General features: G+C 43.9%; 4 protein-coding genes and 1 long non-coding RNA gene across 9 annotated transcripts; 1 reads left to right on the top strand and 4 right to left on the bottom strand.

The window, feature by feature from the left end:
- Positions 1-24,700: 24,700 nt before the first annotated feature.
- Positions 24,701-28,123, bottom strand: LOC127334975 (uncharacterized). Of its 5 annotated transcripts, XR_007872553.2 has the most exons (5): positions 28,083-28,123; positions 27,899-27,994; positions 27,183-27,302; positions 25,633-25,904; positions 24,701-24,982 (listed from the first exon to the last, which is right to left on the bottom strand). It is a non-coding gene; the product is annotated as an uncharacterized lncRNA (long non-coding RNA). The 5 variants fall into 5 exon arrangements; XR_007872552.2 differs by lacking the exon at positions 28,083-28,123 and having other exon boundaries at positions 27,899-28,076; XR_007872555.2 differs by lacking the exon at positions 28,083-28,123 and having other exon boundaries at positions 25,640-25,904; positions 27,899-28,076.
- Positions 28,124-43,442: 15,319 nt separating this feature from the next.
- Positions 43,443-45,899, top strand: LOC127334972 (MADS-box transcription factor 33). The gene is made up of 7 exons (XM_051361539.2): positions 43,443-43,714; positions 43,808-43,889; positions 44,153-44,214; positions 44,590-44,692; positions 44,775-44,816; positions 44,932-44,973; positions 45,575-45,899. The coding sequence occupies exons 1-7, from the start codon at positions 43,533-43,535 to the stop codon at positions 45,668-45,670; spliced, it is 609 nt and encodes a 202-aa protein (XP_051217499.1). The 5' UTR covers positions 43,443-43,532; the 3' UTR covers positions 45,671-45,899.
- Positions 45,900-45,969: 70 nt separating this feature from the next.
- LOC127334971 (GTP-binding protein YPTM1) lies at positions 45,970-48,394 on the bottom strand. Its single transcript, XM_051361538.1, has 8 exons — positions 47,697-48,394; positions 47,481-47,553; positions 47,322-47,369; positions 47,163-47,210; positions 46,961-47,032; positions 46,713-46,868; positions 46,333-46,436; positions 45,970-46,255 (listed from the first exon to the last, which is right to left on the bottom strand). Exons 1-8 carry the CDS (start codon positions 47,708-47,710, stop codon positions 46,147-46,149), a joined length of 624 nt encoding a protein of 207 aa, XP_051217498.1. The 5' UTR covers positions 47,711-48,394; the 3' UTR covers positions 45,970-46,146.
- Positions 48,395-48,515: 121 nt separating this feature from the next.
- Positions 48,516-51,534, bottom strand: LOC127334970 (uncharacterized). The gene is made up of 10 exons (XM_051361537.1): positions 51,164-51,534; positions 51,037-51,075; positions 50,639-50,765; positions 50,495-50,556; positions 50,168-50,235; positions 49,940-49,989; positions 49,664-49,733; positions 49,350-49,470; positions 49,164-49,280; positions 48,516-48,968 (listed from the first exon to the last, which is right to left on the bottom strand). The coding sequence occupies exons 1-10, from the start codon at positions 51,419-51,421 to the stop codon at positions 48,873-48,875; spliced, it is 1,008 nt and encodes a 335-aa protein (XP_051217497.1). The 5' UTR covers positions 51,422-51,534; the 3' UTR covers positions 48,516-48,872.
- Positions 51,535-53,139: 1,605 nt separating this feature from the next.
- LOC127334969 (uncharacterized) lies at positions 53,140-62,064 on the bottom strand. The gene is given in 9 exon segments (XM_071826498.1): positions 53,140-53,401; positions 54,073-54,197; positions 55,170-55,961; positions 58,477-58,639; positions 58,642-58,807; positions 59,323-59,724; positions 60,184-60,505; positions 60,918-61,093; positions 61,819-62,064. Coding segments are annotated over 6 exon segments (1,347 nt in total). The 5' UTR covers positions 61,028-61,093; positions 61,819-62,064; the 3' UTR covers positions 53,140-53,401; positions 54,073-54,197; positions 55,170-55,777.
- Between the last annotated feature and the right edge of the window lie 9,488 nt (positions 62,065-71,552).

Here is a 71,552-nt window from a genome sequence, read left to right as displayed (position 1 = left end):
CCCCTCTTCCTTCTGATCATCCTCGACACCTTGCTCGTCCACATTGCTCCCTAGCTAGCCCCAATTGCATCGCCGACCTCGCCGGAGCCCGCAGATCACCGACGACGACTGGAGCCGCCCCGAGCCTCGCCGCTGTACCAGGGGCCTCTACACCGTCGAAAACGTCGCCTCGCCCCTCTCCCTCGATCGCCGGCGGCCTGGAACTCCCTCCGACCCCCTACCTCGCCGGCGCAGCAAGCCCTCCTCCCCCGTCGAGAACGACGATCCACAGCCGTGCGATCGTTCTCTAATCGCACGGTCGATATTGCCAGGTACCGATTCGGTTGTTATGTATCGCTGACGTGTAGACCCCACCATGTCAGTTGGCCCGCGGCGTGGGCAGCGCTAGTTGGGCCAGCCCAGATCATTTTCCCTTATTCTGGCCCATTTCCTTTCCCGCCTAGGCCCACGAATTTGAAATCAAATTAAAACGTTTCAGTGGTTTTTCTTTACAGATGCTTTATTCAAATTAAAATAACTTCAAATCTACTGAACCAAATTTAGCAAAATACATATCTCTAGAAAGCCCATGAAATTATCTACATTTTGCCACTAGATTCAACCCCATATCTTGTGTAGTTTTGGAATAGCAAAAATAACAAAATAGATACTTTTCAGTATTCCAATAAATCTTAAAAATCAACCATTTGGAATTTTTAAGTGAATACAATTGAAACAATTCACATTTAACAAACTCTAATTTATTATGTAAAAATATGATATATGTTCTGTACATGATCATGGGCTAGAAGCAAAATATTGGCTATGTAGTCAATACTAGTCCATTTATACTATCTCAAATTTTAGAAATTTAAATCTATGAGGTGTAGCACCTCATTTAAATCATTTTCTCAAGTGATATGAAGTAATGTGTTGACCTTTAATTGCTTAGGCTAACACTTGCTAAATTGTAGAATTTAAATCAACATAGTATTTAATTTGCACTAGTTATTTAAATCACATGAGATGATGAATCTCATTTAAATCACTTTTCTCAAATACTAAGTGTGAAGTGTTGACCTTCGTCAACATGGGATCATCCCTGGTTATTTGAGAAGATTAAATCTTAAGAAGATTCAATGAGAGGAAATTATTTCTCCAAACCAAAGAGAAACCCTAATTCCACATTTAAATGAGAGGAAATTATTTTCCTAATATTAAATAAGGAAAACCTAGAATAATTTTTGGATAAATGTTAAGTAGTGATACTAGATCAATTGTGTGAGCCAATAAGGCTAATTAAGATTACTTAAGTGTTGTTTGGTGATTGTATCCTCGTATTCGTTTATAGACGCTAGTACCGGAGACTATCAAGAGGAAGAGGTCTTCTACCAAGAGGAAGAGCAAGAAAACTTTGATCACATCACCAATAAAGGCAAGCTATTACCAATGCAAGCTAGACTAATGCAAACTATTTTGGTTGCAAGTTTATATTCTTGCCAAGTGCAAAGCTCTACAAGAGCAAGGCACCATTACATTTTACTTTATGAACCTATCCCAGGTTTTTACTTTACAAGCTTTACTTGATTTTATGTATCAAAGTTACTTTTGGTTTATGATTCACTTGGTTGAATTATAGAGTAGTACAAGAGCATCACACTTAGCCTAGCAAGATCCAAGATACTTAGCACCCCTCATCACTAGTTGCTAGTGCTCAATATTAAAAGTGACTACTCTAGTTGGGAACTTGTGAATTGAAATGACTTTGAAAACCTTGGAATGATGAGTCATTCTATTGAGAGATTTTGAAGGTGAATATGACTGGTGAATGACTTGGTGAATTTTACAAAAACACTGATGGTTGGGTTTGGATGAGATTCCATTCCAATTTTACAAGTACCCCCACAATACCTGAATCTGGGTAAGGCTTAGCTGGAAACTTATGTATTTTAGTATGGGTTCCCTCTAAACAAGCGTCATAGGGGTTATGCCGAGGCTGCCTCCGTACTGGTGAAGTGATGTGAAATGACGTGAAATGAGGTGAATGTCCGGCCCAAGCCCTGTGTAGTTCCCAGGCTGACCGCATGTCTTCACTGGGAGGCCAAGCTCATGGGGAGAGGTGCCTATACTAGAGTATGTAAATGAAAGGTTAGGATTGGTAGTTCGCGTACTGCGTACGATAAATCAGGGCCAGTTACCCCTGACGAACTATTGCAATTGTTGTGGCACAAGTGTACAACCTCTGCAGAGTTAAACCTATTCGAATAGCCGCGTCCGCGGTTATGGACAGTTGGAAAGGCCATACTATTCCGTCATCAGAACTTTTCTAAAAATATGAATGGTGACTTGTGATTTGAATTGAAAGGTGACTTTGACTTTGAATCACAACTGAGTTGTGGGAATGACACTAATGTTCCCACTTGAGTTAGTTAATTGAAGAGGCTTTGATTATTAAAGTGTTTATGAAATAAAATTGGCTTTATGCAAATGAAACTAGAGCTTAGAACCCCCTTACTATAGTTGATCGTATTTACCTTAGTATTAGTTTGCGAGTACTTTAAAGTACTCATGGCTGTGTCCCTGGCTATTCAAATGGCCAGACTATGAAGACGAGTACCAGAACCCGGAAGAAGGACCGCAGGACGTCTACGATGACTAGGATCACTCCTGACGTCAACAGTTGCCTGTGGAATAGATGGACTACTACTACGCTACTTTCGCTTCCGCTATGTGTTATGTAATGAATAAATAGAACTTCTAGTATTGTAATGAGACTGGATCATGTGATCCTTTATTTGTAAGACGATTATGGTATGTAATGAATGATGTGTTGTGATATCAATCTATTATGTCTTGCAAAAACAATATTCCTGGGATTGCGATGAATGGCATAATAGGCATCTGGACTTAAAAATCCGGGTGTTGACAAGTTGGTATCAGAGCCATTGTTGACCTTAGGAGACCCTAGTTAGAATGGACGTCTGAAAAATTTAGTTTCAAAACAAATGAAGTGACTATTTATGAAAAACTTATTCTCCCTCTTATCACTGAGATCTTTTTCAAAATAAAAAAATTATGCTCTATTCTTCTTACACTATTACCTAAAATTTTGACACACTTCTCTAACTTACTCATCATAATTCTTCACAGATGGAGTACAAATGGGAGTTCTATCAGCTTGGCCACGGAGGAAACCTGATGTTCGAGAAAGACTTGAAGCAACTAGTGGACTATCTAGGACGCCCGTACCCCGAGTTCTTCGGAACACCCCTCAACAATCACTCCGGAGGACCACCTCGGTGGGAAGTTTCTGCCGATCTACGAAGGAAGCCTGGAACCCCAATATGGGAAACCATATGGTTTTCTGTAACAGGAAACACTTGGAAGGAAGGACTAGTCAGAGCTATACAAGAAGCAATTTCTCGTCTGTGTGGACAAAATGAGAACAAGATTAAGAACACTCGCTTCATCTACTACCCAAGACATGACCCCACCGGAAGACCGATGACCATGCCCCCACCTCGACTTCATGCTGTACAAGACCCGCAAGGAGTTGGACAACGCCCTCGCTTTTCGCCAAGCACATTACCCGTGAAGACGAAGTATTCCCCCCCCCTGAAGAGTAGTTTCTTTTAAAGCACTTTCGTATGTGTGAGTTGTATCAGGATCCCCTTGTATCGTAGAGCGATGAATGGTTCTTCAAACCAACGGTGTGTTAGCTTTGTAATATGTGATGCTTGGTATGAATGAAAAAGTGTTGTTGGTTTTTACCCCCGCAACACTACTCAAGTTTTCAATATTATGAACTTTTTAAACTTTAACAAAACAAACCATAGAAATTTCCCTCTTATCTTATCATCTACATCAATGTTTAGATGGCCCCACCAACCCGCAACACCACCCAGGATGCCATGATGCAACTGCTGCAGACGATGATGGCAGACCGAGAAGTCGAGAGAGCTGAACGCCAAGCCAACATTACCGCACTGCAACAGATAGCTCAGAATAATCAAGGACATGGAAACCACGATCACCCTGGATCGAAGCTGAAGAACTTTCAGCACACCAACCCACCGATATTCAACAAGACTGAAGAGCCCCTTGATGCTGATGACTGGCTCCAGACCATGGAGAACAACCTCGAAGTTGTGGGAGTTGAAGCCGCAGAAAAAGTACTGTTCGCCACCCACTACCTATCAGGACCTGCCAGAGCCTGGTGGACAAGTGCCCGTGCAATGAATGCGGGACAGATGATGACATGGGAAGACTTCAAGCTGAAATTCAGCAAATACCACGTGCCCCAAGGACTGATCAAGAAGATGAGAGACGAGTTCCGTGAACTCAAGCAAGGAAGGATGTCCGTGGTGGAATACCGCGACAGGTTTCTCATTCTGTCAAGGTACGCCCCGGATGAGACCGACACCAATGAGAAGAGAAAGGAAAGATTTCTGAACGGACTGCACGACGAGATGCAAACTGTGTTGGTGAACATTCCGTTCGCTGACTTAGAAGCCCTCGTGGACTCAGCCATACAGATGGAAGGAAAGCTGCATCAGGCCAACGAGAACCACAAGCGCAGAATGATGAACCAGAATGGACCCCACCACACCCAGAAGTACCGCAATAACTCGTCTGGAGGATTCACCCCAAGATACAACAAGCCCCCTGCCCAGAATTATCGCCCCAACTACACCAACAACAACGGAGGACCCCCGAAGCCCGGAGGCAACAACAACAACAACAACAACCACCCCAACAACAGCAACAACAATGGAAACAACAACAACACCAATACTGCCCCAAGGACTGGAAGCAATGCTACCCCCGTAATCCCCAAGGACAAGTCCACCGTCAACTGCTATGAATGTGGAGTTGTGGGTCACTTTTCCAATGAGTGCCCCAAAAAGTTTGTCAGGATTGCCGCCAATACCGCAGCACCTGCTCAGCAACAGCGCCGCTTTGCCGGAAGAAGGAATCAGAACAACAACAACGGTCGTTTCTACCACATGACTGCCACTGAAGCTCAGGAAGCACCCAAGACCATGCCAAGTATGTCTACATGTTAATCAAATGCTCAATCGCTCTTAGGAACCTAACTTTTCTTAAAATCTCGGGACGAGATTTGTTTAAGGGGGAAGGGTTTGTAACATCCCAAAAATTCAAAACAAAACAAATGAATTTCCCTAGTTCCAAATTTTGGAACCAACAAAAACTTTTATTAAATTAAGTTTGATGCATAGTAGTCTTGCTTAATTCTTGTGCTATTGCCATGATTGCTTGTTAAAGTAGTTTGAAATAATCTTAAACCCTAAACCTCACCCCTCTTTTTCACCATCCTAGTTAAAATAAAATAAAAGGAAATTAAATAAGAAAAAGGCATATGTGCCTAATGGCTATTTTTAAAAATCTTTACCCTAAGCTTTTCTAACTTGCTTAGAGGTTTGGAAAACCTTCATACACCTTACCTAGTACTTATCAAACCAAATCCAAGTGGTTTCCAAAGAAAATAAAAAGAAACTAAAAATGCCATAGAGGCATATGAGAGTAAAATAGCAAATTTGTGAAATTAAGAATCTTGACCCTAAGACTTGTAGTGAATGGTGGGATCACTCCTATATACCATTTCAACACTCAACAACACCAATTGAGTCAAGTCAAGTCAAATTAAAACTCAAATGCAACATATGCATAGAGGCATATGTGACACATAGCCACAATACCCAATTCTTGCCCTATGACTTTAAACCTTGACCAAATGATGTGAAACAATCTCTCAACCTAATATAACACTAAATTGACCCTCACCCATGCCCAAGTAAAGCAAAGGGAACAATTTACAAGAATAATGAAATTTGACACATCACCTCTTATGTGTTATGGCCATCTTTGCAAATCTTTGAACAAGACCATTTGAATTGGTTTCAATGGTCTTAAAATGTTTCTAAACTAATAAGAATCACATTAGAGTCAAGAAAATTCAAATCAAATGGAGAGAAATCAAATGGTGAGATAATTCCATTTTTCACTCACATACACATAAGGCCAATTTTGCAAATCTTCATCAAAGGCCACCATTGCTTGATCTATTGCTTGTAGAATACTTATATATGATAAACAAACACAATTGCATCAAAGAAACAAGAATCAAATCAAAGGAAATCTCAAAACCATCACACATATGATAATGGTCATTTGGTCACTTTATAAAATCTTCACCACTTTACCCCCTGGTTTTGACTTTTCTTCAAACCAAACTTGGTCAACTATTGCCATGTAATCCAAGACCAATTAAAAGTGAACAACTTTCATGTTGACCATTAGTGCTAATGTTGACCAGGTGGACCAGTATAGATTTGACAAGAGGAGACTTTGAAACTATGTGAAGATAACCCCAAATTTAAAATCTCACAAACCTTTGCCAAATTGGACACCACCACCACCATTCTTTCTCTTTAATTATATGATTGAGCTCCACCAAAAAGAAATCCAAAATTTGACAAAAAGTTTCATGCGGCCATTTTCACAAACACTTGGCAGGCAACTTCTGGCTTTGACAATGCAGGCTATTACACAATGGATTTTAGCCTAAACCCACTTTCATTCGTGATGATTAGCTTCTACTACCTCCCCTGCATCGAGCCCGTCCTTTCCCCATCGTTTAAAGTGGAGAAACAACCCTAAACTAAGCTGGCCGTGCACCATGCCGACCCTCTTGCCCCTCATCCTCTCCATCTCCCTCTGAGCCCTTTCTCCTTGTCAACTAGCTTCCCTACACTCCCTCAAGTATGCTGGTACCTTCCCTAGTCACAGACATGCACGGCATTGGCCACCCGAAGCGTGCCCAGACACGCCAGAAACCTGACAGGCACGCGGTGAGCGCGCCCTGGCATGGCACTGGACGCCGCGGTACACCACCTCGCCTGGTCGCGCTCGTCCTTCCCTCATCTTCTCTCCTCGCACGCGTGATTACCACAGCCTCTGCTCCCTCCTGGACACGCTCACTGGCTCGCGCGTGCACCGTCGCCATCGCCATGATCGCAATTTCGCCGCCCAGTACCGTCCTCGTCGCAGAAGCTCCCGAGCGATCCCATCATCCCCTGGACGCGCCAGCTACACCCAGAGCCTCACCTAAACGTCGCCTACACGCTGCACTCACTAGCTTGCCTCTTTGCCGCTCCAGACGCCGACGCCATGAACGACCACCACGGGCACCCGCAGCACCTCGCTCCCCTATAAATAGAGGCAACCCCAGCACGAGTTTCTCACACCATTCACTTCCCCTCTTCCTTCTGATCATCCTCGACACCTTGCTCATCCACATTGCTCCCTAGCTAGCCCCAATTGCATCGCCGACCTCGCCGGAGCCCGCAGATCACCGACGACGACTGGAGCCGCCACGAGCCTCGCCGCTGTACCAGGAGCCTCTACACCGTCAAAAACGTCGCCTCGCCCCTCTCCCTCGATCGCCGGCGGCCTGGAACTCCCTCTGACCCCCTACCTCGCCGGCGCAGCAAGCCCTCCTCCCCCGTCGAGAACGACGATCCACAGCCGTGCGACCGTTCTCTAATCGCACAGTCGATATTGCCAGGTACCGATTCGGTTGTTATGTATCGCTGACGTGTAGACCCCACCATGTCAGTTGGCCCGTGGCGTGGGCAGCACTAGTTGGGCCAGCCCAGATCGTTTTCCCTTATTCTGGCCCATTTCCTTTCCCGCCTAGGCCCACGAATTTGAAATCAAATTAAAACGTTTCAGTGGTTTTCTTTACAGATGCTTTATTCAAATTAAAATAACTTCAAATCTACTGAACCAAATTTAGCAAAATACATATCTCTGGAAAGCCCATGAAATTATCTACATTTTGCCACTAGATTCAACCCCATATCTTGTGTAGTTTTGGAATAGCAAAAATAACAAAACAGATACTTTTCAGTATTCCAATAAATCTTAAAAATCAACCATTTGGAATTTTTAAGTGAATCCAATTGAAACAATTCACATTTAACAAACTCTAATTTATTATGTAAAAATATGATATATGTTCTGTACATGATCATGGGATAGAAGCAAAATATTGGCTATGTAGTCAATACTAGTCCATTTATACTATCTCAAATTTTAGAAATTTAAATCTATGAGGTGTAGCACCTCATTTAAATCATTTTCTCAAGTGATATGAAGTAATGTGTTGACCTTTAATTGCTTAGGCTCATACTTGCTAAATTGTAGAATTTAAATCAACATAGTATTTAAATTGCACTAGTTATTTAAATCACATGAGATGATGAATCTCATTTAAATCACTTCTCTCAAATACTAAGTGTGAAGTGTTGACCTTGGTCAACATGGGATCATCCCTGGTTATTTGAGAAGATTAAATCTTAAGAAGATTCAATGAGAGGAAATTATTTCTCCAAACCAAAGAGAAACCCTAATTCCACATTTAAATGAGAGGAAATTATTTTCCTAATATTAAATAAGGAAAACCTAGAATAATTTTTGGATAAATGTTAAGTAGTGATACTAGATCAATTGTGTGAGCCAATAAGGCTAATTAAGATTACTTAAGTGTTGTTTGGTGATTGTATCCTCGTATTCGTTTATAGACGCTAGTACCGGAGACTATCAAGAGGAAGAGGTCTTCTACCAAGAGGAATAGCAAGAAAACTTTGATCACATCACCAATCAAGGCAAGCTATTACCAATGCAAGCTAGACTAATGCAAACTATTTTGGTTGCAAGTTTATATTCTTGCCAAGTGCAAAGCTCTACAAGAGCAAGGCACCATTACATTTTACTTTATGAACCTATCCCAAGTTTTTACTTTACAAGCTTTACTTGATTTTATGTATCAAAGTTACTTTTGGTTTATGATTCACTTGGTTGAATTATAGAGTAGTACAAGAGCATCACACTTAGCCTAGCAAGATCCAAGATACTTAGCACCCCTCATCACTAGTTGCTAGTGCTCAATATTAAAAGTGACTACTCTAGTTGGGAACTTGTGAATTGAAATGACTTTGAAAACCTTGGAATGATGAGTCATTCTATTGAGAGATTTTGAAGGTGAATATGACTGGTGAATGACTTGGTGAATTTTACAAAAACACTGATGGTTGGGTTCGGATGCTATACCATTCCAATTTTACAAGTACCCCCACAATACCTGAATCTGGGTAAGGCTTAGCTGGAAACTTATGTATTTTAGTATGGGTTCCCTCTAAACAAGCGTCATAGGGGTTATGCCGAGGCTGCCTCCGTACTGGTGAAGTGATGTGAAATGACGTGAAATGAGGTGAATGTCCGGCCCAAGCCCTGTGCAGTTCCCAGGCTGATCGCGTGTCTTCACTGGGAGGCCAAGCTCATGGGGAGAGGTGCCTATACTAGAGTATGTAAATGAAAGGTTAGGATTGGTAGTTCGCGTCTGCGTACGATAAATCAGGGCCGATTACCTGACGAACTATTGCAATTGTTGTGGCACAAGTGTACAACCTCTGCAGAGTTAAACCTATTCGAATAGCCGCGTCCGCGGTTATGGACAGTTGGAAAGGCCATACTGTTCCGTCATCAGAACTTTTCTAAAAATATGAATGGTGACTTGTGATTTGAATTGAAAGGTGACTTTGACTTTGAATCACAACTGAGTTGTGGGAATGACACTAATGTTCCCACTTGAGTTAGTTAATTGAAGAGGCTTTGATTATTAAAGTGTTTATGAAATAAAATTGGCTTTATGCAAATGAAACTAGAGCTTAGAACCCCCTTACTATAGTTGATCGTATTTACCTTAGTATTAGTTTGCGAGTACTTTAAAGTACTCATGGCTGTGTCCCTGGCTATTCAAATGGCCAGACTATGAAGACGAGTACCAGAACCCGGAAGAAGGACCGCAGGACGTCTACGACGACTAGGATCACTCCTGACGTCAACAGTTGCCTGTGGAATAGATGGACTACTACTACGCTACTTTCGCTTCCGCTATGTGTTATGTAATGAATAAATAGAACTTCTAGTATTGTAATGAGACTGGATCATGTGATCCTTTATTTGTAAGACGATTATGGTATGTAATGAATGATGTGTTGTGATATCAATCTATTATGTCTCGCAAAAACAATATTCCTGGGATTGCGATGAATGGCATAATAGGCATCTGGACTTAAAAATCCGGGTGTTGACAGATTATTGTATTGAAGTACATAGGGAGAGAGATTAACCACATAGCTACTGGTACAGCCCTTAGCCTCGAGGGAGAACTACTCCCTCCTCATGGGAGACAGCAGCGTTGATGAAGATGGCGGTGGAGATGGCAGCGGTGTCGATGGAGAAGCCTTCCGGGGGCACTTCCCCGTCCCGGCGGCGTGCCGGAACAGAGACTCCTGTCCCCCAGATCTTGGCTTCGCGATGGCGGCGGCTCTGGAAGGTTTCTCGTACCGTGGCTTTTCCATATCGAAGACTTAGGTCAGGGGCTTCTTGTAGGCGAAGAGGCGGCGTCAGAAGGGGTCTGGGGCCACCAGACACTAGGGCGGCGCCCCCCCTGGGCCGCGCCGCCACCATGTGTGGGCCCCCTGTGGCCCCTCTCTGGCGGATCTCGGGTGTTTTGGAAGCTTCATGCAATCCTAAGACTCTGGGCGTTGATTTCGTCCAATTCCGAGAATATTTCCTTACTAGGATTTCTGAAACCAAAAACAGCAGAAAACAGGAACTGGCACTTCGGCATCTCATCAATAGGTTAGTTCCGGAAAATGCATAAATATGACATAAAGTATGCATAAAACATGTAGATATCATCAATAATGTGGCATGGAACATAAGAAATTATCGATACGTCGGAGACGTATCAGCATCCCCAAGCTTAGTTTCTGCTCGTCCCGAGCAGGTAAACGATAACAAAGATAATTTCTGGAGTGACATGCCATCATAACCTTGATCATACTATTGTAAGCATATGTAATGAATGCAGCGATCAAAACAATAGTAATGCAATGAGTAAACAAATGAATCATAAAGCAAATACTTTTCATGAATAGTACTTCAAGACAAGCATCAATGAGTCTTGCATAAGAGTTAACTCATAAAGCAATAATTCAAAGTAAATTATATCCTACAAGTTGCAAGCCTCATGCATAGTATACTAATAGTGCCCGCACCTTGTCCTAATTAGCTCGGATTACCTGGATTATCACCGCAATACATATTTTTAACCAAGTGTCACAAAGGGGTACCTCTATGCCGCCTGTACAAAGGTCTAAGGAGAAAGCTCGCATTGGATTTCTCGCTATTGATTATTCTCAACTTAGACATCCATACCGGGACAACATAGACAACAGATAATGGACTCCTCTTTTATGCATAAGCATTCAACAATTATTAATTTTCTCATATGAGATTGAGGATATTTGTCCAAAACTGAAACTTCCACCATGGATCATGGCTTTAGTTAGCGGCCCAATGTTCTTCTCTAACATTATGCATGCTCTAACCATTCTAGCGGTAAATCTCCCTTACTTCAGACAAGACGGACATGCATAGCAACTCACATGATATTCAACAAAGAGTAGTTGATGGCGTCCCCAGGAACATGGTTATCGCACAACAAGCAACTTAATAAGAGATAAAGTGCATAAGTACATATTCAATACCACAATAGTTTTTAGGCTATTTGTCCCATGAGCTATATATTGCAAAGGTGAAGGATAGAAATTTAAAGGTAGCACTCAAGCAATTTACTTTGGAATGGCGGAGAAATACCATGTAGTAGGTAGGTATGGTGGACACAAATGGCATAGTGGTTGGCTCAAGGATTTGGATGCATGAGAAGTATTCCCTCTCGATACAAGGCTTAGGCTAGCAAGGTTTATTTGAAACAAACACAAGGATGAACCGGTGCAGCAAAACTCACATAAAAGACATATTGTAAACATTATAAGACTCTACACCGTCTTCCTTGTTGTTCAAACTCTTTACTAGAAATTATCTAGACCTTAAAGAGACCAATTATGCAAACCAAATTTTAGCAAGCTCTATGTATTTCTTCATTAATAGGTGCAAAGTATATGATGCAAGAGCTTAAACATGAGCACAACAATTGCCAAGTATCAAATTATCCAAGACATTTTAGAATTACTACATGTAGCATTTTCTGTTTCCAATCATACAACAATTAACAAAGCAGTTTCAACCTTCGCCATGAACATTAAAAGCTAAGAACACATGTGTTCATATGAACCAGCAGAGCGTGTCTCTCTCCCACACAAGCATGAATTTATTCAAACAAAATAAAAATGAAAACAAATAGACGCTCCAAGTAAAGTACATAAGATGTGACCGAATAAAAATATAGTTTCAAGAGAAGGAACCTGATAATTTGTCGATGAAGAAGGGGATGCCTTGGGCATCCCCAAGCTTAGACGCTTGAGTCTTCTTGAAATATTTAGGGATGAACCACTGGGGCATCCCCAAGCTTAGAGCTTTCACTCTTCTTGATCATATTGTATCATCCTCCTCTCTTGACCCTTGAAAACTTCCTCCACACCAAACTCAAAACAGACTCATTAGAGGGTTCGTGCATAATCAAAAATTCACATGTTCAGAGGTGACACAATGATTCTTAACACTTCTGGACATTTCTTAAAGCTACTGGAAGTCAATGGAACAAAGAAATCCATTCAACATAGCAAAAGAGGCAATGCGAAATAAAAGGCAGAATCTGTCAAAACAGAACAGTCCGTAAAGACGAATTTCTAAGAGGCACCAGACTTGCTCAAATGAAAATGCTCAAATTGAATGAAAGTTGCGTACATATCTGTGGATCACTCACGTAAATTGGCATAATTTTCTGAGTTACCTACAGAGAATTAGGCCCAGATTCGTGACAGCAAAGAAATCTGTTTCTGCACAGTAATACAAATCTAGTATGAACCTTACTATCAACGACTTTACTTGGCACAACAATGCAACAAAACTAAGATAAGGAGATGTTGCTACAGTAGTAACAACTTCCAAGACTCAAATATAAAACAAAAGTACTGTAGTAAAATAAACACATGGGTTATCTCCCAAGAAGTTCTTTCTTTATAGCCATTAAGATGGGCACAGCAGTTTTAATGATGCACTCATAAAGATGAGAGTTGAAGCAAAAGAGAGCATCAAGAAGCAAATTCAAAACACATTTAAGTCTAACATGCTTCCTATGAAAAGGAATCTTGTAAATAAATAAATTCAAGAAGCATAATGCAACAAGCATAGAAAGATAAAACAAGTGCAGCTTCAAGATTTTCAGCAAAAAGAGAGGTGTTTTAGTAACATGAAAATTTCTACAACCATATTTTCCTCTCTCATAATAATATCCAGTGGCATCATGAGCAAACTCAACAATATAACTATCACATAAAGCATTCTTATCATGAGTCTCATGCATAAAATTATTACTCTCCACATAAGCATAATCAATTTTAGTAGTTGTAGTGGGAGCAAATTCAACAAAGTAGCTATCATTATTATTCTCATCATCAAATATAGGAGGCATATTGTATTCATAATCAAATTTATCCTCCATAACAGGTGGCACCAAAAGACTATTATCATTATAATCATCATAAATAGGAGGCAAAGTATCATCAAAGTAAATTTTCTCCTCAATGCTTGGGGGACTAAAAATATCAAGCTCATCAAAACCAGCTTCCCCAAGCTTAGAATTTTCCATAGCATTAGCAACAATAGTGTTCAAAGCATTCATATTAATAACATTCCCATTAGCATGCATATAAAGTTCCATGGGTTTTTTAATTCTCTCTTCAAACACATCATGTCCTAATTCAAGATAAAGTTCATAAAGATCTCTCATATTTTTGTTGTTTTCCATTATGCCAAACTAGTGTTAAACAAGAAACAAAAAGATGCAATTGCAGGATCTAAAGGAAATAGCTTCGAGTACTTACAACGGCGCCGGAAAATAGCTTGGTAGCCGAGATCCGGAGTGTGAGTACCTTTTACCTTTCCTCCCCGGCAACGGCGCCAGAAAAGTGCTTGATGTCTACGGGTGCTTCTATTCTTGTAGACAATGTTGGGCCTCCAAGAGCAGAGGTTTGTAGAACAGCAGCAAGTTTCCCTTAAGTGGATCACCCAAGGTTTATCGAACTCAGGGAGGAAGAGGTCAAAGATATCCCTCTCATGCAACCCTGCAACCACAAAGCAAGAAGTCTCTTGTGTCCCCACCACACCTAATAGGTGCACTAGTTCGGCGAAGAGATAGTGAAATACAGGTGGTATGAATAAGTATGAGCAGTAGTAACGGCGCTAGAAAAGTGTTTTGCTGTCCAGGACTGGCGTGTGGATGATGGTGGTAATATTGCAGGTAGTACAGATGCAGCAGAACAGTAAACAAGCAGCGATAGCAGTATTTAGGAACAAGGCCTAGGGATCATACTTTCACTAGTGGAAACTCTCAACATTGCAATCATAAAGGAATATAAATAAGCACCTCACTATGCTATTCTGAATTACTCTCTGGCAAGATAACGAACTCTAATTCATCACGTAGGCAAACCTTAAAGATGTATTCCCAAGTACTAATGAACACCCCACGCTGTCACTTTGAGCATTCATAGGAGGTACTAACACACCACAATTTCATAGAGACATCCAACTCAAATCATAACTCAGTGAATAAGTATTCTATGAAATATAGCCTAAGAGACCCACACGGTGCACACACTGTCACCTTTACACACGTGGGACAAGGAGTCTCCGGAGATCACATAAGTAAAATCCACTTTACTAGCATAATGACATCTGGATTACAAGCATCATCATATGAATCTCAATCATGTAAGGCAGCTCATGAGATTATTGTATTGAAGTACATAGGGAGAGAGATTAACCACATAGCTACCGGTACAGCCCTTAGCCTCGAGGGCGAACTACTCCCTCCTCATGGGAGACAGCAGCGTTGATGAAGATGGCGGTGGAGATGGCAGCGGTGTCGATGGAGAAGCCTTCCGGGGGCACTTCCCCGTCCCGGCGGCGCGCCGGAACAAAGACTCCTGTCCCCCAGATCTTGGCTTCGCGATGGCGACGGCTCTGGAAGGTTTCTCGTACCGTGGCTTTTCCGTATCGAAGACTTAGGTCAGGGGCTTCTTATAGGCGAAGAGGCGGCGTCAGAAGGGGTCTGGGGCCACCATACACTAGGGCGGAGCGCCCCCCTGGGTCGCGCCGCCACCATGTGTGGGCCCCCTGTGGCCCCTCTCTGGCGGATCTCGGGTGTTCTGGAAGCTTCATGCAATCCTAAGACTCTGGGCGTTGATTTCGTCCAATTCCGAGAATATTTCCTTACTAGGATTTCTGAAACCAAAAACAGCAGAAAACAGGAACTGACACTTCGGCATCTCGTCAATAGGTTAGTTCCGGAAAATGCATAAATGTGACATAAAGTATGCATAAAACATGTAGATATCATCAATAATGTGGCATGGAACATAAAAAATTATCGATACGTCAGAGACGTATCAGGCGCCAGCGCGGCATTCGAGGTCGACGGCGATGAGCTCTGGGAGCTCTCTCTGTTCCCTCTCCCGCTCGTGCTGTTCCCGGACGCGTTGCAGATCTTTGAGTTCCGCTGTCGCATCTTGATGCACAGCGTGCTCAAGACGGATCTCCGCTTTCAGTCAGGATATGTCTGCAACTTTGTGAGTTGTTTAGTCAGTTCTCCCTTTCAGTAGGATATGTCCGGCTGCTCTCCCTCCAATCCCTTTTCTTTCTCATGATGTTCGCATGTAATGTTCTCGGATTTGGATTCGTGGGTTTGTGGCTTACTGCTTACATCTGATTAGCTAGCAGCAGCTTAGCAGGTGCTTTATGAACTCTGAAAAATCAATGGATCCTATTTGGTATGAGCCGAATTTCAGAAATATACGTATGTTTTCTTGAACTAAGATATTATTTTGATCTGGTTTCCTTTAGTCCGGCGTGTTTGTTTTGTACACATATTCCATCACCTCATTCTGATATGGTACTTATTTTTGTTTATTTATCATATGGACCAGATTCAAATTAAGGATTAGTGAATATTATGCTCTAATTGCTGGATTCTACCACAATGTTTTTAGTTCATTTTCTGATAGACTAGTAACGGTTTTAGAATCAATTATTTTGTTAGCTCCATGTCTCGTGCATGTTCTTGCTTTTCTTTATTTTTCTGTAAATTTAGATTCTCTTCACTTTGATTTGGGTTTTAGTACAAATGAAGCTTAATCTGGCAAGTAAAAAATGTATTTTTCTATCTTCTAAAGCCATGGATCTATTTTGTGAATACACTTTCAAGACACTGGTGCTTATGGCATTTGATTTCGGATTATGTATGCAATTTTGAAGTTATAGCTGTACTGATTCAAAGTGTGTTTAAGAATTTGTGTTTCAAACTAATCATTTTGGCTATCTCCACCATTTGTTAATTGTCATAGCTGCTAACAAATCTTTCCATATACTAAAAAATAATGCTTTATTATTGTTATAATTGGGAGAGCCATTATTATAAAGGGATTTCTATTTTCGTGCCCTCGGATCCTCGGATCCTTAGTTGTACTCAGTTTTCCCCAGCTCCTTAGTTTTTCCTCAGTTTTCCCCAAGAACTTGTCTGAAACCCGCAGAAGGAGCTCGGACTGAGGATTTCCGTTTAGTTGACGTTGGTTGGTGCTGGCAAGTGGGGCCGCTGTTGGTGCCCCGCAGTGGACACACTTATCCAGATCATCGTGGGATCCACAATTTGTCCACGTTAGCGCGCCGGACCCACAGCTTACCCAGGTGACCGTTGCAAAATGGGAGCCCGAGCCAGCCCCGCGCCCATGCCCGTGCCATTGCTTCCCCTTTCTTTTCCCCGCGCCCGTGCCCGTGCCATTGCTTCCCCTTTCTTTCCCCGCGCCCCATTGTTCTTCTTCTCCGCCAGCGGCAGCCCTTCTCCGGCAGGCGGGTGATGTCTAGTTTCTCTTCGACCTCCCGTTCTTCATGGCCGCAGTATGGACCCGTGCCTTTGACAAGATGCCCTGACTGCCCACGCCAGGAGCCTCTGAAGCGGTCGATCTGTAAGACGGGCGAGAACGGCAACCGTGGACGTGAGTTCCTTGCATGCGAGAGCTTGCCATATAGAGAGGGGGATAAGGTTAGATCTCGCTCCAATTTCTCTGTTTTCTCTCGATTTTCTTGTTATTCCCTCGAATTTGGGATTTAGGGTTCACGTTGTTGTTTTCAGATCCTGAAGAAATGCAGGCATTTCGAGTGGATCGATGTGTACGTTAAGAGGCTTCAATTGCAGGAATCAATTAGCGCTATTGGGGAGCGCAATTTGGGAGGGGGGACTTGCTGTAGAGAATGCGGCGGAGAGAGGAGCCGTTCCGATTATGCCTAATGCTCCCAATGCAGGACTGGTGGAAGTGAAGGGAGAACTGAAGAAAATGAACAAGTAGTTAAGGCAGCTAATCGAGTTGAAGAAGCAAGCTAATCTGATGGCTGGTTGTTTTTTCTTTTGTATAATTGCGATCGGATTCTTATCATTGCTCACCAGGCGCTAGAAGTTGTTACAAGGGATACCTTATTACAAATCTATTATTCAGTTACATGTACTTGTAGTTGTTTTCATAGTTAGTGTGTGCATTCACCGAAATTACCAACTATATTGGAATGCTAAAGAAAGTTGATAATTCTTAGAGGGGTGACAATAATGCATTCACCGAAATCCGCAAATATGTATGCCTCATGTTTATACCAAAATTATACCACTTTTGGGCCGTTTCAAATTACCAAAACTATATCCCAAACTATATCCCCTAAAAGAAAAGGAAAGCGAAAGATAATTGATAATTGTTAGAGGGGTGACAATAATGCATTCACCGAAATCCGCAAATATGTATGCCTAACCTGTATCCCCTAAAAGAAAAGGAAAGCGAAAGATAGTTGATAATTGTTAGAGGGGTGACAATAATGCATTCACCGAAATCCGCAAAATACATGTTTATACCAAAATTATACCACTTTTGGGCCGTTTCAAATTACCAAAACTATATCCCCTAAAAGAAAAGGAAAGCGAAAGATAGTTGATAATTGTTAGAGGGGTGACAATAATGCATTCACCGAAATCCGCAAATATGTATGCCTCATGTTTATACCAAAATTATACCACTTTTGGACCATTTCAAATTACCAAAACTATATCCCAAACTATATCCCCTAAAAGAAAAGGAAAGCGAAAGAAAGTTGATAATTGTTAGAGGAGTGACAATAATGCATTCACCGAAATCCGCAAATATGTATGCCTCATGTTTATACCAAAATTGTACCACTTTTGGGCCGTTTCAAATTACCAAAACTATATCCCAAACTATATCTCCTAAAAGAAAAGGAAAGCGAAAGATAGTTGATAATTGTTAGATGGGTGACAATAATGCATCCACCGACAGAGAGAGAGGGGTGGCCACGAAGAGAGAGAGAGGGGTGGCCACGAAGAGGCGGGAAGGGGTATACTGCCCGTTAGATCAGTTGATCAACGGTTCGTGGAGTCGATCCGTATGACAACGGCTCAACCAATCAGGATAAGTTTGGGCTTCTGAGATCATTTGTGACAGAACTTGAGGGCAAAACTGAGTAGTACTAAGAATCCAAGGGCACATAAATAGTAAATAGACTAAGGGATTCAAATAAAAAAATACAAAATGAAAAATGCTTGTTTTGTACAATATAATTCATATTGGGATACATCAAATTATTTGCAATTCAAATATACATGAGTGTGACAATTATGGCATCATTTAGACAAACTATGTTTTTGGGGAAGATGTTTTGCAAAGGGGTTTGAGTGGAAAACCATGCATCTTCATATCTACACTGCTGATTCTGAGAAGTGGCAATTTGTGGTAAAACTTGATTTATATATGTTTGTTAAGGTTTTCTAGGTGGCAGGTTGGGTAGGAAGACTCCATGAGTAGGTGCCACTATGTTTTTATTTTTTTGGACTTTTTTCGTATGAAATGACTCAATTAGATATGTTAATCTCATTTGTTGACTCCCTGTTGACCAGCTACTTGAGGGTAAAACTGAGTATATTGCACTTGCCAGTCTAAGAGCATCTCCACTCGTCCCCCCGACGAGGCCCCCGAGCGACGTTTTTCCCATCCGGACGGCGAAATTCGGCCCAGTCGCGCCCCCGGTTCCTCGTTTTCGTCCGGATTTGGCTCTTCATCCATCCGGCGAGCCCACGCCATCCCCGGCCCCCCGGGGCGCGCTCGGGGACTCCGGACGAGTGAAAAGCGGGGAAGGGCCCGATCTGTTGGTGACTCGACGCACGAACCCCACCGCCACGTCGCTCAAAATCTCCCCCACCCCTCGTATCTCTCTCGCCACCGGCACCACCCCGCCGGCTTGTTGCCCAGATTCCGCCGCCCCTCCTTCCCCACCTGCCTATATTCCGCCGTCTTTGGACGACGGCCTATCTGGCTGCTCTTCCGCCGGCCTGTTTTCCGACTTTGGCCTGCTCCTCGTCGCTCGCGGCTCGTGTTGCCTCGACCACGCCCGTCAGGTGTTCGTCTATTTGCCTCGCCGGCCATGGACTCGGACGAAGAGGAGGAACAGATGTTCATCGAGCTTATGCAAGAAGAGATGGCAGCAGCCGCCCAAGACGACGAGCACATGATGATCCTCGGTTGCTTGGCAAGCATGTATGCCGAACTGGCAACTGGTCGACGTGGTGGGTCGGCACCAGGTCGCCGGAAGTGCAAGCCGAGACAACGAATGGAGGGCTACTGCATGTTGTACGCCGACTACTTCGCCGACAATCCATTGCACGGTGAGAGTGTTTTTCGGCGTCATTTCAGGATGAGCAGAAAGCTATTTCTGCAAATTGTGTATGCCATCCGCCACTTTGATCCTTACTTCAGATGCAAGGCGGATTGCACTGGTTTGGTTGGATTTTCGTCACTGCAGAAGTGCACAGTGGCTATGAGGATGCTGGCGTATGGAGCTCCCGGTGATACTGCAGATGACTATCTTCGGATGGCGGAGTCCACCACCCTTGATTGTTTCTACCGGTTCTGCAGGGCCATCATAGCAGTGTTCGGGGACTATTTCTTGAGATCACCCACTGTCGAAGACACTCAGAGGATCCTTGCAACAAATGAAGCTAGGGGTTTTCCAGGGATGCTTGGAAGCATTATCGCATGCATTGGCAATGGAAGAACTGTCCGTTTGCGTGGCAGGGAATGTACAAGGGTCACAAAAAAGGCTGCACTGTGATACTTGAAGCAGTGGCTACCCATGATCTCTGGATTTGGCACTCTTTCTTTGGTATGCCTGGATCCAACAATGACATCAACGTCCTAAACTGCTCCCCGGTCTTTTCCAAGCTTATTGAGGGTCATGCTCCCCCGGTGGACTATGTGATCAATGGTCGGCACTACAACAAAGGATACTACCTTGCAGACGGTATCTATCCAAAGTGGGCAACATTTGTGAAGACTATCTCCAACCCTAGCACCCCCAAACTTTGCGAGTTTGTCAAGAAATAAGAAGCTTGCCGAAAAGACGTCGAGCGTGCATTTGGTGTCCTCCAGCAGAGCTTTGCTGTCGTCCGGTTCCCCGCTATGACTTGGTCCAAAGATCAGATGTGGGAGGTGATGAACTGTTGTGTGTGCCTACACAATATGATTATTGAAGATGAGCGAAAGCATCCGGTTCCTCTCGCTGAGCAAGAAGCACCATATGAGAGAGAGGGTCCTCTTGCACAGCCTAATCACCAGGTGCCTCCATCATGGGCCGCCTTCTTTGCTATGCGCCAGGAGATTCGAGACTCTACAATGCATTAGCTGCTGCAAGATGATCTGGTGGAGCACATATGGAGGCTCCGAGGCAACGCCAACGCCGACGCCAACTAGTCTGTCTTAATTTGTTTGAAAAATTGTTAAATTGTGTGCTTCATTTGTTTCAGCACTTGTTAAACATTGTACTGATTATCGCAGAATTTGTTTCAGCAATTTTTGTACTCTTGTTTGCCGAACTTGTTAAATTTTATGTTGAATTTGTTTGAAATATGTCATATGGTCGAGGTTGGGGGTTTCCTGCCGGGGGGACGGCTGGAACTTCGGCGCTCCCCACGCCAAATCTTCCTCCAATCCGGACGAAAATTTCGCCGGATTTGGGCGTGGGGAGCGCCAACGAGTGGGGATGCTCAGTACTTGAGGGAAAAACTGAGTACAGATAAAATTTCTGTATAAGGCCCGAGGTTATAACTGAGTACACCAAACGTCCCAGGGTTAGACTCGTGTCGCGGTGCACGCTGCAGCCGTGCATAGCGGACGCGTGTTGCGGTACACGCCACCTTCGTCTTTATAGAGCCCTTTTTATCTCCCTCGACGCACGTTCTCACTGCAACCGCCTCTCCTGTCCCATCATCTTCTCCACAACCGAAGAAAATACCCCGAAGAAAACCGCCGGCGATGGACAAGAATGAGATGCCCATTATCGGCGCATCAGCTGCCGGCGCATCGGCCCCTGCCCCCGTCCAGGCCCGTGTCGCTGTCTCCAACATAGCAGCCGGCGCATCAGCCGCCGGCGCATCGGCCGCCGCCACCGTCCAAGCCCCCGTCCAGTCCCCCGTCTCTTGGAACCCGTACGAACCAGTGCCATACGTCGCGCCGGAGAACCCCTACGACACCAGCATCGTCGACGACGAGCCGGAGGTAACCCTTTGCTCCCTTGTTCCTATCCCATTTCAATCCTTTTGTGTTAGATCTAGCGTTATTAGGGTAAGTCTGTTCCTAGTTCAATCCATTTGTGTTAGATCTTGCGTTATTAGGGTGCGTATATTCCTAGTTCAATCATTTTGTGTTCGATCTTGCGTTATTAGTGTTTGTGATTTGCTTTTGTTTAAGATTTGTGTCGATGATGATGAATATTTGGGCACAAATTGATTCAGGGTTTGGTCAGTAAACAATTGGTGTGTACAAATTTGTTGTGCATGATCTTTGGTTTACTCACTCAAATCTTGGATATAAGTGTGTCCAATGTAACTGAGGCTACCTCTTTTTTTCGAGCCCATATTATCATGCATGATCTTTGTTCACTCTCTGTTCCATCATCGTTGCAATTGACTCCGTTTTTTTTGCACGATCTTTGGTGCTACGTGACAGATGCAGAGCAGCGACGTCGATAGCGACGACGAGTCCTTCCACACCAAGACTCGTCACGTCCTCAGGAGGCTGCAGTCCGGCCATTACGATGGCCCCTTTGCTCAAGGCATTTACAAGTGCCCCTTTTGCAACAGGAAGCTCCGCGCCACCGACTTCAACTGCCTGGTGAATCATGATGAATCCATTGGCAGATGCGGCGCTATAGTTGGAACGACCGTGAACGTGCATGCGTTCATGGCCAAACACAAAGCACTTGGGATTCACCTGCGCAACCTCCAAGCGAGTCACAGGCGCTACCTGGAGGCGTTGAACATGCCTACTGCACTCTCTGTATGTGACTTCTCTATCTGTAGAGCAGCTTAAATTCATGTAAAATGTAGCTTATGTTTATGTTGTAGGGTTCTATTGGTACTACTGTTGGATCTGTCGTGAATATATCTATGCTATGTTGGCTGCTGTATGCAGCTTATCCTATATTTTCTCTGAATTTGTGCCCTAAATTTCCTACCTGATTGGGTAAAAACGAAGGCATAAAGAAATGAATGGCGTTAAAAAACTGAAAGAGAAGCCGCTCTAGATTTACTACCAATTTGGGCTATCAAATACGAATGAGATCGAGCGAGAGAGAGGAAAAATGTACATTGAAAACTGCTAATCTGGGCGAAAGAGACAGAAACGACTCGTGCCCACGTCCCGGACCCATACGGCTCCACACGCTACGGCCCTACAAACACGGTCTCGTCCTGTCCCACGCGGTTCCTTCCTACCAGCCCCACACGACGTGGCCCCACAAATGACACGACCCCACTCATCAGCACGGAACGGTCAACTTAACGGATTCCTTCCGTCCCAGCTCCTTCTGCGAGTTTCAGACAAGGTCTTGGGGAAAACTGAGAAAAAACTAAGGAGTTGGGGAAAACTGAGCACAACTAAGCAACCGAGGGCACGAAAATAGAAATCCCTAATATAAAATGTTTAATTTGAATCAGTACAAATGACATTTTTATATTTAATATTTCGTCTTTTAAGACTTTAATATTTTACAAGGTAAGTTTAATCTTACAAATTCAAATTAATGCTAGTAAAATATCGTAGATAAAATAATTATTTGAGAATTCCTTGAGGGAAAAAATCTAGATGCAGAATTCTTAGCCATCTGTGTTTACTAAGTACTAATACTATGTGTAGTTAAGGAAGTAATCCAACTTAATTTATCGGGCAGACATTTTCTCTTTAAGCTATACAGCTCCCCCTCATTAATCAGTCTTGTACGGGGAGATTGGCTGCAGCATCCTTTGTACGGTCATCACCGTACCGTTGCAATTAAAGCACCAGCACATGCATACGCAGCACCGGATGTATAAACCTGTGTATCTAGCTTACTAAAGGAGAGTAAAAGCACGTATAAACCAAACGCTATATTAGATGCTAATCTTGCAGCAATCATGGACGCGTAGGATATGAACCTCGCGCGTTGCCAGGTTCCAAACGTCCGGGTCGGGAGGTTGTGTGCACAAGCTAGAAGAAATACCGAAGAATAGTAATGACCCGTGGTAAGGTTCAGATGAGAAGGATAGAAAACCCAGTGCACAGGCAAGTCACCTTCTGCAAGCGCCGGATGAGCCTCCTCAAGAAGGCCAATGAGCTATCTATTTTATGCGATGCTGATATCGGTGTCATGGTCTTCTCTCCTCATGGCAAGATTTATGAGTTGGGCACCAACGGGTCTGTCTCTCTCTCTCTCTCTCTCTCTCTCTCTCTCTCTCTCTCTCTCTCAATATATTGCCTTTTTGGCTTCCACTGTTAGTTTTTGAAGCGGTTTTTATTATATACTAAAAGCAAAATACGAGTCTAAAATAGAGGCGTGAGGTGATTCCACATATGCTTAATAATCCAATCCGTTAACTCTTCGTTAATCGTAAACATTAACGGTGGAGATTAAAAATTATAGCGTACAAAATATGTGTTAATAGAGGCAGGCACGTACGTGTGATTGGTTAGCAGCACCGTGAGCTGCTAGGAACGGATAAAGAGTCCAACAGAAAAGAGTCCGGCCTAGGACCGGACGGAGTATAACAAAAAAGTGTTCGGTCCTCCGGATGTGTTGTACACACGTATCCCAGCTTTAACTTCCTCCACTTAATAAAAACTCCAACTTTTATCTTAAAACTAGTAAAATGCCCGTGCGTTGCCACGGGTGACAAAACAGATTATGATGCAGAACAATGGTTAAAATTCAAATAAATCATTATTGTAATTGTTCATGCCAGTTATATCTACTTAGCAAAAATAAATCACAATCTGCCAACAAAGATTGGTACTTCCTCCATCCTAAAATAAACAACTTAGTTTTGTCAAGATAGGTACTCCCTCCATTCTAAAGTAAATAACTTAGTTTTATCTATATTGAAAAATATGTATACATATTTTAGTTATACATTTGTATATCTATATAAGTTGAGTTACTTATTTTAGGACAGAGGGAGTACATAATATTTCCAAACCCATTGTGTCAAGTTAGATGGTGAAAACCAATTAGATCATATATATCGTAGGAAAAGTGACCTCACATAAATAGAATGAATGGAACTACAACATTGTGCTTAGACTTCAACACTCTATTCAAAATATTCATATTTATATAGTATTATACATATATCATACACGTTAAAGGACATGTAAATATCTTGTCCAAGCAGAGAAGCATTCCCCCATCACCACCGGGCCCTCCTCCCTTAAGATTAAAGCTTCAAGCCTTCGAAGCCCCTTCAGCCAGCTCGCCTGCCTCGGGAATGCAGTTCTAAAGATGCGTAGAGGCTGAGCTGCTTGCATTCCTTTTAGAAAATGAATATATATTGTAACTGGATAAAAACATTGGCCACAAGTTCATAAATAAAACACCGCTTGAAAGCATACACATTATTCCTAAGACGCACTATCAAAAAACTTGCAAACTATAGCAAATCCAGTACCTTGTGAAAGAAGACTCTAGTATTCTATACAGAATTAAATTCGTTTCAGCAAGGAACAATCTAAATGGTTGGAATAGATAAATCTGATAGGTATACTGTAAAAATTATCAACAATGCCATCCAAGCGCCTCATCACTTCCGGGTACATCTCTAGCTTGTCACGGGAAAACAAGGCATGTAAAAAATCATTTGACTTTGATGCACATTGCATGTACAACACTCCTAAAATGACCAGCATCGCTTTATTTTCTTTTTCACCCCATTCTACGCCTCCTATAGCCTGCAATGTAGCAACTTTCTGGCCTGCAATCCACTGTGCATATTGAGACACCTTCAGTAGCCCGCAATGTGACAATACGGAGATAAGACGCTGCTTTGCAGCCAGTGTTCCTCAACAATTACTTAGACACTAATCCGAAATTATCTACTATCCAGAGAAAAATACTAAGCCACTACTACAAAATTATCTACTATACGGTGAAAAAATAATTGAAATTGGATAGAGCACATACATGATACCTCAGAAACCAAACGACAGCAGGGAGCTCATGACTCCTTATCGACCTTGGATGCAGCATACATGCATACACATGGGGAAAATGGCATGCGCGCGGGCGTCCAGACCAGGGCTCGTTGCAGTCCACGCCGTCACAGCAGTCTGGAGGAGTCTGAGAGGGCGGAGGGGCGACCCTCGATCCTCCCCAAACGCCGGAAGGGCAGGGTTGCAACCCTCTTGTTGGAACCGGCGCTGGACCACGGGGGAGGACTGCATTAGGAAAGAGATCTGGGGAGGGGCACCGGTGGGGCAAGAGATCCGGAAAGTATTAGCATTAGGAAAGCCATCTGATAGTTAGCCACTCAAAATTTTCAAGTAAATCATTCTACATTAAGAAGCATCAACATGCATGCATGGTCTCACGTACCATCTTAGGTAGTGAAAGCAAGAGTCATAAAGTGGCACAATCAACATATTCCACGAAAAATATCCATAAAATCTCTATAGTAAATACGAAAACTGTTATTAGCATACTAAAGTCAAAGTGACATGTTCATGCTTCTAGAGAGAATGAAGAGGGTAATGAGTTGGTTTTGAAAAAATGCCAGAAGCGGATAATGCATCTCTAATGGGTACATCAATCCATGATATACCTTGATGGGTCGAATCCTGATGACCGTGAGTAAGAAAAAATAAAATGCCCTCCCCGAATCACATCCATGCCACGAACCTAGCAACATTGACCAGCATCGAGCATTGGTGTTTCCGATATCACAAAAGGTTGCAATAGGCAGACCAAGTATAAAAACAACAGGCAGTGCATAGAAGAAATAAGCTGAAAAGGAGGCTTTTGCGATGTGGAAATAAGTATATTTTCAGTGTTGTGATTTTAATACCATGGCTGATATATCTAATTGGTTAGTGCCCAAAAGTTTCAAGAGAAAACAAGTGAAGCTTTGCTATTTCATCAAGACACCAGCTTATGTCTTCGGATCTACTGGATAGTCAAACCTATATCGACGGAAACTCAACAAAAACAGTTTCTTTTTTGTATCTTGCAAAGCAAATAAGGGTGACCCAAGCAGAAATGATAGCTAAAAAGACATATGAATGGAACAAAAAGCAAATGCAAAGAAACCTGACCTACTGAACCAGGTGTAGTTCTGTTTGGATCCAGGATAATCAAATTTCAGACAATACATCGACACCCGATGCCAAATAGTCAATGTTTTAAAAAGATTGCCTGCAACAACCTACATAGATTCATCTTTCTCCATCTCTTGTTAAACATAAAGTACAAGGTCAACCATGCAGTAAATATGACATGACTGTATATGAGAGATCTACTACGGTATGGCACTTCAGTAATAGTTATCTGAGAATATTTGAATAAGTGCGATGCACATGGAGAATTTGAGTTGTTTTGGAAACTATATAGTCATACACTACAGCAACATGTGGACCTATGCATCAACTAAATATACTACATTACTTCCTGTGGACTCCAAATTAGAACGGTAGATAAGAAAAAGTATGTAAGAGGATACAAATCAGCTTGTATTTTACCTTGCTACGTTGCAAAGCAATATAATGTGTTTCCACATCACAGACTAAAGCCCAGGTCAATGAAATTCCTGGAGGTATATCTTCATGGTCATGGTTGTCGTGATCAATTTTCAGTAGAAGCTGGCAAATTAAGCGAAATCAGTGGCGGGGGATGCTGGATGTTTAAAAGACTGCATCCTCCAGAACAATATATGGAAGCACATCAGATTGCTTAGGCATCATAAGTTGCTAAGCCAGTCAATTGTCGTCATCAGGAGCCCGTAAGCAAGGACTACACCTAGACTTTTCTGGAATTAAAACTTAGGATTTCATAAAACCTACCCAAACCATGACTATATTCTCCCAAATAATAGCCACGCAGTTCTATCCTTAAGTTTCAGGATGATGTATATTTGACATTAGATTTTTAATAACCGGATAATGCAAACTTGAATATTATCAATTATCAAAGAGAGAAATGGGAGATAAAGGAACTGATCATCGATTTTCTATATGGAGAAAAGATTCATGTTGTTGTTTAAATTACTTGAGAGGATCTGTGTGCATATCTCTTCCTGTGCCTGGCAACAAATGACACTATTAATTAGATTCTTAGACAATTCTTCAGCCTAAACATGTACGCAGTTTCTTAAAAAACTATGCGAAAGCGTTCAATCTTTGGAGGGTGTTTAGTTCAGAATGTATTGAGCACCAAAGGTGGGCATGTGCTGACTTACCCTGAGAGTGCAGGCCAGCTTATGGTTCCTGCAGATGCAGCTGCTCTTGCAGTAGTGTGACTGATAAATTTCTCCACGAGAACATTGCTCTAAAACCTGTGAAAGAGACGGCACATGCAAATCTGATTAAATTAACCTTCAAGATGAGTCATTATCTTCATGGCTAAGGGAGAGATCATGATACACGTCGAAGCCCAAGATATTTGTGACCATGTCGATACTGGACACGTCGACCGACACACATGGCCGGAACCTGAAATCATTTAAACAGTGAGATACTATGCTCCCTACTTGACAAAATTAGGAGAATCTGAATTTTGATAAATTATTTCTTAGATGGATACTTATGCGCGTGTAGTATATTGATGTCATTTATCATATCTGAGAGTTCCTGACAAACTTGTCATCTACTTTGACGATTCAAAGGACATATATGACAAAGTTTGTCTGATCTTTGGTCCACTACTCAATGTTATTTGTTCGCTTTAGGTACCATTGTCATCTACTCTGTTATGACCATTCAAAGGACGTATATGACAAAGCAAACCAATCAACTTATGCCCAGCCTGTCAAGACTGCCATCTAGTCATAACATTGGAGTGTGAAAGTTTCAGAATGAATCATATGGCTTTATCCAACAATTCTTAAATAAAATAAAAATTAAACAACACGACACTTGTAGCTACACCCCAAAACGAATGCCATCGTTGCAAAACTTCAACCCTGAACCTCATCTGCTGCATTTCTTTTTCTGGACATTTAAGCTGCTGATGCTAAATAAAATTGAGTATAATAGAGTTGAAAGCCTTAAACCTGCTACTTTCAAGGGTTGGAGTATACCTAGCTTATAGGATTCTGGAGAAAGCCTACCAGTTCTCCATGAGCGTCCACTTATCCTCTGTGCCGGAGGTGTAGTAGTCGTACACTATCTTCGACAGCTCGAACTCGGACACATTCTTGAGCATCTCCGTTCCCCTGCTCGAATATATCATTGTTAGTTCACAATACCTATTTGATACAGAACTAAAAATGAAAACTTGGTGATGAACCACAAGACAAGCATGTAGGATTAGATAGTATTAAATATTGTACCACTGTAAATAAAAAATTGAACATTGGATTGTACAGAGAATAGTGCTGAAACAGAAAATCTACTTATCATTGGGTATTAATGGCATAAGAGTAGAGTGACCATATCAATGACTAATGACCACACTTTACCACCATATATCTTGCTTACACAATACCTGGATGTCCTCACCAACAACTTAGTGCAGCAGTAGGCGATGATTGGTTACCCCTGTGGCTGGGACATGGGGTGTTTAAGGCTGAGAATTATGCAAGAAAAGTACCAGCAAGAAAAATTGCATCTATTGTTGCTAATGACAATACTGAAGCAATTTTCACCTTCCAAACTTGTTGTCTCATTTAAAATTGCTGACATCTTCATCATTCCAGGACTGCAACAAATGAAAAGCAGTACGCATATACACTGGTATAAATATTAATCAAATGCTTGCTCGAGCTAAATCTAAACATGAAACTGGTTAACTGTGCGTCAAGCTAAACTTTTGAGTGCATCTGTTGGATATGGCTCAAGCTAAACTGGTGATATATGCTGGAGTGCAAAAGCAAAGATATGGGACATATATGCTGTAGTGCAAAAGCAAAGATATGGGACATTAGGATCACGCTAAAACATGTCTTGGCCAAGTTACAAATACAACTAATTGGCATAACTGATAAGCAGAAATAAAATATTGTCAACCACAACCCAAAAAATTAAGAAGGCATCAATTGGTAGTAACCAGGCATCTAGGTGGACATAGAAACATAGATTATAATGAAACATCATGAATGTTTCGAAGCTAATATTTCAATCGAGTGGTAAAATAGATGAATGCTTTTGTATAAGTGTTCTTATTTGGAAATCCCTGAATTAACAAAGAATGTCTCAGATCGACGACCATCTCAATTTTTCTTCTTCCAAATTCCAAATTAGATCCTCCTGGATATTGAATACCGCCATCTTGTATAAGCTACAGAAAGGTAACATCAACTTAACATAAAGAACATGACATGTAGGAACGTTTCACATTTGGAAAACTGAGATGACATGCATTTCTTTTTCTCGCCAATCTGCGGTGAGTAAAGGAAACTACTGGATATTTGAGAGGAAGGTATACATACATGACCATTCTACATCTTGAGGCCTCTCTCCTTGACCTTGCAGTTGCCATTGATGTAGAGGGGCTTGATGAGGAGCTTCGGCATTTTGTGCTGAAGGTTGTTGAGATAAAAGTACGACAGCAGCCGGCACGAAGTAAGGCCTGTGGATCAAGGAGCGCCCAATCTTGCGGCGACCGAGCAGGAGCTGGCGTTGGGCCATGGTGGAGGAAGCGGCCGGTGGTGCAGGGACATGGGGAGGGGCACTGGTTGTACGTGCTTACCGGGGAGGGGCGCTGGTTGTGCAGTTGATCCGGGGAGGTCGCCGGTGGGGCGCTGAGGGAGGGACGTCGGTGGGGGAAGGTGGAGATCCGGTGGCGGCTGCGTCAATGGAGGATGATGCGCGTGAGGAGGACCAGGTGCGCATCCTTCCAATGCGTGGCATGGATCTGCGACATGGAAGTGGCCTTCCCGGCCGGCGCGAAGGGTAGGCCGCGGCGGCGGCGATCCATTCGTGGGGATCAACTGGGCGGAGAAGAGAACTCACTCGTGGGGAGGGACTGGGCAGAGAAGAAAAAAACGATTCGGTATTGGGCTAATGGGCTTTAGCGTGAGGTTGCGATCGAAGGAGTTTCCGAGCGACGGCGCTGGACGACCAAAGTTTGACGTATTGCTCTGGGCAGAATAAGGAACCTGTTCGTTCTTTTTAAGTAGAGTAGAAGGTTGTTGAGATAAAAGTACGACAGCAGCCGGCACGAAGTAAGGCCTGTGGATCAAGGAGCGCCCAATCTTGCGGCGACCGAGCAGGAGCTGGCGTTGGGCCATGGTGGAGGAAGCGGCCGGTGGTGCAGGGACATGGGGAGGGGCACTGGTTGTACGTGCTTACCGGGGAGGGGCGCTGGTTGTGCAGTTGATCCGGGGAGGTCGCCGGTGGGGCGCTGAGGGAGGGACGTCGGTGGGGGAAGGTGGAGATCCGGTGGCGGCTGCGTCAATGGAGGATGATGCGCGTGAGGAGGACCAGGTGCGCATCCTTCCAATGCGTGGCATGGATCTGCGACATGGAAGTGGCCTTCCCGGCCGGCGCGAAGGGTAGGCCGCGGCGGCGGCGATCCATTCGTGGGGATCAACTGGGCGGAGAAGAGAACTCACTCGTGGGGAGGGACTGGGCAGAGAAGAAAAAAACGATTCGGTATTGGGCTAATGGGCTTTAGCGTGAGGTTGCGATCGAAGGAGTTTCCGAGCGACGGCGCTGGACGACCAAAGTTTGACGTATTGCTCTGGGCAGAATAAGGAACCTGTTCGTTCTTTTTAAGTAGAGTAGATGAGCATCTCTAACTAACGGAACGGACCAGGCTTTGCACAAACTGAAAAGAAACCAGGCTGACTACATCATCCCAATTAATCTTGGTAATTTATAATACTATAAAATACGTTGTTGATATTTAACAAGAGATTAGTGTAATGCAACCATTCAATTTCTTTGACACGACAACAGTTCATTAGATCACATTGCCATATCAAGATCTATCAGATAACCTAAAAAGCGTACAATCTTGGTGGTTAGGAATTGCTCTTCGGATATTGTTTGATTTGTATGGCCGACAAGTTTGGAATATTTTATATTTATTTTTGTGATGTAGAAATATCAGCATAAAAATGCCATTCCAATCGCATAATGAACCGACGATCGATTAATAATTGTTTAGTACGCTATCCAAACTAAGCCGCATAATCACGTTACATGACCAAAAAATATTACTGGGTAAACTATTTGATGAAATAACATTAAGATATTTAAACAAAAATATAATAAATTGATATAAAAGTAAATTGGGTTCTAGAAAATTTAGCCATACTTTTACTTTGAGTATTTATGCATAAACATCATACAAATACAAACGACAAAACAAAATTGCAATAATATACAGATTAGTGGTCAAGGTATCAGTTCATGTTTGTAAACCATCCTAGCATTGTTGTTCATGGGTAGTAAATGAGAGGAAAATAACCATCTAAGGGCATCTCCAGCGGCGCGACGCAAACGAACGCTGAGCGGTCGTTTGCGTTCGCGCGGACCGGAAATGCGTCTGGCACCACCTCCAGCGGGGCGACGCAAAGTGATCGGGCCGTCCGCGGAGACGCAAACCTAGCCCACCGCGGACGCTCCGCGGTCGCGCCTAGCGTCCGCTCGCTTCCCCACGGGCCCTCATGGCAGCGACCCAGGTTCGATCGGCCTCGAATTCACAACGCGCGCTGGTGTGGCAACCACGCCGATCAACCGCCGCAATGGAGCGCCGAACCGCCGCGGAAGAGCAACCGCCGGCCTCTTCGTTATACGCGCCGCCGTTAATCCCCACAGATTATAACCCCTGCGTCTACGGTAATTCAAGTTCAACCGCCTCCTTCTTCTTCTTCTTCTTCTTCTTCTTCTTCTTCTTCTTCTTCTTCTTCAACACCGGCACGCCATGAGCGACTACACGCTGCCGTCCGACTCGGAAAGCGAGGGCAAGTCGCCCGGATTTCTGCATTGGTGGGAATCCCCTTCGACGCCAAGCGATCCGGGCTCCACGCCCAGCGACCCTGCCTCCACGCCGAGTGAGGAGGAGGACGGAGGCGGCAATGCGAGCGAAGGCCAGGAGGAGGACGGAGGCGGCGCTGGCAGCGACGCCGAGGACGAGGAGGAGGGGCAGGAGGAGGATTCCGACACCAAGTTCGCTCGGTTGGCGGCGGACGACAAGGCGGCGGCAAGGAAGAAGTCAAGGGCCCGGGCAAGGGCGCTGGCATGGGCGGCGCGTCGTCGTCCGTTCACCGACGATGACGACGAAGACGCCATTTCTTCCAGTTTCAACTCCTCGATGGGCGCGTCTTCCTCCAGTTTCGATGAGGAGGTGACAAGCAAGAGGCGCAGGAGTTTGGACGACGAGGCAATGCCTTCTAACAAGAAGGCCAAAAATTAGTTTTAGTTTATATGTTTCTAAATTTGTTCTTCTTTGTATGTTAAATATGTTTGAATCTATTCGATTGAAGTATCCGGTTAATTGTTTAGGCTATAATCTATACTATTGGAGCAACATGACATCATTGAGTACTACTTTTTCGCGTTTAAACTTGCTCATTCAACAAAAATGAAAAGAAGTAGCACAAAAAAACACTTGCATGTCCAAAATGCGTCAGACCGCTGGAGGTAGCCCCCGACGCAAACGGACATTTCGCCCCTCGCGGTCATTTTGGCGTCCGCCAGGCGACGCAAGCGGACGCCAGTGGACAATTTGGGCATCCGAAATGCGTCGCGCTGCTGGAGATGCCCTAATCACATTTTAGCTCACATGTATTGGGATTATAAGTTCATCGAACGCACTAATGTTAGGGACGCACACTAACAAAAGATAGGCTGCCACAAACTTTAAGATGACTAAACATTTTTTCGGTGCATTTTCTATTTTAGATAACAAAATATTTCGGATGTTTACAGATATATTACTTTTAATAAAATATAAATTAATTAAATCGCAACATATTTAAGATGATGTCCTGCTCTAGTTAACAAAAATAAAAGAAACATAGGATGATGGTCCATATTAAACTGGCAAGAATCCGTCGAAAAGGTTCCAAAAGATTCTAAAGGCGCTTCATAATTTCGTAGAAGTAATATCAAGCACGAGGTTGATTGATGCAGGTAAGCACATCCATGCAGGTACATGTATGGAGTAAAAGATGTGGACCACATGAATCTTCATGAGCTCCAAGCCCTGGAGAGTAATCTTGAAATTTGGGTACAAAACATTCGCTCTACAAAGGTAAGCTTTATGTCCTTTTCTGCCCAAATCCAAAAAAAATCAGAAATGGTTACTTTTGATATACTGTCCTTTTTCTACTGAGCAGATGGAGATCCTATCTAGGGAGATTGAGATGCTCAAGAACAAGGTTGGCTACATAAAAGTTTATTCCTCTAATGAGTTTTGAAGCTTACATGTAGAAAGGTGAACACAGCAATTCCCTTCATCAGTAGTTTTTCGTGTCTCTGTTTGTGTTCTACAGGAAGGCATACTGAAGGCTACCAACGTTTTACTTCAAGAAAGGGTATTTTAATCTTCTAATTTCCTATCATTTTACAGAAGTTAGATATTTGAGGGGATAAGGTTGCATTTTTATTTTAGGATTGGGTTCAAGATTAGTGTTGTGATTTATGGTTTGAGCAGAGTGGGAATCTAGTTAGTGGTCACTCTTGTAGGCAACCCAGCTACAGTTAGTGTTTGTCTCATCTTCCCAGCTCAGTTTTTAACCTGACATAGTAGTTCTTCCAGTTTAAATTATTATGGATTGGAGGGAGTAACATGTTTATTTGAGGTCAACATATTTCGTAATGTATTGATCTTCCGTGTCCAGGTAATTGAGCAGAGTGGGATTCTGGACACGGGCAGCAACATGATGATATCACACTTCCCCTTCCAGCGAACCATGGAGAGTGGCCACTACTTCTGGCCGAAACAACCGACCTCTCAAGTTATCACGTCAGTTATGATTCGAGTTCAACAAGGCCACCATGCATGGGACTCATAACGTCGCATCTGCCAACTTTGTGTTGTACAAAGGAAACAAAACAGCATCTGTATGACTGTATCCTTACCTGCTTTTGCACTTGTAAATTAACCATCTTCCACAATGGAAAGTATGTAGATTCCAGATATCTGCTTCATATGGTATAGCACTCTGAATGTTTGTTGATTGGATCGAAATCATAGAATTTCTGTTTCGACTTCAACCAATGTCGCTACGCTGAAAGGTCCACCTGAACATCTGAAAGCGTTTATTGATACAATCTGCATTTACCCAAGTGTTCAAAAAGGCAAGTAAAGGCAGAGCCACGGAGGTACATGTTTAGCAGATTCTATATTCATCCTGAGATCATCTCCACTCGGCTCCCCAGCACCCCCTCCTGGGCCGAATTTTATCGCCGGATGGACAGCCGCCACGTCCCCACGAGCCCAATTTTCGTCGGAGCCATTTTTTGATCCGGCGTCCGCAGGCCGAACCCAAGAATACAGGAGAGCGCCTAGGAGCGCCGGATGAAGCGAAAAGCGCATGAGCCAGGTACGTCGGCGTCACACACAAAAAGACCCCCCCCCCCCCCCCCACCACTCCACTCGTGCTGCCCAAACCACCTCGTCGCCGCCACCTCGCCGCCAGCACCACCCCTGCCCTCTACCGACGTGCATACGCCGGTATAAAGGCCACACCCACTCCCTAGCTACCGCCGAGCTCACTGCCGTCCATCACCTCACCGATGTTTCTTGCCGATCCCTGTGCCGACCTCTGCGGCACCACGCCCATGAGGTCTTCGGCGTTTTGATTGCCATGGACTCCGACGACGAGGACAAGCAAATGTTTGTTTCGATGTTGGAGGAAGAGAACGCTACTGCCGCCGAAGATGAAGAGAACATGATGATCCTGGCGTCTTAGGCCACCCTATACGCCGAGCGGAACTCAAAGCCGCGGCGTGTCGGCTCTGCGCCGGGTCACCGAAAGGCGAAGGCGAGGCAGCGCCTGGAGGCAATGTTCCGGCGCCGGTTCGGGATGAGCCGGGATCTCTTTCTGAAGATTGTGTATGCGGTCCGGGACTTGGACCCCCTACTTTCGATGCAAACCGGACAGCACCAGCATGATTGGGTTTTCCTCGCTACATAAGTGCATAATCACTATGAGATTGCTTGCATATGGAGCTCCGGGTGATAGTGCCGATGACTGTATGCACATGGCCGAGAGCACCACCATTGATTGCTTATACAAGTTTTGGAGGGCAGTCATAACAATGTTCAGGGAAGTATACTTGAGATCACCCACTGTTGAAGATATTGAGCGGATACTTGCAACCAATTCAGCAAGAGGATTTTTCTGATATGCTTGGAAGCATCGACTGCATGCACTAGAAGTGGAAGAACTATCCAATGGCTTGTCAGGGCATGTACAAGGGGCCACAAAGGAGGATGTAGTGTGGTACTTGAGGAAGTGGCTACATATGATACATGTATTTGGCACTCCTTCTTTGAAATGGTAGGCTCAAACAACGATATCAACATCTTGCAGTGCTCGCCTGTCTTTGCGAAGCTTGTCGAGGGCCATGCTCCCCCGGTGAACTATGAGGTCAATGGACGCCATTATAACACGCGATACTACCTCGCAGATGGCATATATCCTACATGGTCAACATTTGTGAAGACGATCTCAAGCCCGAAGCTACCAAAATAAGCGTGGTTTGCTAATGAGCAAGAAGCTGCCAAGAAGAACGTCGAGCGAGCATTTGGTATCCTCCAGCAGGGATTTGCAGTTGTCCGATTCCTAGCTATGACTTGGTCACAGGATTAGATGTGGGAGGTGATAAACTGTTACGTGATATTGCACAACATGATCATAGAGAATGAGCGGAAACATCCAATTCCTGAGGTTGAGTTGCTCCATCCATATCACCGACAGGGTCCTCTTACAGATCTTGATGGTCAAGTTCCGGCATCATGGGTTTCCTTCCTAGCTATGCAGCAAGAGATCCGAGATTCACAGGCTGGTGCACCATGATTTATTGTGTTTGTTGGGTTGTTGTCGTATTGTGTTTGTTGAACTATTTGCTTTGTTAAAATAATGCCAATGTCAACGAATAATGCCATAAATTTTTATATTTTTGTGTTGTATTCTGATGTTATGCCAAAAATGGCTAAAAACTGGTATATTTTTAGCCAAATTCGGCCAGCTCGAAAATTGTGTCTCCCACACTGAAAATTACATCATCCAGCTTTAACTAGCGGGATTTCAAACGCGTGCAACGGAGCAGTAGATTGGTTCCCCCTCCTCCCGTGGTCTCTCCTCTCAGCCGCCGCCTTAACCCTAGCCGCCTCCAGTTCATCCTCCTTCATAGATCGGTTCCCCCTCCTCCGGTCGGCTTCGCCGGCGTCAGGAGGAGTGAGGAACCCGATCTATGTGTGGAGTTTCGAATAAAGTATTATTTTCATTAGGTTATGTTAGGATTTTGGTAGCCGTCTTCTTGTTGGTTTCCTCTCAATGGAGATGGCATCGTCTGCAATAAGTGATATTCGGCCTTTCGTTCGGCGATGAGATCTTCTTCCCGGCGTCAATGGTGGTGTTGAATAATCACAATTTTCTAGGTATGGGTCTTCGGATCTTGCTTCGCCAGATCGATTTTGGATCTTTTGTCGTTGTTGCCGCGAGGAGGATTATCCTCGCAGTTTTTGTCCCGGCTGCTACGTCCTCGACAATGGTGATTTGTACTCTCGGCTCTCCATCGACGACGACAAAGCTAGTTGGTTATTATTCTCTGATATACTGGTGTTGGTGATCTTGCCGATGTTGTATGACTGCTTTAATGGTTGCGTGCGTGCACGCAGCCTTGGCATTGCGGCTCAAAAAATTATGGGAGAACTTTCGTCGGTATCTACAGGTCTATGGTTCGTTATCTATCTCTGGCTGCCTTCAGAAGAGTACAAGATTGTGTTCTGGAAGAAGAAAGAAATTGAAGATCTCGAAGATTTGTTACTATCTTTTAGATTTTATTTTGTAATCGTTGGAGTCAGTTCATGTATTTCTACCATGTACTATTTGTTGCTATGAATTGTCAAAAAAAACTAGCGGGATTTCAATCTAAAAAGTACTAACGAGTAAAGATGCTATTAGTCCAAGATTCTCGATCTACACCGCTCTCCAGCCAAGCTGCTCGCCCACTCCCTCCGCGCAGCGCAGCGTTGGCTGACCGCGCCCAGCTCGCCTTGGCCTGCGCCGCGCGCGACGCCCGCGGCAAGGTAGCGCAGCAAGGCAGCCCGGCCTTCCTGTCCCGTGCACGAAGGCGCACGCCCAGCGCAAGCAGCCACGCTCGGCAATAAGAGCATCTCCACCGACAACCTTTAAAGTAGAGGCGCTGACACTATCGTATGGAGAGCCGGCAGAACATCCAATATAGCAGCGTCTTCAATATGGTAGCTCCAATAGAAATTCAAATGTAAAATGATATTTTGAAAATGTTATTCATACGAAATTCAAATGAAATTTATACAAAATTTACTCAAATTTAAACTAAAAGACTAAAAAAATCTAGCGACGGCGAAGGCCGAAGGCGCTAAAGTCGAGGTTGTTGTCGTCGTCGCTGGATGTTCCGAAGGACCAGTCGTCCTCGTCCTCCTCCTCCTCCTTTGGTGCCGGCGGCTCGGAAGGTCCGGCGAGGTCGACGAAGTTGGCTCCATGGTCCCTGGTAGACCACACCGCCGCCTGCCGCGGGTCCATCTTCATCTGCCGGTAGTCCTCCTCAACGGAGCGGCCGACGATGAAGTTTTGGCCGGGGAACTCCTCCGGGTCGTCGCCGCCGCCACGGAGGGCTGCCTGCGCCTCCTTCTCCCACCATTGCTTCTTCGTCGGCGGAAGTGGTGGCGAGACCGCGGCGTCCTCCTCCTTGAGGCGGCGGCGTTGGCCTGACCCCGTCGTCCGACGGGCCAGAGCCAAAGACGCGCGCCTCACCCCGTCGCGGATGACGACGCCTCACGGAGGTGGCGCGGGCGTGACCGAGCGCGTGTGGTCGCCGGCTGCTGACGATCCGGTGCGCGAGCTCCCGGACGCCGTCGTCCTCGCCAGCGCGCTCTGCAGAGGTGGCGCCTCCGGCGCCATGCACTCCGCCTGCGGGAAGTAAAGTGGGACGCGCGGCGGGTCGCCGCGGGCGTGCTGGCGGTAGCCATACTGCTGCAGCATGGCGTCGACGTCGCGGTCGTGCCACCAGGCACGGCGGCCGACGTTGTTGAAGCGGACGTTCGCGCAGCTGGCCGCCTGCGCGAGGTCGATGGCGTGCTCATCTTCGAATCGCCGCGGCTACGCCGGGCTATTGAGCGCGTTCGACGGCAGGTTCCTCTCCACCGGCGTCATACACTTTCGCCGCTCGTTGATGAGGGCGCGCATCTCTGGTCATACCGCTGGCGGCGGTGGCACGGCGAAGCCGGCGTTGGAGACGTGCCACCCTTGCGGCAGCTTGTAGTGTACTGGCAAAGGGATGCGCTGCCAGTACATTACATCCGCGTCGTCGTAGGTAAGTTGCAGCGAGCGGAGCACGCCGTCGCCGCTGTCGGCGGCCTCGTCGTTATGCGCCATCGCGTCGGTGGGGTGCGTGGGAGAGGTGGTTGATTGCGCGGCGTCTGCGACAATGGTGGCTAGGGTTGGAAGACGGGGAAGAAGAGAAGTGCGCGCCGGTGAGGTTTTATGGGAGGCGGCGGACGCGCATTGAAGGCGCGTGGGGAAGGTGGGTGGACGTCGCGTGGCCAGTCGCCGCCCTCGTCGCCGCTTCTTTTTCCGCGCGGGAGGCCATTAACGCCGACGACCAACCTTTCCGCGCCATTTCCGATGCGAACCATCGCATCCTCTCGCTGACAAGGCACCCCCACCCGCGAAAACCGCCGTGTCGCCAGGAGCCGGCGTGCCCGATTCGCGCCCTTCGTGAAGGGGCCGGCACGGGGTTGCCGGTGCTGCTATTGGGCTCGAAAAAGCGCCGGCGCTTTTTGGGGCGCGCCAGTGCGAGCCTATTTTCGATGTGAATCCCTAAATGCTAACGGGGCCGCCATCCAGGTCACCGGTGGAGATGCTCTAATGATGGAATCAAGTCGGAAAAAGGGCGTTCTCGCATCGTCCCTCACACACAAACTTAGTGCATCTCTCCCAACCCTAGCCGCCACCATCTCAAAAGCCGAGGGCCATGGCTGGTAGAGGTAGAGGCAGAGGCCGGCCGTGGTCGTGGCCGCGGCTGTGCTGGAGCACCAAGAGTTGCACGGTCGCCGCGACGTCGTCGTCTTCATCGCCGTATCTGCAGCAAGAGCACCAAGTGTTGTTCGAGTTCATCGTCATCCTCAATAGCGACCAACTCGATATCCAGAGGATGCTGGACAACTTCGCCGAGTTCGTCGCCGGCAACGAGCCGGCCACGCTGCATCTGCGGGAGGCTGGATGGGGCTGCTGCCGGTGGACGTGCTCTTCAATGAGCGCAGCAAGATGTACCTCCAAAACGACTGAGAGAAGTTCGCATGCTATCACGAACTCCAAGCCGGATGCATGCTCACATTCTCGTACCTAGGCGACGCGGATATGAGCGTGAAGGTGTTCAACGACACGTCCTACCGCTGACGCTACCACGCGACGACGAAGAGGAGGACGATTGAACACGCTGAGTGTTCTTTCTTCGCAGCGAAAATGGTTACGGAGGTTTCTGTATGTTCTCTTTGCAAAGGACCAACAGGGTTATCATTACCAGTTGAATTTTCCAGTTTAGATGACTAAGAGTGTTCTTTCTTGCAAGCAAACATACGAAATATGTGATGCCAACACTAGTTAGGTTTCCTCATTTTGCAGTGTTTTAACTATGTATTAGTTTTGTGGAAACCATGTTGCAAACTATGTATTAGTTTGTGGAAAACCATGTTCCCAATTATGTATTAGTTTGTGTAATGTTCCTCCTCTTTATTAAAATGAAAATGAAAAAACATTATTTTAATGTGAAAACAAGTTTGGAAGTCGTGTTTGGGAGACGCGACTAGGGAGCGGCGTCCCCCAAACGCGATACGAAGAAAACGCTTCCCCAAATGCTCGATTCGGCGCTGTTTGGGGTCGCTTTGGAGGACGCGGCTGGAGATGCTCTAAATTCTTAACGAAACGGGAATTGAAATGAGGGGGGTCAGCTCTAATTTTTTTTTTTGACAGAAAAGAGAAAATGTATTCAACAAAAGAGGTCCAAGACAGATTCAATTTGCATATTTCATCAAGTACAACAACAAAATAACTATAAAGAAGAAGAACAACAAAATAGAGTTATATTTTGATAAGATAGTATCATATCATTAAGTTGCATCTAAGCTTGGAAGACGAAAGCCCCGAGGAAGATGACCTCTACGGTTGATGTAGGAATGAAACGTAGCATAATCAAGCTGACGAGGACAGCAACACGGTGGTACATGGTTGCAAGCTTTCATTGGACATCCCGGGATTCGATGAATGATTGAGATGACAATATGTATTGCGTTGTTTGACAACTGTGCTGGTCACCTTGACTTCGACAATACCTGAACACAACTGGTCTGGAATGTGAATCTAAGGACATTTTGAAGTGTTCATGAAAGGGGTGGTCCTGGTGAACTGCCATCATGATTAGCCTATATGACGTACTAGTCACCACGCCCATTTTGGTTCAGTTGTACATGCACAAATTTGCTATTGTGCTTTCTGCAAACTTCTTGCTTTATTCTTGTTCGTCTTTTCCAATTCGGGGACACGGGTATGACATGTTTTGGGTCTACCAAAATAAGGTATTGTGCTATTTGCCAGTTCCAGGACACGGGTGACATGTTTTATGTCTATCAAGTGAACTGGGGAAATATCATGAACTGAACAACTGAACGCAAACGCAACTGTACAACTAGCAAACAGTGACTAGCTACAAAAGTTAACTTGCGGATAAGAACGGTGGTGCCAATACTAACCCTTTTGGTTATTGTTGGATTTGTACAAAAGATGAGTCATCGAAACCAAGTCTAGAAAAGAAAAGTATGTTTTTTGAAATTCGAACTGTACAGCATGTAGTTCTGGCTTGACAACTTATAATTGTACAGTGCGCCTTCTCCTTTTGAAATCTTCAGAGGATACGTCATTGTCATTCTGAATTGTATCATTATTTAGTCAGATGGCGGAATACTGAAGATGAGCATACAAGAAAGCAAATAGTAGAAATACTAGAGTTTAAAATATTAGTCTGACATTTCAAACTAGAACAAATTCTTTACAATGTAAAGTGTAAATACCTTTACATGAGGACATATTCCTCACTTCAGTGTAATCATGGATCACTTAATTATCTAGGATCAGACAGTACAAGCAACATGGACTTTCTTTATAAAGGAATTTTATACAGTTTGAACAATTTTATTTATAACCTATATGGCTATCTGAGCTACTCTCTGAATCAGAACAGTGATATTTGCTTGACCCTTTGCAGTCTGCAAAGGACTGGCCTACCAATTATCTGACGAAACGTTTTCCTCCCGGGTCGACCGCGCTGGCGACTCCGGAGGCTCCAAACCCATAGCCGCGACCTCCTTCACATGTTGTCCCGGCCGTTGCCTCCGCCGGTGCCGGTGGTGGTGGCGATACCCGGCCGTCGAAGATGGACGGGAGGAGAGGCGCACCCGGTGGCCAGTCCTACGCGCGTAGGGTGGCGGTTTGGGGGCGCATGGTGCGGCGCCATCTGTACATGCGCTCGTGGCGGAGGATTGGGGCGAGGCGGTAGAGCTGACCGTGGCAATGCGGTGGTGCAGCTAGGTGTGCCGAGGGGCGCCGGCGACGTCTTGGCGGCCCAAGACGATCTGGATTCATTCTGGGTTGCCACGTGGCAAGGCGGCGCTGAGCATCCGGATCCTGTGGCGGCACTCATGCTCCTCAAGCTGTGGGTGGAGCCCTGGATGCGGCGGCGCGATGATCTGCTCTGTGTCAGGCGGCCGGGCGCTCTATGTTCCTTTTTTGTCGGTTTGTCTCCTCCTCGGCCGCCAACCGGTGGCGTCGACGTCGGGGCTGCTGGTTCGGTTTACAATGATGGTAGTTGTCCTAGCGTTTCTCTTGTGTGAAGATGGAGACCTTCCTGAGGCCGGTCATTCTTGATCTAGCCAGAGTGTTGAGTTTCAGAAGGCTCCGCCGATGAATGCAACAGTGCACGTTATGTCTGGAGTTTGCTGGATCGGGTGGTATTCGGTTGTGCGCATCCATGCTTTTATTTTGACCGTTTGATTCTGGAGGGAGCGGATGTGTTGCCATCTGATGACATTCTAATCCATGGTGAAATTAAAGATGGAGAATATCATGAAAGCTGGATTAGAGGACTAGCAATGGAGGTTCAAGTCTAGAGAAACTTGCTTGGTGTTTTGGATTTCGCCGCAGCAGTATGCAAGTGGAGGCGACAACACATGTGGAGCTCAGAGTCTTATCTTTCAAGGTGAAAATCTAAGGTCTGGCTAAGATCTTTTGATCGGATGGCGACGATCCTTGTGCACTGTTTTCTTTTTGGAAGCGTCGCTTTTGGAGAGCCTACAGTTCAGGTGTTGTCTTGGTGGTGATATATTGTTGCTGCTAGAGCTGGAATGCCGTAGCGGGACTTTTTCTTAGTTTTTTTTTCGTTTTTTTGGCTATGTGCGTCCATACCGCTATTTGGGTATTGTGTTATTGCATAAGTTAGGTGTAACTGGTATCTCTTGATATTAATATATTCCCTTTGTCAGAAAAAAATATTCCATGTGCTCAGGAGCCACAATAAAACGCTCATCTCCATGCCAGGTCCAAGTCACCATTTGCCTCAAGTGCGAGAGGAAGGTCCATAGTTGCAGCAATCTCAGAAGCTAGTCCAAACTAGGGGGAGGTTGTGTGCACAAGCTAGAAGAAATACCGAAGAATAGTAATGGCCCGTGGTAAGGTTCAGATGAGAAGGATAGAAAACCCAGTGCACAGGCAAGTCACCTTCTGCAAGCGCCGGATGAGCCTCCTCAAGAAGGCCAATGAGCTATCTGTTTTATGCGATGCTGATATCGGTGTCATGGTCTTCTCTCCCCATGGCAAGATTTGTGAGTTGGCCACCAACGGGTCTGTACCTCTCTCTTGTTAAGTGATCCAGGCCCAACTCTTGATATATCGTTGTTTGAATTTTCCGTACGTTTTATGGCTGAGATGTATTAGGAACATGCAAGGCTTAATTGAGAGGTACAAGGGTAACAACACAAAAGAACAAGGTGAAAGTAGCAAGCAGAACAAACCTCAGGTCAGCAGCAGATATCACATGATTTATCTCATAATATCAAATAACATCGCAATGCTATGCATTGAGGAAGATGCAGTATTTGCATGAAATTATGCAAGGACGTTTAGTATTCAGCTCACAATTTGAGGATTTGTTCATTGCTGACTCGCAAAACTTCATAATACTATGCGCAGGAATTTTGAGTTACATTATATTTGACAACGAGATAATATGAATAGTTACTTCTACTTGTATTGAGTGTTGGCATTATTTTCGCGTTGCAGATAATACAACAAGAGGTACTACTCTTAAGGCAAGAAATCAACTTACTTCAAAAAGGTTTAAGGTAATCAACTGCATTACATGTATACGCTGAAGTAATTTAACGTATTCTATCTGAACAACTGATGAAACTTGTTGAACTCATACTACCATAACGACTTATTACACTGGTGTTCAGAAGAGTCCATTAAAACGGGAATTTCCACTGCGTGGTACACAATTACTTTGTTGGCTTCCAATTGTTAGTTTTTAAAGCGGCGTTTATAAAATAAAAAATTATAGTCTGATGGTCTTTTTTTTTTGCGAATGCTGATGGGACATATTTAATTGATAATAATCTGTTAAAATGGTTCCAAAATATTATGGAGGTGCAGCATAGAAGTAACATTGAGCAATACAAGCACGAGATTGATTAATAAAGATGAGCACATCCATGCAGGTACATGTACGGAGCGAATGATATGGACCACATGAATCTTCATGAGCTGCAAGCCTTGGAAAGCAATCTTGAAAATTGGGTACACAACACTCGCTCTACAAAGGTAGGCTTTATGTCTTTCTCTGCACGAACCAAGAATTTCAGAAATGATTACTTTTAATATGCTGTTCCTTTCTGCTGAGCAGATGCAGATCATGTCTAGGGAGATTGAGGTGCTCAGGAATAAGGTTAGCTCCGCACAGAATTTTATTATTCCTCTAATGAGCCTTTTGAGCCTACATGTAGAAAGATGAAGAGAGCAATTCCGTTTACCAGTATTTTTTGTGTCTATCTGTTTGGCAGGAAGGCATACTGAAGGCTACAAATGATATACTTCAAGAAAGGGTATTTTAATCGTCATATTTAATTGTCCCTCCGATCCATAATAAGTGTCGAGGATTTAGTACAACTTATTATGGATCGGAGGGAGTAATATCATTTTAAAGAAACTGCACTGTTTGAGAGGATAAGGTTACATTTTAATTTTAGGGCTAGTTTCAAGATTAGTGTTGTCTTTTACGATTCGACAATACCACCCTAAAAAGAAAGAATCAGCCACTTCAATTGAGTCTGGCAATTGACCCATTATAGTTCTTTTGTTTAGCCACTGATGTAAGAGATGCGCACTAGAGTGAATCACCTGATGGAAAATAAAGCACTTATAAAGTGGAACAGATCAGTTTCTTAAAAACAAGCGTGACAAGCTTCCACCAGCAAAACCTGCATCCCTCCATGCTGGTCTTCTAGTTACAGCTAGAGGGACTTCTTTTCTTCTTCTATAAAAAGTGGTGGAAGCTATTTTTTATCTTCTGAAACTAAGGGAAGGAGGAACGTTATCTGTCTCATCTTCATATGTCATTTCTTAACCTAACATAGTATTCCATAACATATTTATTTGTTTAGAGAGATCATCAAATATCATAATGTCTTGATCTTGTATGTCCAGATAATTCAGCAGAGTGGGATTCTGGAAACCGGCAGCAACATGGTGACACCACAATTCCCCTTCCAGCGAACCATGGAGAGTGGGCACTACTTCTAGCCGAAACAGCCGACCTATCAAGTTATCATGTCAGCAATGAACTTATGACTTGGGTTCGTCAAGAGGCTACCGTGGATGGAACCCTCCTAACCTTGCGACTGCAAACTCCATGTTGTACAAAGGAAGAAATCATCTGTATATGTACTTTTTTTCCCGAAAAGGAGGCAAATCCCCTGGCCGTCTGTTTTTTTTCGAAAAGGAGGTTGAGACCCCCAGCCATCCGTATCTGTGCATGCTTTTGCATATGTAAAATCTATGGTCATATGGTATAGCATACAGAATGTTGTGTTCAGTAGATCGAAACCATAAAATTTTAATTTCGACACATGTTGATATACTGAAAGATCCACATGAACATCTAAAATCACTTACTGATACAACCTGCGACTACTAAGTAATAAAAAAGGCAAGGAAGGCAGAGTTACACATTTATCAAATGCCTTGTTCATCCTGATTCCTGGAAGATAGTTGTGCCATCATGTTGAACAGCAACTGCTTTTCTGCTTTTGCTGCAGCTGCTGAATTGGCTGGCCTTTCATCTGGACCAGATTGGAGACCTGCCTCTCAAGTTGGCTGCCAGCTTTGCTGCAAACCAGACACACAAGTTTCATCAGCATGAATATACTATGCAAAAAAGTATCTGATCAGTTCATTTTCACTACCTCTTCTTGATTGCTGCAGACATTGCCAAGAACGCCTCCTCGACATTGATGGACTCTTTAGCACTTGTTTCTAGGAAAGGAATGCCTATCTCGTCAGCGTAGGCCTGCACTGGTTTAAATTGCCCATTTAGATTATCAAAATATGCAGCAATTCAACATTACACACTAAGAGCATGTTCGGAAATGGAGAATTACCGTGTTCGGAAATGGAGAATTACACACTAAGATTATCAGAATATGCAGCAATTCATTTCATTTTCAGGCATGAACATGAAACAATTACCGTGTTGCGAACTTAGTTTGTAAGTTATCCCTAATGTAAAAGCCTACTTGGAAAGGTTCATTTTTTTTTCTAGAATACACCTAGTTGGAAATGTGACCTGTGCTACCGCAGTGTCGACGACCCTGCTCTCAGCCAGATCACACTTGTTGCCAACAAGAAGCTTGCGCACGCTGTCGTTGGCATACTTGTCAATCTCGCTCAGCCATTGCTTGACATTGTTGAAGCTCTCCATGTCTGTGATGTCGTAGACGATCTGGAGACAGCTCAAAGCAACCAAAATGTTTACTGACTGAACTGTGGGTCAAAACTCAAAACTGTAGAAATACATGTGGAGATAACACTGACAATGATCCCGTGAGCTCCGCGGTAGTAGCTGCTTGTGATGGTTCTGAACCGCTCCTGTCCTGCCGTGTCCCACTGTTATACATTTGCAAACATGTAGTAATATCAGATTGCATAGCGAGTACTATTACAGTTTCTGCTTTATACTTTGTATGTTTGTGAAGCAGGAATTTCATGTGCAAAAGTAGACCAATGAACCACTCACAATCTGCAATTTTATGGTCTTCCCTTCCATCTCTAATGTGCGGATTTTCTGCGTAGAAGTGAACCAGGAAATACAGGTATCAAGTCAGTGAAGGATCAAAGACCAAGCAAAATGCAGGATGTGAAATGAAAACATCGCAAGATGAGGCAGCCAACTCACGAAGTCAACGCCGATGGTGCTGATGTAGCTGTCCACATACGCATCATCCTGGATGGACACAAAGAATCACAACAGGACCCATATGCACGATTATGTTCTGATGTCGAACAGAAAGAGAGGTGGGACGATCAATAAAGCCACATTGGCGATTAAACTCACGGCGAAACGGAGGAGGAAGCAGGACTTGCCGACCGAGGAGTCGCCGATGAGGAGGAGCTTGAACAGGTAGTCGCTGAACCCACCCAGGACGAATTAACAAATAAGAACAACGTTGTTCATTGCATCAGAGTAGAACAACCAGGCAATGGGATATATCATGTACCAACGTAAGATCACAAAAACCAGCTGCGGATGAAACGGAGGGAAGAAACTTACAATTCGTTGCCCATGGTTCCTCCTCCCCAGGGCCAAGAACGGAGCAGGAAGAATCGAGGGAGATTTGGTGATGCCTCTAGGAGAAGAGGCTTCTCAAATAGAAAAGAAAAGGTGGCTCTGGAGTGCAGTATAAACTAAGCAAACTGATCTCCCTGAGCATTAGTTTTTTGTTTTCTCTCATCGAATCCCAGGCAGGGTCATGACGTTGCGACTGTTCCCTCCACCCTCCTCGCACATGACTCTGATTGACTCCACACTTTCTTTATGATTGACGACGAGACAAAGGATTCATCACGGGCGCCTTCTTTGTTACGTAGCAGGTGGCACCTCTCCTAGTACGATCAATATTGCTTTTCCTTCAGTCCGGAAAACTTCTTTTAGGTGGGCTGCAGCCGGAGTCATATAGCGTCACGTAAAGAACACAAAAAAGCATTGCAACCATAAGATACGGACAATGGCGATGGCATGATGTGTTGCCGTATTGGAGTTGGACGGCTGCAGTTTCATGTACCGCTCGTCTTGTTTGGTTGTGTGACCAAAAGCTACTCTGCTTTGGGTGTGCGCCTGTGCAACCACCATTGCGTTTCATAGCCAAATGAAAATGGTGAGAATTCTAAGCGGAAAGAACCACAATCCACTGACATTTCATGGCCAAGATTCACACAACAGCAGAACACATGCCAAATAGAGAGAGAAATTGGAAGCCATTGTTTTATAAGTTTATTACAAAATTCAAATCTATAAGATGTGGCGAATAAGGAAAAAAAATCATAGATAAGGCAGAAACTTATCCATGTAAATTTTGGTAAAAAAAATAAATAATATCATCATTTGCAACATATGCATAAATCACAAAATAAGTAACTTCACAATATATACAACTTACATAACTTACTCGCAAGAAAAGAACATTTTCTGGTAAAAACATATGATATCTTTTTTCCGCAGTTTATGAAATGACCATATGTTTGCACCAAAATTCATATGGGCATGCCTATATCCATTTTTTACATGGATGGATTTTTTTTTGAAAGCTTAAAAGATACATTTTTTGTTTTGCTAAGTTCTTAAAACAGGATCATATGAATCCATGTTCCCATTAGTATTTCCCCCTTCCTACGTGGTAAAATAGTGTGTCTGAGAATGCTTGTGGTTTTCCAACATTTGAGAGAGAAGCTAGCTACTAATAGAGTACTGTTGAAATAAGTAGGATAGTATCTTCTTATGGTCACCCGACTGGAACCCAGTGTTTGGATCAACCAGGTATGGTACCTGAAATACCCAGACAATATCAAGTGCATTAGAAGTTATCTTGGGAGGGAGGATGCTGAAGTGCAAAGCTAAAAGAACTTGCAGGCACAGAGGTTTAATTGCAAGAACAAGAATAGTAAGCATAAAAATAATTTAGTGGCATGTTGTAAGTTTTTTTAAGTGCTGTTTCAAAATGAAGCATATGCTCCACTATACCTGTTTTGCACCTGCTATGCTCAATAGCGAATCCATCTTCGAGGACCCCTCTCCGACGTTCTGGAGAACATAAGGAAGCTCCAATTCACAGAGAGCCTCGCGGACAAACCTAGCATACTGAATCCCCCAAATATGAGAAGAAAACATAATCGACTAGCAAGTGCATCAATGGAGGAGAGTTCCTACGGTATTGTTCTCGAACGAAAAGAGTTCCAGCTTTTCTGCAGGTACTGCACCAGCTTTGCTCCACATTGTCATACCTCTTCCAGCTCGGAGAAGCGTAGGTACCCATCCTGTAAAAATTGTACTGCAGAAAGTATGGAAGTGGCTTGAGAGTTGAGAATAGCATATGATGAAAGGAAATTTGTCTAACATTAGTCCGGAAAACTAGTTTCAGCCCTCAGGCATCAGAGGGGTGTTTCCACGGAATGCCATTCCAACATCAAAACATCATAGAACATGCAAAGACATAAGTTATCCGAATAAGCAAAGCTGGATACCTCTCAAGGAGTCCAAAAGAAGGGCTTTTTCCTTGACCATACTGTTTGAACAGGTACTTCACAATATCTCCTGCATATTCAAGGAAAATGTAAGTACCTATTGATTTAGTAGCCAGTTATTACTAAATTATGTAAACAGGAAGCACATCATCTTAAACATGATTGTGGAATTCACTGTTTTCATGCCCACAAACAAAGAGTTCCAAAGAGAAATCTCAAAGAAATATCCACTGCCACCACCACCCAAAAGAAAGATAAAGGAACAAGGGCTCGTACCACTTTCATACATTGTAACGCCAGTACTTGCATCAACAAGAAGAGGAAACCTATATAAGAAAGTAAAGAAGATAACCAGGTTCAGTGACCGCAAGGAAAACATGACAAGAAAAGGATGCCATAGTAATGCCAAAAATGTCAACCATGAATGGAGAATTTATGTACTTTCCAATCTGCATTTTCGTTCAACTGAAGCTATAATTAAATACGGAATTGATGGAGACATACTGCTCCTTCCCTCCAATGTTCCTGACGACGTCTCTATGCCTCAGTGATCCTTTGGGACAAGGATAAACCTGCAGTTATTAAAAAAAATGGAGGCAAAGTCATTACTAACAAACCTACCAAATTACAGGAACAAATTGGTAGTCCAGAAGAAGAAACACTTTCTCGTTCACATATGTTGCCTCAGAGCTATGATTAATACAAGCCCCACAAGCAAAGACTACAATGCAACACTATATGCATTGATGGCATTGTTTTACTAGACATTGATCTATAGTCTCCTAATATGGTAGCAGAACCGAAGAGGTACTGTGAGAGATGGTGGAACACCTCTGCAGAGAGATCAAGTTCAGTCATGGCCTCCCGAACTCGCCTACAGAAGGGGCATGCCTCTGTTGGAAGATATGAAAGTATCTGATAAGTGCATTCTCCAAATTCCTGAGTTGCAAGGTAGAACCAACCAGAAAAAGTTACCAAACTCATATAGCTGCAGAGTTGGAGCAGTTGTTGTTGTTGTTGGGCTAACGTTTTCTCCACTACTAGCTGCCACACTTGATCCCCACGGTAGTCTAGCTAAACTTGATAGAGAAGATGTGGCAACCTGGCAGACAGTAAAAGCAATAACATACAGTCATTGAGAAACCTCAACATGCACACCACGAGAAACTTCTGCACAGACTACACTATCAGCAGAAGCAGTAAATACGCAGAGCAGAAGCTTCCATTTGCTCCCACGGGGTATTTTCATGTGCTGAGAATTTCACTTGTTGCGACCAAGTATCAATACGATAAAGTAGGTTCTAGCCGAAGCTGATGTAGGTTTTTGCGAGCACCAACCAGTCCAGCTTGGCGAAAGTTGAACAAAGGATTACCTCGACGATGTCATTCCGCTTCTGAGAAGGATCCCCGCCCTGCGTGTCAGTTCACAGAAACCACACATTTCAGCAAATCAGCCGCCCAAACAAAAACATCTTCAGTATGCGCGCGACAATGAGTTACCCCGAAGAACTTGAGGAGCGGGCAGAGGAACGACAGGACGCTGCCGCTGGTGCTGGTGGTAGCGGCGGCGGTGCTGGTCTCGGTCTCGCCCGCTTCCGCCCTCGGAGGTTGCGCTCGGGCGAGTGCGAGCGCGTAGGACGAGCGGCGGTGGAGAAGGCGAGGTCGAGCTGCTCGAGCGGGAGGAGAGCGCCCGGGAGGCGGGGGCCGAGATGCAGGGCGGAGGTGGGGGTGGTGGGCGGGGCGCGCGAGGGGCAGCATGACGATGGAGCTTGGTTGGCCTGAGATGCGGCCGCGGGGGCGAGCTGCCGGAGTTCGGCTGGGCGTCACCGGCGTGTGGTGGCTGTGACTCTGTGAGCGTGTGACTCGGCTGACGGCTGAGGCCCAACGGCAACGGGCCGACGCAAGCTTTGGCAGTCAGCTTGCGTCGGCCCGTGAACATGAAAATGGTTAGCGAATTTTTTAAAAATCTCCCAAAAAACCACAAACAAATCCAAAATATAACTTTCAGACAGCAGTAGGTTATAGATAAGTCCATCAGATTGAGCACATGGCAAAATGTAGGTCAAAAGGGGCACAACATGGCCATGATCAGCAAAGCAAATGTAGTTTACAAGAAGGTCATGGTGCTTGACATTACGCGACCGATCAGCCGTCACGCATGTGGATTTCAGCGCGCTTCTTCAAGAACCAATCCTGGTGTCCTCATTCATGGTGTCCAAGTCAGCCAGCATGACTGCCCAAATCTAGGCCTCGGCGTCGAGCCTTCTGGCCTCAACGTCCATCTTTTTGGCCTCGACGTCTACCTATTTAGACTCGACGTCCATCCTTTGGTCCTGAATGGCCTCTTTGGCGAGGTTGAGGTAGATGGCAGTAGAGGCCTCCTTTTTCAAACGCCGCTTCTCGTCCCTTCTCGCCTGGACGAGTTGAGAATCAGCCACTAGAATTTTGGCTCCGGGGACGAGGTGGAAGGGCATTCTGCACAGATGCGTCGTCTTCGCCGTCGACGACCACCGTGGATGTGCCATTCTTTTCTTCTTCTTGATAGGCCGCATAGCTAACACTCCACTTCATCGCCTCCTTCAGCTTCTCCCAACAATGGACCATGAATTTCCTACCGTCTGTAAATACCCCATGCAATCTGGTCCTGCTCTAAAACTTTTCGTTTTGGGTACTGACTAGCAGGCCTTGGCGCGGCGGCACGCCGCGCCCGTGGAGTTATCTCTTTGGTATGTATGCCGGTTTTTTTGTTAGTTTTGAACATGTGCTTGATGGTTTGAACTTTGGAAGATGGGGTGTCGGAAGGGTGGCATTCTCTATGATTTTATAGATCGACTTAGTCAAATGTGGACCGAATCGTTGGTGGTCTGCTTTTTTTTTTGCTGCAATGGATTTTGCTGTTAAATCGTTGATAGTTTGCTGCTTTTATGTTGAAGCATGGAGGAAATAAACTGACCCGGTGGCACTAAGCTACACTACTACTAACATAATATCAGGCAGCAAGGTGAAGTAGTTCCTTCGGCCAGTTTCTTCCTTATGGCTTGTCAGAGGCTTGCATCACTATTGTCTTAATCCAAAGAGAGCGTGAGAACTGGTCCATTGATTGTGTTGTTGTTGGTAGACACCATGAAATTGGCATTGCATCTAAGGTCCTTGATGGGCCGCTTACCATTTCCGGTAAAGACCGAAATAACCCAATTGGGCAGCCTACAAAGATTGGACTGAGATCGAGCTCATTAAGAAATGACATAGTATTCTATCTCACAGTTGTTGCACGTGAACAAATGAATTAAAAGACATGAAAGTGGAAGATAGGTAGATCTTGCTGGTCTACTATTTGTAGAGTGATATAGTTGAGTAGACTGGAAACGGTCAGATAGATAAGAGTAAAATCCAAACGATAGAGAAATTGTTTCTCCAGGATGGGCCCAAAAGTACAGACAACAATATTGTTTGGAGGCACTAAAAAGTGGTACACATGTAGCAACTTACAGTACTGTCAATAGAATGGCAATATGTTTCCAACAGAATAAAAGACTACACTACCATACAACATAGAGTCTACAGATAGTACATGACAGATGGGAACTAAGTGTTGCATCATGTAAACGAAATGTTCCGCAATTGGAGCTCTGTCAGCTTGTACAGATACATCCATCGTTGGGTAACTGCAACCGACATCGGTAGAAACCTTGGTCAAATCCATTAGTTGCAGTGGCAGCATCTTGATTTGAAGCACATCTAAGAAAAATAATAGCTGATTGACATTTAGAAATGTTCTCAATGTCGAACTACTACATATGAAATCTAAACTGATTAGGTATTGCTGTATGGAAGAAGAGATCATTCTATATGAATGCATCAACCCCGTAATGATTCTCAATTCTTTTACTATGATGATGTATTCTCTGTCAGTCAATATAGATCTGTAAGAAAGCAATTATAGTGTAAGTACAAAGAAGCAAGAATCAGAACACTAGTTTTTTCAGCAAGATCTGAACTTTCAAGAGTGATGATGGTGACTTCTAGACTTTCTAAATTTGCTATGTTCAATTGCGCTTTGCAAATAGCGATGGATCATCGGGATGGTATTTTATTTTGTGATGACGTGGTACTAATCATGATGTGATAATGCCAATCTCGCTCATTTAAAGAAAGATGTCATGTTCAGACGGATCCGTGCAAATAATCAAGCTCTTCATTGTCATGTGTGTTGTTAATCATGCCAATGACTGAATCTGCATCGTGAACTCAGATTTGAACATAGAAGGACCGACGACTATCTTCCTGAGTGAAGTAACTCAAATACCAATAACCCCATATCAGCTTTATATGAAGATTAACTCATGCATGCAAAAAGGTTTTAATAAAATAAACATAGTCAGTATTGTAAGATAAGAAAGAAGTCTCACATGAGTATACTAGTTTTTCTCCTCTTGACTTCATTGAGGTTCTCCTTGTTACTTTGCAAGCATGATACGTGACTACGTGAGGAAACCAAATCATCCATAGATGGATGTGCTGTGAATGGCAGCAACTGTAAGACACAGACGTACCTTTGAATTAGTCTCACTGGAATTAGCTAGCCTCTAAAACTTTAAAAAATAATCATGTTTGAATCATCAGAATTGTGGACACTGAAACATGTCCCAGGTACCAACACCCAAATTTCACAAATAGGCCACAGTAAACTGGTCTGTAAATTGTAAATAAGAGAAACATGTGAAAATCTTGGAAAAGACAGTCAAGAAGTAATCCTGGAATTAGCTAGCCTCTAAAACTTTAAAAATAATCATGTTTGAATCACCAGAATTGTGGACACTGAAACATGTCCCAGGTACCAACACCCAAATTTCACAAATAAGCCACGGTATCAATTTAATTTGCAGATAAACTGGTCTGTAAATCGGAAATAAGAGAAACATGTGAAAATCTTGGAAAAGCCTGAGCAAAAATAGTTCAGGAAAACATGTCCCAGGTACCAACATCGACATTTCACAAACATATCATAGCATCAGTTTAGTTTGCACATACATTGGGTCTACAAATTTGAAAGAAAAGAAACAGATGAAAAGTTTGGAAAAGACCTTCAAGAAGTAGTCATGAATAGGCGAGGAAAAAATGGCAGCAAGCCTTTGATTTACCATCAGAATATTTTTTCGAGAGAGGAGGAACCCCCAGGATATTGGATTGATTTATCATCAGGTTTTTAAGAACACACACTCGCCCACATCCTAGGTCTGTGCATCAATATGTAAGCATGCTAAAGTAAAGAATTTCTTGGTTATGCCTTTTCGAGAATCAGAAACTACATACTAACATCTGGTAAAAACACCGGATACTGAAGCACCAGCATCGTCCAAACTTTCTCAGAATCTTAATAGGTATAAGCATGAGGGTCACCCGAACTTTATACTAACTGACCACATATCCTTGGGACAAATCCCAGTACTCAATTATATGCACACCATTCACCGCTGAGTGAATGCAAACATCAGAAGCTACTCACCTACGTGTGGAGGAGCCAGGAACCACGGCGGCGACGCACAGTCACAACTCACAACTCCAATCCGGACACTCTGCGGGCAAGCACGCACAAATATCTCTCCTCCACTTGAGAGAGGATCAACCACGACGATGGACGCTTCAGCTCATCACATAGCCGATACACCTCAGGAAGGACAGGAGGGCGCGGAGGTCGTACACCGCACCGTCAGCCGTCTCGGGACGGGAAGGAGAAGCCAAACCAGTATGCAAGGCTAACGCACCGGCATGCCCCAGGAGCTTACCATGGCAGTCACCCAGAGGAATAGAGGTACCATCAATCTGTAGACCAGGAGAGGCAGACGCGGGAGCACAAGTGCACAACCTCCAGGGGCATGATCCGACGCCCACCACGCCGGCCACATGGAAAAACAGGGGCGATGAACCTGCAGATCAGCAGGAAGGACGGACGGAGGCGGCAGAGTTGCCAACGACCGAGGAGGAGAAAAGTCGAATGGGCCACCAGAAATCATCTCAACATGATATAATGCACAAACTAAAGAGGATGGAGATGAACACGCAAACGCTGGACCATCCATACGGAGTGCGGTAACGGCCGCAGAGCGTCGACCTCTAGGCTTGCAGGAGAAACGGAGGCGTCCGGACGACCTTGGCCGGGCCGCCCCGTCGGCCTACCGGCAGCGTCCATCTGCAGACCGGAAGCAGAGGAGGGGCCGACAGTACATCATCGGCTGGGACGCCCCGGCAGGCTACCACGGCGACCGGGCGGAGCAGCACCAAGAGCAGCGCCATCGATCTGGCAGGGAGCAGAGGCAGCAAATCAATAAAAAATATCAGGGGAAAGCAGAAGACGGAAAAAATTGAGAAAAACATGGAGATCGTTGCCACCACAAAGAAATAAAGAATAAAGTAAAGGAAGAGGAGGGCGTGCCACCTCGTTGGACGGCCAGGGATGGAGAGGAGAGGGTCGTCTCCGGTGAAGGACGTTCCTCCATTGCCGCCTCAAGAGGCAGAACGACGGCCAGGAAGAGACAATCCTACGGCAGAGGAGGGTGCTGGAGCCGCCCACCACCTGCAGCAGCTTGGTCCCCATGGCCGGCGGGCCACCATCTTCTTCTCACCAGAGATGTATGCGGAGGTGGAGGTCGCCCCCGATCGGCGGCGCAAGATGCGGCAGGACGGAGTGAGCCAGGAGAGAGAAAGACAAGAAGAGACCTGAAGAGGCCAAATCCAAGAGAGAAAGACAAATTTTAATACTGAAGTGCCCGTTCTTTTGGCCCGCCTTTCGCTAGGTATGCCACGCGTATCGGCAGAATTTTTAAGACGTGGCCAGCTCATAACACCGCCGCTGTTGGCCAGGCGTGAGAAGGATAACCTAGTGACCGGAAGGTAACCGGTAATCTGGATCAATCCATGGAGAAGAAAATGGGAGAAGGAAGATAAAACGCCTGATGTTTATTTAGGTAAAGGGGGACGTGGATGCACCGGAATGGTGAAAAATTGTGCATCTACAGTGCCCAAATTAGCATTAGATGCCCTAAACTGATTGTCTTTTATATAGTGTATAATACGGTCTTCCAAACATAACCTTGACCATTAATTTGTACTCCCTCCGTTCTCTTTTAATTGACTCAGATTTAGTACAACTTTATACTAAATTTGAGTCAATTAAAAAAGAACGGAGGGAGTACTAGAGTACTATAATATTACCTTCGCTTCGAAATATAAGTTTTCTTAGAAAGCTAGTTTAGCTACCTAAAAAAGGCTTATATTTTGGGGCGGAGGTAATATATTTTATAAAATCACCAAAAAAAAGTGTATTGTGAGAGATTCTTTTGGTTCATTGGAATTTCATAGGGTCTTTTGAGGATTCTAGTTCTTTGGAATTTTTTCTTCAGTGTAAGGGCATCTACTATGTAGTCCATAAGAGTGTCCACAAGCAAAAAGTGCACCTTAAGAATTTTCACATACATAGTTGAGCCTATCTATAAGCTATACACAAGCTCAAAATCTTGTGGGTAACCCACAAGCTTGTGGACTACCATAAGGAATATATAAATATTACTTTTAGGGCTGCACTAGCCACTATTGGTCACAAGTTTCACTTTTTGACTACTTTTTCCTGACACATGGGGCCTAGCTTGTGGTGTGCTTTTGCAAGATACATTGTGGAGTGCTCTCTTTGCCATAAGATTGCTCAGTGGGTCCCAGCCTGTGGTGTGGTTTGGCAACATAGCAGGACACTTTGGTATTGTACACTTCAGCCCTTTGATAGGTGTGCTCCTGCAGGCCCCATAAGCTTTCCTTTTTGACCATGAGACTGGGGGCACTTTTAGAAACATCTTACAAAATTGTATGACTGAATTTGTTGACCTAAGAGCTTCAGATAGAATCACTAGAAATGTTGCTTGAGAAGTTGAGATCAAAGCCTCTACCTGCACCCGTTCTTTCAGGACGCAGAATTCGGTGATATTAATCAGCCTGGGAGGCTGGGAGGTTGACTTGATTTGCAGGTTGAATTCACAGATACTAAAAAATGCAAGTACAAAATAAAAGCTAAGAACGAGATGCAGGTGTACTGCATGGAACAGAGCACCATAACACAAGAACTGCAGAAACAGTACCTCGATTTCATTAGCATCACCCAGGGAGGTTGACACAGTAAAAGGTCAAATGCATCAACAGACCATCGTTACTTTGAATTCTGATTAAGCTTCGGATCCAGCAAATGAATATTGTTTCAATGTAAGCGCACTGTACACAACATGAAATTTAGAGGACCTAACTAAAAAGAGTAGGTCAAAATCTAACCTCTCTTGGCTACTATGCTGATGGCCGTAGGTCACACAATTGCCTACTTTGCTGATGGCAATGCATTGCAGAGGAAGCTATATAGCGACAGAGGTGGTGACGCTGATGCTGGCGCTGGCAGTAGCTTCCAGGCATAGGGAGGTCAGGGAACTGGCAGCGCCACCATCAACGGTTCCATCAGGACAGAGCAATCAGAGCAACATGCACAAATGGGGGATGCCCGCTGGACAAAGCAGTCAGAGCAACATGAGCAAATGTAGCCGGTCTGCCTTCTATAACAATATGGTACGCCTTTGGCGTAATCTCGAAAAGGCAAATAGCAGGACATCGGCTTATGGGCCAGTCATGCCCGGATGCCCCACTGACACCCATAGTGATAGCACATTAACATCATCTTAAGAACTGTCAGGTCTATCTTGAGTGAAGAGAAGTATCCATGTCATAGTGTGGTGTATCATTCCAAAACAATTTGATGTTATGGCGAGTGCCGTGACAGGTACCTTTCTATAGCATCTCCAGTTGCAACATCATTGACATCAGATTCGCTACTAGAATCATATTCTTCATCAGACTTGGATGTATCCATCGTGTTAATATCAGAGAAAGCATTACTAGCCAGATGAGGTCCTTGGTCCTTTCCACGATGTTTTAACTCCTCCATTCTAGTGAAGAAGCTTACCCACCATCACCATGAACCAGATCAGTAGTCTCGGATTGTGGTTTTCCATAAAGTGCAACATGCCGATAGTACAGTTCGAGCTCCTTTTCAGATACCGCAATGAAACGTCGAACTGTCTCCAGCGATTGTTCGTATTTTGACTTTTCAAGTGCCTGATGATGAAACAAGACAGATGCCAGTGAGCATTTGAAAAGATGTACATACATATAGAGTCCGCCTTAAGGCTAATATTCACAACTAAATACTGGCACTAAATTGAGCTGTGTTTTCGGATCTATGAACTGGGAACAGGCTGCTGGTACGGTGCTGACATAGATTTTGAATGAATATTAACTGCTAAGCCAAGTTCAAGTTTATAACATTAAGCATCTTCCAGTTTACAGTAATATATGTGTTTTGTTGTGTATTAATATAAATTATAGCAACTTGTTGATTATTATTATTTTCTTAGTCTTCTATTGTTGCTAAACATAAATTCTTCGAAGCTACGCTTGTACATGATTATAAGAAAATCATTGCCGTCCATGGACAAAATTCAGAAAGTTAACAAGGTAGAAAAAGTAAAGTTCTCTGCAATGTCTAGTTGCTACTTACTAATTTCCATTACCAAACATCAACTTGAGACAATCCATGGAAACAGACTAAACTAACAACATATCCTACCTACCTTTTTCTTTGACAGTGTATCAATTGGTGACATGACCTCTGGCTGAACATAGTCCTTTCCTCGGTAGAAGACTATGGTGTCATTTCCAACAACATTAATAGGAACACCACCACTCAGTCGAGCTATCTCACTTGCATAGTCCTGAATTTGCCCTGGTTTGCAAGGCTTACAGATGACCTTGACAGTCTCATGTTTCTTCCAATGCAAATGCATGTTCAGAATTACACCCCCAAAAACACCCCGCCTTCCAATTGGGACATAATTTGACTTTTTCTGTGAAACTTTCTTCAAATAAAATCTTTCCTCGCCATTGAGATCCTCTGGTTTAGCCACAGGGCCTTGAGCTTTCTCAACCTCATACCTCTTTAGTTTCTCAACCAGCATAGATTCTTTTAATCGGGCCTGGAATAGAAACACCACATATTAATTAATCATCTTCTATGAAATAAAATGAGAAAATAAGCACATAGTAGTTAATCACTTAAGTGTTCCATTAAGTTTCATTCAAACAAAGCTAGATATAATGTTGACATGGCCAATCCTAGGTGAGGAAAAATCCTCAAAAGGTCTGGTGTCATTATAAACAATATAGACTGGACAATCACAGTTTCAAATGAACTAACTGTGTTATGAAAAAAAATAGCTACCGATAAAGCTACACTAAGAAAGCAGAATTCTCATAGGATGAAGTTTTGATGATTGAAATATTGAGTAGCAATTAGTAAGTCATATTCATAACATAGAAATAGGAAGGAAGCAATCTCTTTTTGAAGCAAACTGCATAATCCATTACACACTTCAGGAAGAACGTAACCAAACAAACCAAATAGGAAAAAAAAAACAAGGCTAACTTGTTGATACCTTCTCGATCTTGTATTTGACCCGAGCTTCAGCTGTAGGAAATTTCTGTTTTATTTTTTTGCCCTTGGGTCTGATACGCCGTGGATCATTCTTATTGGCCTCCTTCCGCTTCTTCTTTTCCCGTTTTCTCTGAAGCTTCAAACGCCTCTTTGTCTGATACCTCCCCTTCTTGGAGGGCTCCACTTCTTCAATTTCGAACTTGGGTTTCCCATCGTCTGACAAAACAAGATTCACTGACTCATAGCTAGCCCATCGAACACCCCATGAACTCGCAAACGGGTAAAAGGGGCTTAAGTATTTGCCAGGGGAAATAACATCAGTTCTGCAATAAGTAGAAAAGGAAAATATGAGAACTAGTGAACTACCCAACTCAACCCGTCGTGGATAAAATGGGTACTCAACATGAATATGATATGTCCTATGTCATTTCTAGAGACTTGATACAATAATCTGAGTGACCAAGTAGGAAACACATGACTCATCAGTGATATAGTTGGCAGAACTCAACAGAAATAGTTTTAATGAAGGTACAGGCATTCAAACTTCTTACAGAATTACTGCACTTAAGCTACGTTATGGTTGTACGAATCAGCTGCAACGGATAAATTCTGCCATTGCATGTTCAAGCAATTAGATATAAGTCCTGGCCATGTGGTATTGCTCCTAATGGATATGTATGTATGCATTGAACTGAGGAACAGAAGAGATAAGAATGAACCAGACAGTTTCGCTACCTGAGAGCTGGAAGGGAAGGTGAAAGTAGTGTCTTTTGGGATGGACTAAGGAGAGTGAAAGAAGCGGACAACTTCCTAAGATTTTGACGTGACAGTAGACGGAATGCCATTGCTCACTACTCCTTTGACAATGCACAGTGAGAAAATGCCATCTGCTCTAAAACACCAACACTTGCCTGCAAGAAGAGTGAAAAACAATTTATTAGTGCCTGAAATAACAACAACACTGAAAGAGTTGGGTTCACAAGCAGTTTATTTGTTTCAACTGTATTACAAAACAAATGCAACCAATAAAGGTCAACCAAAATCATGCCATATGAGCAGAAGAGGCCCTGAATAACCATGCACCAATGGATCACGAAATGCAGAGATGCTACTCCATGTTATCCCACACTGGCTTGATCAAAATCAGGCGTACAAATCGATGCACAATACAGAATGCCTAGGGGTGCCAATTGGCGAAGCAAACAATGAACTCCTTCCAAACTTCACATTCACATAAACGCTAAACAAAGCTACAGCGGAGCAAAGTATGACAAGCAACTGTGAAAATAAAAATCCAGGAAAATGTATGCATAATGATCCTATTTTCAGTTTGAGAGAACACGAAGATCATCCACGCTGATGAGGTACCACAATCATAACATAATTTTAACAGAAATCTTAACGATGTAACAGACTAGAGAAAACATATGTGTCAAACTAATCTAGCAAACTGGATCAGTGCTATGCCAACAGAGGTTTGCCTCACCGGAGCCTATCATATCGTCCTCTCCTCCACTTGGAGATAATTTGTTCAACAATGAAAGTATTTATGTGTCGCGTCGTCATGTATTTCCAGTAACACAAAGTCCAAGGTAACAAGAGCATGAGAATTAAAATTAGACATTGCGAGATTCACCTATTCCGAAGGCGGCTTGACTTGGCAGCCGGACCGCGCCTCTCGGGCAACCGGCGGCGGCGCAGATCGCGCTTCCACGAGACACGCGCCTTTGGCGGGGAGGAGGATTTAGCGGTGAGGGAGGGGAGTGCAGGGGCGGGAGGAGAAGCCGAGGGGGAGAGGGGAACTGGAGGGCGAGAGAGTGAGCCGCCGTCGCCGGCTGGCGGAAGAGCAGAGCAAAGGCAGCGAGCGCGCCGGAAGGAGAGTCAGAGTACTAGGCCTTATGTTATGTCATATACGTACCTAATTGGGCTTCTATGTTTCACGGTCCAGGCCGAACACGCATGACGTATCGGCGGCGAACTGGGTTGGGCCTAGGGACCTAAACGGATCGGATCTGACAATGTTCTCTTCATATCTTTTACCATTATTATTTTTTTGTCAGATTCGGAGTGGAGCGGATAATGTCTAGATGCGGATTCGGATAGATGGGCACATGAAAACATATTTTCACCATTGTGAAAATAAAAACAAAAACTTCCTCAAAAGAATAGCATAGTGTAGCGAATAGTTTAAAATATCACCAATGTGAAGATGGCAGTACTTATTACAAAGAAGAAGGTTGTACTTAAAGAATACGTAAGTAAGGTTCTCCGACCATTTTTTATTAATATCCGCTACTTCATCCGCTGGATATCCACATGACCAATATCCGTATCCGTGTCCATATCTATCAGATTTTAAAAATCGTATACCATATCCTTAAAAACGGATGCGGATGCAAATTCGGTGCCAAAATTATCCGTACTATTTACAACCCTAGTTGGGTCGATCACCTATTTTGCTCAGCCTTTGATAAAAAAAAAAACCTGTTTTGCTCAGGCCAACTGCCGGCCGAAGCCTCTCTTCGCCTCGGCGTTCCCTTTTCCTTCTCGCGCGACTTCCGCCGGAGGAGCCACAGATGGCCGGCGTTCACGGCAAGCGGCGGCCGCCCACGCGCGCGGCGCGTGAAGATCCCGAGGCTTGCACCAAACTCCCATATCGCCGCATTGTCCCCATTCTCGTGTCCCTTGATCAGCCTCCAGCCCTCCATGGCAACCGGCCAAAGGGTCGCAGCCTCGCAAGGTGCCGGCCCGCTCGGTGAGCAGTCTGTGTCATGCACTAGCGCTCGTATCTGCAGACTGCAGTCGCCGGCACCAGCGTGTTGTACCACCACGCTGCACTGCAGACGGCCATGTGCGCCGACTTGGCCCGGCAGCCTGGTGTGTGTTAAACTCGTGTTGAATCTGGTATCGTTTCATATATGCGTCCCTATATTTGCCTCAAGTTTCTTGTTGGATTTGACATATAGTATTGTTCCTCGTACTCAAATATAGTTCAAGTTGCAGAAACTCAATTCGGCTCCCGGGTGCGTATTATCCCTCTACAATAAAAACATATTTTCAAGTGTTAGAAAATTTTAACAAAAAAATTTACATGTACATTTCCATAATATATGTGTATTCTTCAAGTTTCACAAAAAAAAGATATTTTTGTAGTCTAAGCGAAAAAGAGAAATTTTATCTTGTGACAAGTCTTTGTTTCAGCACCGATTTTTTTTGTTTTTTACACACGCCACATGACATGTCGATTTTTCATGAAACGACTTTGTGAACGTGTAGCACATGAAGATGTACGTGTGAAATTTTTATTTCACTTTTTTGATATTTTAAAATGTGTCTAACATGTATTTTAAAATAAAGGGAGCATATACTCTCATGCGCCAAAACATCACTCCTTGGGGTAAAAGATGTCCGAAATCTTGTTTCATACTGTCATAAAAATATCCAAAATTTATAAGTACAGGATCCCTTCCCCAAATTTGATTGGAGGAAAACAAAGTTTCAGTACTGAAATTAATTAGATGGTCATCCCAAGCGAAAAACTTAAACTTTCCATTTCAGGCTATATAGTGTGTTCTGACAAATGTGATATGAAATTGTAATGCTACTAAGCAAAGACGTATTTCGACGATGTGTTTCGGCAAAGACCGAAAAATAATGATGTCCTTGGGCAAATTTTCCCTTTTATTAGTCTCTTTGGATTATTGTGACTTGTTTATGGACGTATCTATAAAACGTTGGTACTCTTCATCTTGTTGGTAGTTTCTCAGCCGTCGCCCCAACCCGGTGCAATGAATAACAAAATTACCACGCGCCCGATCGATCTATGGCTAACTTCCCATTCACGTGTGCTAGTGCTAGATTGGTGTGTTCAGTGTTGATTTCCCCTGCATTGGCGCGCTGTTGGCAGTTGGCACGGATGGCGACTGTCGGCAAAACAAAACGCAACAGTAACATGAAGCACCGGGAGAGACCTCGATCGAGATCGATCGAGCTATTTGTATGATGATGATCAGGCAGTCAGCATCGATCCATCGGCCCATCTCTGGTGCATGGATTTTTGCCCTGAAAAAGGCGGAGTGGGACGTTCGTACGTCGGGCCAGGGGAATTGAAAGGACGGGACGACCCACCGATCATCTGCTTTGACCGGCCGGCCGGTTCGCCGTCCGTCGCTTCCCCATGATTGCTCCATCGATCGAACGGATTAAACAGCAGCCCGTTGATCGTGTCATCGTTTGCGTCGCAGATCTGCGCTCCAGCCGACGAAAACGATGGAAATGACCTAATCTCAAAAAGTCGGCACACAGTAACCTGATTATCCTCTCAAACAAAAAATAACCTGGTCATGAAATTAATTGTGTCTTTCAGGCTGTAAAGTATGACACCTAGGTCACGGCTTCATCCTATATATAGCATAACTCCTTACAAAGTTACACTAGGCGTCATTAAAAGGAGTTATTTTCATAACTACTTTCTAAATTAGTTTATTTTGTGTCAAACTTTTGGGAATGTTTTTTTATCAAAATAGTTGATGAGCGCCTCGATTCATTTCTTTCTGTTAAAGGAAAATTTTACGACAAAAATCGCGGGCTAACCCGCGTGATAGCATATGCACGATACTTGGTGGAAGTTGACATGCAAAAACCACCGTTATGGGCCCAACAATTTTTTACCATGTGGCAATCTTTATTTAAAAAATCCAAAAGTTCCCATCTAAATCGTCTACTCCGGCCATCGTAAAACCATCATTGCATCATGGGGGACGAATTTCCTCGCGTTCAATCGTTACATCTATCAAAACAGAGTCTCCCTCACTCGGGGTGTTTTCAACAGACTTCGCTAGCTACATGCATGCACCTCAGAGTCGAAGGGCATGCACAATTGTAGGAAAGTATATATTTCCTTACCCCACCACATCATCTAAAAAAAAAAATATGTATTAGGGTGTAATTATTTCTCAGTCGACTGAGATTTTAACCCGCACTCGCTGGCCGCTCGGCGTCTCGGCCGGTCACCGGTCGCGTCGCTCCCCGCCGGGCCGCGTGAGTTGAAGTAAACCTATCTTATGCATCGCTTTGAAGGAACATCTCATCAGCTAACATGATCGAGCCATCATTTCCTTTTGTTTTTTTTTCTCTCATCACTGTACTACATGTCAGACAACTCACTTATGTACGCTCCTAAAAATCAAAATGATTACACGATTATCTCTCTCTCTCTCTCTCTCGCACGCTGGACTACAGATCAGCCAGCTCACTTCCTAAAAATCAAAAGGGCTACACGATCTATCTACATGAATATATATATGTACATGTTATATTTATTACATGCAAAACTAAGTGCTTTTAGAGCAATCACGTATTTTATTAACAGAAAACCAAATTATATCACCAAATAAACATGAAAATTAAAAGATAGACGAAAAAAGAGTTGTCCTAAAAACTTTGCAGATAGATACCAAAAGAATAGAAAAATACGGATCCATCCCTAGTGTTTTCAGCACTCGCCAAAGCTAGCAACCACTACCGAACTCAAATGTCGCCTAGACGCGTGTTGGACGAGTCGTCAAGCAAACATAGTTACCATAGGACATAGTTACGAAAAATGAACAACACCAAAAAACTTTTGCCAAAATCTATCTCCGGTGTTGTACAATAGGACATAGTTACCATAAAACAACAACACCAAATTAAAAAAAAAATAGAAAATTGACAAATAATCGCCCCAGCCACCACTTCCTAGTGTGGAGTGCCGCTTTGTGCCACTGCCCAGTTCATATCTTTACTATTAAATGGGAGTTGGTCGTTTGACGCTCAACGCACTTTGGTGGTCGTCATTAGAAGCATCCTGTCCATCTAATCATCCTCAACATTTTCGCTCAAACCCACACCGTCCGATATCCTCTCGTATTGGCTGGCAGCACATATATATGTTAAGAGTCTTTACTATTAAATGGGAGTTGGTCGTTTGACGCTCAACGCACTTTGGTGGTCGTCATTAGAAGCATCCTGTCCGTCTAATCATCCTCAACATTTTCGCTCAAACCCACACCGTCCGATATCCTCTCGTATTGGCTGGCAGCACATATATATGTTAAGAGTCTTTACTATTAAATGGGAGTTGGTCGTTTGACGCTCAACGCACTTTGGTGGTCGTCATTAGAAGCATCCTGTCCGTCTAATCATCCTCAACATTTTCGCTCAAACCCACACCGTCCGATATCCTCTCGTATTGGCTGGCAGCACATATATATGTTAAGAGGCTGCATGCATTCAGTAAAAGGAATGCTATCTTATAATTCCAATCGCTACAAATAGTATCTCCTAGCTAACGGAAAGATATCATCATATGTAAAAGAATCAGGGCAGCCAAATAACTGCTTATTTCCATCTGAGGTTGTACAACGCGTTTCACAAGGAGGTTCGAACGTCCAATCTTTCGCTATTAGACAGGTTTCACCCAGAAAAGAGGTAAGATCTAAACAATTCCAAGAAATCAGGAATTTGATACACAGTAAATGGAAAATTAAATATGCTTTCCTAACTGATCATAGCGCTAGATGGAGCTTTCCGTGTTCTCCGTCCTCTGCATCCCGCTCGCCCCTTCATCCATCGATCCCGTCCCGCCGCAAGGGAAAGAAAAGCCCGGATTGAATTAGCATGGGAACGGAGCTCCTCCGCCTGCACAATTGCCCCGCGCCTCCCACGTCCTTCACCACGCCCACGCCCACGCCCACTCCCAGATCCGGCGCTCGCCAAGCCCCGCGGCGAGGACCACGCGCCACGCCGTCACGGGTGGTTTAGGTGAAGGCAACCGCGGACGCCTGGCCAGCGTTCGGTGCCGTCTCCGTGTGCGTTGAAGCTGCCGCAATTCAGCTCCCCAAGACGGCTGCCGCGACCACCATAGACGACTCGGCTACGTGCAAGCTCCCGGCAGATGCTGGGCCTCGAGCGGACGAATTAACCACGCACACGAGCGGTTGATCTGACAAGCAGAGTTTTCCTGGGCAAAGTCCGATCAGATCTGCCTCCCTCGATTGTCTGATTTTTTTTGGTCAATGATGGAGGGAGGTGGGGAGCGACGGTGCACATACAACCATTATTTGGAACAGGTTCGTCAGAAAGTTCATTTCACCGATCCTAGCTTTAGCTTTATTTGGATGCATTTGGCGCACCTTACGTATCTTATCTTAGTTCAGTTAAATTCATTTCTTCTTTGCAAACAATTTTAAAGTGTTTTTTATTATCAACTTGCAGGTAATTTTTAGTTTACTCCAGAAAAAGAAAATTCCAGTTTACGTGTGGCTGGATGGTTGAAGATAGTAGATATACAGTATGCAGATATAGCATTAACAGTAACCTTTGTTATCCCTTTTTCTCCTTCTTATTATTCCAGCTTCTTATTGTTGCACTAACGCTATTAAATAAGGATGTTTCAATATATTCCCCCATGTCTAAATTAATTAATTCTACATCGTGGGAAAGTCATACACGTTATCACAAATCTGCGGAGTTGAACTTGTTTTAAATCTGTTGGAAGTTCTACTAAATTAAGCAGGTGACCTTTTGTTAAAATTTAATCCTCTTGTGCTTTCTATATTTGTCCAATAAGAATATAGTTGTAATTTGACTGGGTTCAATTCAATAGAAGATATACATGGTTATTAAGCAGAGACATGATCATCTATACAAATCTGGATTGATTTCAAATATGTTGATAAGAAAATTAGACGATCGGTTAGCACAAACTTCATCATGTTGTTCATTCGTAGGAACGCTGATCTATACCGTCGATGTATTATTAAAGAAAATATTTTGACATAATTAATGTTTGTGCTATCTTGACCTTTGTGCAAGTCACCAGTTGCTCGATTTGTCAAATGTGTTGAAGACGATGGGAATTCATTGCTTTTGAGCTTTATTAGGACAAAGAATACAAGAGATGGAGGTCATTTTCCAGTATGATCTCGTCACAATGTAAAAATATTTGTACTCACTATGGTTAACATTCAAGGGATCGAGAAGATGCACATCATTCATGTTCATCGAATTGAAACATGGTATCTGAAGTTTTGTCCTGCTCAAGTATACCACTGCTTTTTACCTCTGTACTCTGAACTTTGTAGAAAAGGTAAGCACCTACAAAATTGTTTACCTTGTTAAGATACTTTGTTTGTCCAGGTGACGCTTAAGCATTCTCGATCTTTATTCATGCATCCTGGTCACCATGGTGGTTCTTATGCAAAGGACAAGTTTGAAAATATGTGCATTCTGCTATTTCGTCTGCAATTTTTCTTGAGCTATTTGTGTTATGACTGAAGCCATTAGCTTTGCTTATAGCTGCACTGTCGTGGGCATTTTTTATGCTTAAGGTAAAAAAACTCCTCGGATGCAAGTGGAATTCAATGACTTTCTAGAGGTATTGCACTCGGGTTCAGATCACTTTATCCTTTGCGCTTTTTGGTTTGGTAATTTTCTTAAGATTCTTTTTATGCCGCCCATTCTTTGTGCTTCTAGAAAAAACGTATGAGCATTTGAATGGATCTTATCATGGCCTTAGGGCTGTACCGTAGGCTGAAGATCTGGTGTGGCGCCTGGCGGGGATTAAATTGATTGCCATGCCACCAATATTGTTCATTGTCATCCTCATCCTTCCTCCCAGCAACGTTGATATGGAGTTCTTCATGGCCCTGTATGTTCTTTAGGTAACCACGAAAGGGATCTCTTGTTTTTGTTAAAAAAAAAAGGATCTCTTGTTTAGCTTCTGAACTTCTTATGTTCATCCCGCTTATTCAAGTTTTCAGTCCGGTTTAGGATATATTGATGGTTGTGATCCTACATCAAATGTAGGAAAGATCGGTGTGTTTAATTTTTAAAAATAATGTATGTTTCTCGGTGTCTTCATGGTCATGCATGGAGGTTTATGTAATCCTGAAGTGCAGGTGGCAAAAAGGAAAGGGTTCAAGATTAGGTATGCCGGAGAAGTTCATGTGGTGCGCCCTTAATTATCTCGAAGGAGGTAACAACGAGTGTCCGCTGACCCCCGAGGATGTGAGGTATTAATTTCAGATGATTGCCAATTCGGATGGTTCTTCAAAAAAAAAAATTGCTTGATCCGGCGAAACCATTGCACAAGGAGGAAATCTAGCGGAGCCTGTTACTCAAGTATGTTGCCTCAGAACAACTATGCTGGCGCAATTGAGAGAATGGCCCTCACCGTCGGGCGCTATGCATCAATCGAGTGCCGCAACACCAGCCGAGCATAGAAACAACAAGAGGACAATGTCTTTTTTTTGTAAATATTCCTATCAATTGTCCTTCAGTTTGCAATGCGCAACTCGCATGCTACCTGTCTCCCGAACTTCTCTCCGTGACGAAGAAGTTCAACATGAGTTCACATGCATCATATTTACATCCGTTGAGAAAAAAACTAGAAAAGCCGTAGCAACGCATGGGCATTCAACTAGTATTTTTATTTAGCCTATCTTTATGCAGAACGATTAGTGCAAACAATAATTAAGTGTGCCCACCCTCAAGTTTTTTCCTGCGTCCGCCACTGTGTCGAGCGTACTTTGCGTAAGTGCTGTGCCCGGAGGCTCGTAGTACTACCTGCCATGAATCGGACTCCGACTGAGTTGGACTGGATGGAGTCGTTGTCTCATAGAGATGACGTACGGACGCACCCCACGCGTGGCCTATACCTCCTGGCTCTGGTTTTGGCTCCACCACTTGCAACCAAAAATCTCATCGATCCATCCATCGAGGTGCTACGCGCGACGCTGTTCGTGCTCCGGCCACACAAGCTGCTAAACCGCGGCTCACAGGCCGTGTGTGCCTCCGGTTTCGACCGACAGATTATCGCCGCCGAGCACACACGCATTTCACGGCTGGATGGTGGCAAGATCGACCGTACTCCCTCTGAAAATGATGTTTCAAATATGTCTAAATTCGGGTGTATTCTAGATACATCTAAATTAAATGTGTCTAAATTTAAATGTATCTTAAATTGCAACGTGGGAGAAAGTTGTGGTTTTCGCAAGTTATACTTACTAATGACATAATTGTATGTTGTATAACTTATATTATGTTGACCAAATTGATAACCTAGCAATACGCGCATGCATGCCAAGTGAATATTACTAATTTCCTCGCTGCGAGGGTATGGAATCCACTATGCTTTGCAATGTAGAAGGCCTCGTACAACTTCTTTTCTAGACCATCCCTTGCTTGTTCTCGATTGCTTTGGTTGCAGAGATTTGTCCTTCGTGACCAGGTTCATCGTGCTCCAGCATCGTCACTAGCATCTTCTCAACTAGTTTAGCAGTTGCCTAGGCATAACATCATCGCACATTGTCGGATCACGAAAGCTGTCTCCACCTAAACTGATGGTGTATTTCTCGTCTGTGCTGAAACCCTCGTGAGTTTATTACGACGGGTCAAGAATAGAGAGATCTGGTGTAAAAGTTTGTCGATAGGCACCAATAAACTTCACACATTTCGAATCATTCCTTGATTTTTATGCAAGCTGATGAGAAGAATGTTGATACTCTAAAGAGAATACAGGAGTTAAACTATCCGGGCTCGTGGCGGCTAAGAAAGCATGGTAAAATCAAGTGTATACTTCAGTGAAAACATAGAGGTAGAAAGAAGGGTTGCAGTTTGCGAGAGGCTTGATATTTTGACCAAATGATTGAATGATATATACCTTAACAAAACAACATGTTTTCTACACTTGGTTGATAAAATTCGGATCTTAGGTTAGTGGGAAAAGATGCTCTCAGTATATGTTCTATGTCGCGACATCGTGTACGGGATAAATCATATCTAACACCCCGGATCCGAGTTATCTGGGTTTAGTTTATGGGGATTTGCTAGAGTTGCTCTAAAGACCATACAAGCCTTGTTTAGAAGATGAACGACGTGTGTTGTCCATGGTGGTGACAGGACAAGATAGCGGCCCTAGAGCAAGGAAGGAGGCCCAACTGCCACAATGAACATGATACAATTATGATACTGATACAACGAGTGATTCGCTAAGGCTGGTGAGAATGGTATTATACACTATTGTCATGGATATGATACTTTTATATGATAGTGCCTCTATATTGTATAATATCACTGTACTGATATTATAGTAGCATATTACTTATTTATTGTAAAATCGCAATGCAAATTTGTGTATAAAATTTATTAGCCATTATTTTTTTTAGCTTTACATGCCATGATACCATATCATAGCACACTATCACCTATCTTTGTTAATTGCAGCGCCACATTAATTTTTTAGTAAATTCCATTTTACCCCTTATTTTATCATATGCGACAATAATTACCCCATTTAGTAGAAAGTTATCCGATTTACCCCATTTAGCG

This window comes from Lolium perenne, chromosome 2 (genome assembly GCF_019359855.2).
Source record: "Lolium perenne isolate Kyuss_39 chromosome 2, Kyuss_2.0, whole genome shotgun sequence".
In the NCBI taxonomy this organism is placed as follows: Eukaryota; Viridiplantae; Streptophyta; class Magnoliopsida; order Poales; family Poaceae; genus Lolium; species Lolium perenne.
Note: the sequence above shows the minus strand (reverse complement) of the source record. Positions and strands in the feature narration are given on the sequence as shown.

Coding starts and splice junctions, on each gene's coding strand:
- LOC127334972 (XM_051361539.2), top strand. CDS start 43,533: ATGGCCCGTGGTAAGGTTCAGATGAGAAGGATAGAAAACCCAGTGCAC. Junction 44,215..44,589: donor TTACTTCAAAAAGGTTTAAG/GTAATCAACTGC, acceptor ACATCCATGCAG/GTACATGTACGGAGCGAATG. Junction 44,974..45,574: donor ATGATATACTTCAAGAAAGG/GTATTTTAATCG, acceptor TTGTATGTCCAG/ATAATTCAGCAGAGTGGGAT.
- LOC127334971 (XM_051361538.1), bottom strand. Junction 47,211..47,321: donor GCACCATCGGCGTTGACTTC/GTGAGTTGGCTG, acceptor ACTTCTACGCAG/AAAATCCGCACATTAGAGAT. Junction 47,033..47,162: donor AGACCATAAAATTGCAGATT/GTGAGTGGTTCA, acceptor AATGTATAACAG/TGGGACACGGCAGGACAGGA.
- LOC127334970 (XM_051361537.1), bottom strand. CDS start 51,421: ATGCTGCCCCTCGCGCGCCCCGCCCACCACCCCCACCTCCGCCCTGCA. Junction 49,281..49,349: donor TTTCGTTCGAGAACAATACC/GTAGGAACTCTC, acceptor TGGGGGATTCAG/TATGCTAGGTTTGTCCGCGA. Junction 48,969..49,163: donor GCATAGCAGGTGCAAAACAG/GTATAGTGGAGC, acceptor TGGGTATTTCAG/GTACCATACCTGGTTGATCC.